This window comes from Pongo abelii, chromosome 3 (genome assembly GCF_028885655.2).
Source record: "Pongo abelii isolate AG06213 chromosome 3, NHGRI_mPonAbe1-v2.0_pri, whole genome shotgun sequence".
NCBI lineage: Eukaryota > Metazoa > Chordata > Mammalia > Primates > Hominidae > Pongo > Pongo abelii.
Window position 1 is genome coordinate 35,000,313 of NC_071988.2, and position 72,089 is coordinate 35,072,401.

Consider the following 72,089-nt stretch of genomic DNA (forward strand, 5'->3'; position numbering starts at 1 on the left):
TTTTTTTTTTCTAAATCCTGTACATCACTTTCAGTAAGTTACAGATCCTGTGCCATGTTTATGCAAACACAGCAGATGGCTATACAAATGAATTATATGTACTAAATCTTAGTAGTGAATTTAATTAATTATGAATTTGTGAGATGGAATCATTTCAAGATACTTTCCACTTAAGGACAGATTGAAAGGAAGTCTCAAACATTCCAGTAAAATCCAAGTGGTTACAGGCTAATGGACATTATAAAGATTTAGCATAGTTTCTCAAGGCTTTCTATTTATTATGGCTATAATTAAATTTAAAATGCTGACATATCTTTCTAAATCTAAACCATACTGAAATCTCTGAAAGATAGGCAAATGTATCAAACATTTCACAGTAAAATAGGATCATTCCATAATTGTTTATCTCTAGAAGTTGTTTATGTGCACCACACAGCCATCAAAAAGCAGGAACAGAACTGAACCTAGCTTAAATTTTTATGGAGTTCAATTATTGAGGGATATAAAAATGAGAACTACTGATTAGGATACTAACTTAGGTTTCCATAGTGACAGATATAATTTTTAAATACTTATATTTATTTTACGTAGTTTTTGTTTGCATCAGAAGTAAATTTCAAAAGCTACTAAATAAAGCATTCAGTACAGCTGGGTGCTGAATCTATCAATTCCACTGTCAGAATGATTCATAGGCGTTTGTTAGCCTCCCTGAATCTTAGTTTTGACATCTCAAAAAGGAGAAATATGATTACGTAAGTGTTTAATAGAGTATAATGCTTTAAAAATGTATTTACGTGGCTAGGATCCTTCTCAACTGTGAGATTATATACATGACTATATACACTGATTTTTCTGATTACTTGCATGCCATTGAATTTGGATCAGCACTCAAACAGCCTGTATGTCTTCATTTTCAAAAAACAGTCAAGTAATAATATTAGATTATTCTCTGTATATCAATAGAGAAAAAACTGTGAAATTTCAAAAAGTAGTTCAAAAGCAACTCTCAAATATTATAAAGCAGAACAAATAAGATGGTAGACCATTTTAAAAATTAAACAATAAATTTTTCATATACGAGTCATCAGACCCAGAATTCCTGTGCATTATAGACATAAGATTACCATTAGATCACTTTAAAAATAAAATATAAGTAGTTTTCCATTTTTGCAACATAGAAAAAAATTACAAAACATATTTTCTATCAGTATTAAATCTGCCATTTTAAAGTTTAGTAATATCAAATGTTGATATGTGTAACATTATTTTGGCCGTCTCTACAATATATAGCTAAAAGGCAAGAAGACTATACTGTTTCTGTTTGAGGTTAAGATGTACTTCTGCTCACTTCCACTTAATCAAATCACTGGATAAACTAAGACAAGAGAGAAGTTAAAGTAAAGGATAAAGTAAATGTTGTGAGTAAATTAGTATTTAAAAGATGAGAGAAAAGGAAAATGCAGTGAGGAAATAACTGAGGTCTTATTTACAGAATATTTTCCCAGACCAATGTCCTGAAGCATTTCTACCACACTTTCTTGTACCAGATTTATTATTTCAGGTATTACATTTAGGCCTTGGATCTATTTTGAGTTGATTTTTGTATAGGGTAAAAAGTGGGGGTCTAGTTTAATTCTCCTGCATATAGATATTTTATTTTCCCAGTATCATTTCTTAAAAAGACTGTGATTTCCCCAATGAGTATTCTTGGCACCTTTGTCAAAAATCAGTTGGCTATAGATATGTGGATTAATTTACTGGTTCTCTATTCTGTTCTTTTGGTCTGTGTATCTGTTTTTATGACAGTACAACGCTGTTTGGGATACAACAGCTTTGTAGTATATTTTGAGGTTTGGTATTGGGATACCTCCAGCTATATTCTTCTTGCTTAGGATTGCCTTGGCTATTTGGGGTCTATTGTAGTTCCATACAAACTTCAAGATTTTATTTTTATTTGTGTGGAGAATGTCATTGGTATTTTGGTAAGGATTGCATTGAATCTGTGGCTTGTTTTAGGTAGTATTGTCACTTTAACAATATTAATTATTTTGATCCATGAGCATGGGCTGTCTTTACATTTGTTTGTGTCCTCTTCAATTCCTTTCATCAGTGTTTTGTAGTTTTCCTTGTAGAGGTCATTCACCTCCTTGGCTAAATTTGTGTCTAGGTATTTTTATATTTTTGTAGCTATTGTAAATGGGATTGACCTCTTGATTTCTTTTTCAATGAGTTTGTTGTATATAGAAACTCTTCTGGTTTTTGTATATTAACTATGTATCCTACAATTTTACTAAATTCATTTATCAGTTCTAAAATTTGGTAGAACCTTTAGGTTTTTCCATCAATTCTTAAGTGAATTTTTATTACTCTTAGTTTATTCAACTAAAAGCATTGGCAGAAATGGCAAGACATTATACTGTGGATTAAGTTGTGATATTACTATGGAATTGTCCAAATTTACAATCAGTATAGTAATGCAAAACGAGCCATTTTGCATGGATCCAAAAGGCTACAAAAGTCATTGTGCTTAGACAAAAGTATGTGAGTGCATGATATAATTAATACCCGCTTCTAATCACTTTGAAGGAGAACTTCTCTGGCTTCAAAAGTGTAATGTAAATGTTTTATCACTTTAGTGTTAGTGCATACAATAATCTTTTAGTTTAGCTTTAGTTTAGTTTAGCTTTAGTTTTCCCAATATGGAAATACCTTCTATAGTGCCTAATATAAATATATATCCAAAGAAATGTGACAGTCAGTTTTATTAATGCCAATCCCTACACAAAGTTAAGTAAGTTACTTAAAATTATTATTGCTAGTTTCCTAAAGAAAAGTCTGTCATTCATACAATGATAACTTTTTTCCAACTTTTATTTTAAAATCAGAGGGGTCATGAGCATGTATGTTACAGAGGTTTAATGCATGATACTGAGTTTTGGAAGATGAATGAATCCATTAGCCAGGTGGTAAGCATAGTATTCAATAGGTAGTTGCACCCCATGCCCCCTTCTCTTTCACTTCCCTCTTGTATTCCCAGTGTCTATTGTTTGCATCTTTATGTCCATGTTTACCCAATATTTAGTTCTGACTTATAAGTGAGAACATGTGGTATTTGGTTTTCTGTTTCTCCATTAGTTCACTTAGGATTATGGCTTCTGGCTCCATCCATGTTGCTGCAAAGGAAATGATTTTGTTCTATTTTATAGTTGCGTAGTATTCCATGGTGTATATGTACTACTTTTTCCTTATCCAACTGAGTGTTGATGGGAACCTGGGTTGATTCCATCCATGTCTTTGCTATTGTGAATAGTGTTGAGATGAACATTATTCACAATATTCACAGATGTATGTGTCTTTTTGGTAGAGTGATTTATTTTCCTTTAGATATATACTCAGCAATGGAACTGCTGGGTCAAATGGTAGTTCAACTTGTAATGCTTTGAGAAATCTCCAAAGTGCTCTCCACAGTTGCTGAACTAATTTACATTCTCACTAACTGTGTATGTGTTTCTTTTTCTCCATATCTGCACCAGAATATGTTATATTTTGACTATTTAACAAAAGCCATTTTGACGGTGTGAGGTGGTATCTCACTGTGGTTTTGATTTGCATTTCTCTGATGTTAGTGAAGATGACCATTTTTCTGTATGTTAGTTGGTCACTTGTATGTCTTCTTTTGATAAGTGTCCTTTCATATCCTCCACCCACTTTTAATAGCATTATTTGTATTTTGCTTGTTGGCTTGTTTAAGTACTTTATAGATTCTGAATATTAGAACTTTGCCGGATATACAGTTTTGTGAATATTTTCTTCCTTTCTGTAAGTACTGTTTATTCTCTTGATACTTTCTCTTGATGTACAGAAGCTCTTTCATTTAATTAGGTCCCAATTGTCAATTTCTTGTTTTGTTGCAATTATTTTTGAGAATGTAGGCATGAATGCTTTGACAAGGCCAATATTGAAAAGGGTATTTAACAGGTTTTCTTTTTGGATTTTTATAATTTTAGGTCTTACATATAAGTCCTTAATTTATCTATCTTGCATAGCTTTTTGTATATGGTAATAGGTAGGTGACCAGTTTCCTTATTCTGCATATGAACAGCCAGTTATCCCAACACCATTTATTGAATAAAGAGTCTTTTCTCCGTTGTTTATTTTTGTTGAGTTCGACAAGGACAAGATGGTTGTGAGTGTGGTGTGTACCTTTATACCTGGAATCTCTATTCCATTCCACTGGTCTACATATCTGTTTTGTAGAAATATCAAGTGGTTTCAGTTACTGTGGCATTGTAGTAAAGTTTGAAACTGAGTAATGTGATGCCTCCAGCTATGATTTGTTGTTGTTGTTTGCCTAGGATTATTGTGGCTATTTGGGCTATTTTTTGGTTTCTTAAGAACGTTGGAATAGTTGTTTTTTGTTTTTTGTTTGTTTGTTTGTTTTGTTTTTTCGTAATTCTGGGAAAAAAGGGCATTGGTAGTTTGATAGGAATAGCATTAAACCTATAACTTATTTGGTCAGTACAGACATTTTGGTGATATCAATTCTTCAAATCCATGAGTATGGAATATTTTTATATTATTAGTGTCCTCTCTGATTTCTTTCAGCAATGTTTTGTTGTTCTTCTTGTAGAGATCTTTCATTTTCTTGCCTAGCTGTATTCCCAGTTATTTTATTCTTTTAGCAGCTATTTTCAAATGAATTTACATTCCTAATTTGAATAGTGTCAGCTTGAGCATTATCGGTGTATAAAAATGCCACTGATTTTTGTACATTGATTTCACATCCTGACAATTTATTGAAGTCGTTTATCACTTCTAGGAGCCTTTTGTGCAGTATTCAGAGTTTTCTAGGTAAAGAATCATATTTCCAACAAAGAAAGATTTTTTGATTTCTTCTTTTCCTATTTGGATGCCTTTTATTTCTTTCTCTTGCCTGATTGCTCTGACTAGGACTTCCTGTACTATGTTAAATAGGAGTAGTGAGACTGGCCATCCTTATATTGTTCCAGATGACAGGGGAATGCTTCCGGGTTTTGCCTGGTCAGTATGATGTTGGCTGTAGGGTTGTCATAGATGACTCATTATTTTGATGTATGTTCCTTTGATGCCTAGTTTGTTGATGGTTTTTATTATGAAGGGATGTTGGATTTTATCAATAGCTTTTCCTGAATCTATGGAAATGATCATATGGGTTTAGTTTTTAATTCTGTTTATGTGGTGAATCCCATTTATTGATTTGCATATGTTGAACCAATCTTGCATCTGAGGAATAAAAACTACTCAATCATGGAAAATTAACTTTTTGATGTGCTGCTGGATTCAGTTTGCCAGTATTTTGTTGAGGAATTTTGCATCTACGTTCATCAGGGATATTGACTCATAGTTTTCTTTTTTTGACATGCCTTTACCAGATTTTAGTATCAGGATGATTCCAGCTTTGTAGAATGAGTTAGAGAGGAATCCCTCTTCCTCAATTTTTTGGAATAGTTTTAGTAAGATTGGTACCAGTGCTTCTTCATATGTCTAGTATAATTCGGAAGAAACTCCATCTGGTGCAGGGCTTTTTTTGGTTGCTGGGTTTTCTTATTACTGATTCAATTTTGGATGTTATTATTGGTCTGTTCACAGTCTGAACTTCTTCTTGGTTCTATCTTGAGAGGTTGTGTGTTTCTAGGAATTTACCCATTAACTCCAGATTTCCTAATTTATTTACATATAGGTGTTCATAATAATCTTTGAGGATATTTTGCATTTCTGTATGATTGGTTGTAATGTCATCTTTGTAATTTCTGTGTGTATTTACATATCCCCTCTTTGTCCTTTTTTAATTTAGCTAGGAGTCTATCAATCTTTTTTATTCTTTAAGAAAAAAATTTTGTTTAATTGATCTTTTGTATAAGTTTTGCATGTCAATTTTATTATGTACTGCTACGATTTTGATTATTTCTTTTCTCCTCCTAGCTTTGGAGTTGATTATTTCTTGTTTTTCTAGTTCCTCTGGGTGTGATAATTGTTAATTTGAGGTATTTCAAACTTCTTGATTTAGGTGTCCAGTACTACAAACTTTCCTCTTAGCACTGCTTTGGCTGCATCCCCTGAATTTTTCTATTTGTGTCTGTTTTTATTAATTTCAAATAATTTTTAAATTTCTCCTTTAATTTTGTTGTCTACCCAAAAGCCATTCAGGAACAAGTTGTTGAGATTTCATGTAATTATGTGGTTTTGAAAGAACTTCTTAGTATTGATTTCTATTTATATTGCACTGTGGTCCAATAAGAGGCGTGGTATGATTTTGATTTTTTTTTTCAATGTATTGCGATTTGCTTTATGGTTGAGCATGTGGCTGATCTTAGAGTACGTTGTATTAGGGTTCTCTAGAGGGACAGGACTAATAGGATACATGTATATATGAAAGGGAGTTTATTAAGGAGTATTGACTCACACAATCATAAAGCGAAGTCTCATAATAGGCCATCTGCAAGCTGAGGAGCAAGGAAGTCTGTCTGAGTCTCAAAACCTCAAAAGCAGGAAAGCCAACAGTGCCACCTTCAGTCTGTGGCTGAAGGCCCAAAAGCCACTGGCAACCCACTGGTGTAGGTCCAATAGTCCAAAAGCTGAAGAACTTTGAGTCCAATGTTTGAGGGCAGGAAGCATCCAGTACAGGAGAAAGATTGACACCAGAAGACTTAGCCAGGCTAGTCTTTCCACGTTCCTCTGCCTCGTTTTATCCTAGCTGTGCTGGCTTCTGATTAGCTGGTGCCCACCCAGATTGACAGTGGGTCTGCCTCTCCCAGTCCACTGACTCAAGTGTTAATCTCCTTTGGCAACACTCTCACAGATGCTCCCAGGAACAATACTTTGCACCCTTCAATCCAATCAAGTTGACACTCAATATTAACAATCACGTATGTTCCTTCTGTGTGAAGGTGAGAAGAATGTGTATTTTCTGGTTGTTGGGTGAAGCATTCTGTAGATGCCTGTTTTTCTTTTTTTCTGTAGATGTCTCTTAAGTACAATTGATCAAGTGTTGAATTTAATTGTAGAATTTATTTGTTAGATTTCTGCCCCCTCCAATCACTGGTGTCACATCCATGTTTCCTAACCCCAAGGGGGACCCTAGTGGGCTGCACTCCTTGCTCTCTTGGAGGTGATCTGAGCTGAAAGTTAGGTTACCAAGAGATCCACAGCACTCTGGAGGCACACTAGTCCTCTGTCCTCAGCAGAGCCAGACTGGGTTGTGAAGTATGTCTGCAGGTGGTCTGATATTGCAGGAGTTCAAGGGCAGGGGCTATTCAGCCAGGGTGGCATTGCAATTGGTGTGTAGAAGCTGTGGAGCCCATAGTCCAGGGTATTTTGCCCAGCAGATATCTGTGGGGATTGCCCAGTTTACTCTTCCTCAACCAGGATTCCTTCCAGTTACTCTCTTAGTAGCTGGCTCCACCATCTAGTTTTGTGCTAAAACTTCTGTTCCCAGATCACTGAGCTATTAGGCGTTCTGGGCCATGGGGCTCCCTTGGAAAGAGGCTGCAGCTGACAGGGCACATTCATCATGGATGATCACTGTGCACAGAGGCACTCAGCTCCCAGACCTGTCCATGAACCTATGTCTCAGTCTTTGTAGTGTTATGAGAGTGGGGGTTCTTCCTTCACTAGAGTGCCAGCCACAGATCTCAGTTTAGTACTCCTGAGCTGTGGGCTCTAACCCTGAAGAGGTTGGGACCGGGTCTGCTGCTTTGTTTTACTGTCTCCTGGTGTTGAGCCTCAGCTATGCCGGGGGGTCGAAAGTGCTTCCAGGTCTTCAGCAAAGCACTCAGTCAGGGCCACCAATACAACACATAGGCTGGGCAGTGGAGGCTGTGCTGTGTGCACACACTTATAAAATTGGCCAGGCAGGGGCCTTGGGAAGGGCTGGTGGCCAGGGGAGTGCATAGATTAGATGCGCTCTGGTCGCACAGGAAAGACCCATGCTTTCTTCTGCCCAGTAGGTAGCAGGGGTTAGAACCTCTCAGAGGAAAATGGAGAGCCTTGGGAGATGAGTACTTATGACCCAATTTTGGTGCAACTGGTACATGTGAAAAACCTCTTAGATCTCCCCACATTTGATCTCTGTCTCTGCCTCTCTCCAGGCAGATAGCCCTGCCAATTCAAATGTCTATGGAGATGATGGTATCTCTTGTAGCTAGAATCCCAGGCATCCATGGTAAGAGTGAGCTGTCCACAGTCGCTTCACTCACTCCTTCCTTAGGAGCTGTGCAAGTTTGTGCAAGGTTCTCAGCTTCCTCCCTCTTCAGCCGAAGCATCTACATCATCTCTCTATCAACTCACAATGTTTTTTCTCAAAAGATCTGTTCGAAGTATACTGGTTTACTTGATATTTTGGTTATTCTCGGTGGGAGAGGAGCTTCCTGGCTGCATCTAGTCAGCCATCCTATCTGCATTCAGAAGAATAACAATTCTTGATGACTTTGTGGCAAAGCTTGTAGTTCTAATTTGGATATTGATAGTTATCTACAAATATGTAAGTATTATAAAATATATTAATATATAGCATCATATATGTCATGTAATATATAGTTGTGTACATTATTATAATTATTTTCACTTTATATTGGATGAGTAAATATATGTAAAGTGCTTAGAAGTATTTGTAGCATATAGTAAATTTGATACATGGATTAGCTATTAAGTATTCCACTTCTATTTTATAGCCAACACACCAAAAAAAAAGATTTATGACTGTCCCCTATATATGTAATTTCTTATTTTGTTAAATGTGTTATTTTATACTGCTTCTCCAAATCTAAATATCAAATTTGTTTTCCTCTCTCTCTGTCTTTCTCTGCTCTTTCTAGTTTATATCTATTCAGGCAACAAAACTTTATATTTTTACTTTTCTTATATTCAGATTGTCTTTATACGTTTTCCTAAAATTTAGAACACTTCACTTGGGCTATAATTAATCTACACTCTACAATTTATCCATATTGTACATTACTGCTATATTACTCTTCTTAAAATGTTTTCTCTTCTGCTACCTGCCTGTTTAAGATTTAAGGTGGAATACTATAAGGAATTAATTCTAATTTTTTTCCTGATATTACCTATCCTAACTGCTTAAGCTTTGATATTCGTCTTTTTCCCTTTGCCTCTCCTCATATAAACCAACTAATATTAATCATAGGGATATTCTGAAAATTTTGACAATATACAATGATTCATACAAAGTATTAGTTTCATCAATCTGGTTATTTCATAGATTTATACTAGAGAAAAATGTTTCACCTTCTAACTTTAAGTTGCTCACAAACTAGATAAACTGTTAACAAGGTCCACATGTGTGGCATGTTATACAGATGACAATGAACCATTTCTTATTTTTTCCGACCCTCATGTAAAACTCATGTCTAGAAAAGCTCAAAAGTAATCTTTTTAGAATCTCAATCAAAATTTAAAGTGTGACAGACCCTGAGGAAGGGTATAATAAAAATCTTTTTTTTGTAATACCCGAATATGTATTAGGACAGACAGAAAGAAGTAGGGCAACATTTCAGACTGTAAAAAAAAATGAAATACATAATTATATATAATTTAAATTATATATGATTTTATATTATATTATATATAATATAAAGTTATATATTATATATTATATGTAACCTATTATATATAATATATAATATATTTAATTATATATTATTTATTATTTAAGTTTTAAATTATTTAAGTTTTAATTTAATATATAATTATTATATTTTAATATATAATTATGATGATTATTAGGTTATATTTAATTTAATGTTAATTATTATATTTAATTTAATATAATATAATTATGTAATACATTATTATATTTAATTTAATATTATGCTATTATAATTTAATATACATAAACTCCCCTATATGTATATAAGGCAGTTTATTAAGTATTAACTCACACAACCACAAGGTCCCATAACAGGCCATCTGCAGGCTAAAGACCAAGGAGAACCAGTCCAAGTTCCAAAACTGAAGAACTTGGAGTTCAATGAGGGCAGGAAGCATCCACCAACACGGGAGAAAGATGTAGGCTGGGAGGCTAGGCCAGTCTCTCTTTTCACATTTCTCTTCTGCTTATATTCTAGCCACATTAGCAGCTGATTAGATTGTGCCCACTCAGATTAAGGGTGGGTCTGCCTTTCCCAGGCCACGGATTCAAATGTTAATCTCTTTTGGTAACACCCTCACAGACACACCCAGGATCAAAACTTTGTATCCTTCAATCATGTCAAGTTGACACTCAGTCTTAACCATCACAGATATTATGATTCAATGCCAAACACAGTACCATGCAGATTTCTGCATTTGGATATGCAAGATACCCTCCTTGCTCCCACAGCCTACTTTAATGAACTCTTCTAATTAATTAAATTAAGACATAATATATTATATCTCTTTATTTTTTTTCCAGTGGACAAATAAATTATTAGAAATAATTCTCTAGGGTCATATACATTAAATACAAAATGTGATACTGAAATGTAGCTTTCACATACACTCTTGATTTATATTCTGATACATTCAATTCATGTGTAGTGCTGATAATAAGACAGCTGTGATTTGATTAGCTTGAAAAATCCCAAATAAATAATTTGACCCTCTTAGTATCATGTAAAATAAATATTCTGAAATACTAATTTTATCCATAGATTAATTTGTAGTCATTACATAAAACAGGGAGGACATTAAAGATGGTTGATTAGAGGCATTTTCTCTACTTATTTTCTCTATTAAGAAGAACAAAAGTAGGAGTAGATGATCACACTTTGAATAGACCATCCAAGAGAAAAAATTGGAATTCCACAGAGAAGTGACAAGAAACCCCTAAAGCAAAGAAGAAGCAAGCAAGGCACCCTGCTAGTCTGGGATTGACTGGAAGCCAGGAAAGATTCCTTAATGTCTGGAAATGGTAAGTAAGAGACGGAGCAGTTCACTGCTCCCATCAAGAACTTATGCAATCCCAGCTGCAGAAGAGCCCCTTAACCTTCATGGGCCCCAAGAATAACAGGGAGGTTCCTGGAGACTGTGCAAATGCATTGTTTGTTAGAGAGTGAGCACTCATGTTGGGTTCCACCAACCACTAAGTCCTAAGCAGTAGCAGCACAGCACGATTTTAGGAGCTCAGCCCACAGTGGATTGTATCCTGTTCTGCAACTAAGGCGAAATTAGCCATAGCCAGCAGTCCCACCCACTCGTGCAGAGGGGTGAGCGTCCATATTCATGCACTCCAAGTTCCACTGCCCACAACCACTTTGTCTGTGGACTAGTGCAGGCTGAGACATAAGCAATGACTGCACTGTCTACCAGCCTGCATACAAGTACTCCCAAGGACAAAAACCCTGCCCTCCCCAATATCAGGGCCATAGTGGAACTATTGCTTCCTCCTCCTGAGAATTCTGCTGGTGGCCTGGGGCTCATCCCACACCTACATACCACAGCCAGCCACTATACAAACCACCTAAGGATCAAAGGGCACAGCCTGAACTAGCTCCACCCACCCATTACAGGAGCACACTATCCAGAGGACTAGTGATTGTTCAACCCAGTCCACCACCAGTGATACTTTAAGACCCCTCCCAGGTTCTCAGGTCAAGTGGGCCCATTCAACCTTCCCCTAACATCCAACAGCATGTGCCCCCTGCATGTCTGAGAACTAGTCCATTAAACCAATCACAGCCACTGCAAACACCAATGCAGTCCATTTGGTTTCTAGAAGGTTGTCCCAACACAGCTATGCTTATTGCCTATGCCATACACATTGGCCAGCAACTTGAGAACCTGTACCCTGCTGCCATTCCCAACACCCAAGAAAGCCACCTGGATGCACAAGATCGGCCTACCCAGATGCTAACACCAGTGCCAATGTACACTGCCCTGGAGCCCAAGGCAGCCCACTGTTTCCACCACTGGTGCCCAAAAGCTGGCCGATCTGGTGATACAGTCCCCATCAAAGCTTCACCATAGCTTCCACTAACACTGCATCCCAAGTCACTGAGGAAATCTCAGAACCACTAACACTGCTTACAGCAAAAGAAATAAAACAGAGACTACATTACTACATGCACCCAGAATCAAAGCCGAAGTTCCCTACCCAACTAACAGCATGGATACAACTTCAGGAAAAATTACTCCCCTAGGAAAGCAAATTCAGGAAATTGAAATAAGTATCTGTAACATTACATCTGCAGATATCAATGTAAAGACATGAGGAATATTTAAAAAGCAATGAAATAACACAATAATTTTTGAACAAACAGAACCCAATAAAAAATTCACAAAATTCCAATTAAAGATTCAAAATGTTGATGAACCAGTGAGATACAAGATAATTCTAAAAAAAATACAGAAACTCAGAAAAATAATTTAGGATATGAGCAGAAAATTACCAAAGATACTGAAACAAACAAAATTTTAGAACTAAAGAATTCACTGAATAAAATACAAAATACATTTGAAAGTTTCAACAGTAAACTAGATCAAGAAGAAGAAAGACTCATACTTAAAGAAAGATCTTTTAAAATAACCCAGTCAGAAAAAGAAAAAGAAAGAAATTAGGAAAGTTTTCATGACATATGGGACAACATAAAAAAATTTGTGAGTTGTTATTGTCCCGGAAGGCAAGAAGAGAGCAAGCGTTTTAGAAAACTTATTTGATGAAAGAACAGATAAAAACTTTCCAAGTATAGCAAGATATTTCTACGTCCTATACAGGAGGTGCAGAAATATCCAAACAGATGCATTGCAAAAAGATCTTTTCCATGGCATGTTATAGTCAAACTATCTAAATGCAAGGACAAAGAGAGAATTCTAAAAAGAACAAGAAAAAACTGTCTAGTCACCTATAAATAAACCCCCACCAGAATCACAGTGTATTTGTCAGAAAATACCTTATAGGCCAGGAGAAAATTGAATGATATATTCACAGACTGAAAGAAAAAAAAAAGCTTTTAGTCAAGAATACTATGCCTAACCAAAATTATACCTCATAAATGAAAGAGAAATAGTATTTCCCAGACAAGCAAAAGCTGAAGGATTTATGACCACTAAACTAGATCTACCAAATCAGTTAAAGGGAGTCCTACACTTGGAAGCAAAAGGACAACATTTCTTATAATGAAAACACACAAAAGTATACAACTCATTGGTAATGCAATCACACAAAGGAGAAAGGGAAACAAATGATACCATGACAAAAGAAAGAAAAAAAAACACCAAAACCACCATGACAAACAAGAGAAAAAGAAAGGAGCAAATAATATACAAAAAAAGCCAGAAAACAATTAACAATATAACAGGAACAAAACTTCACATATCAATATCGACCTTGAACATAATGGATTAAATTCTTTACTTAAAAGACATAGACTGGCTGGATAGATTTTATAAAAATGATCCAATTATATGCTGCCCATAAAGAAACAGACTTTACCTGTAAAACACATGTAGACTGAAAGTAAATGGAACAAGATATTTCATGCAAATGGAGAGCAAAACCAAGCAGAGTAGATACACTTAGATTAAAAAAAAAAAGATACTTTAAGTCAGAAACAGTAAAACAAAGACAAGGAAGATCATTATGTAATGATAAAGGGCCCAATACAACCAGAGGATAGTACAATTATATATATATATGTATTTTATATGTACACATATATATTATATATGTGTATATATAATATATGTATATATAATATACATGTATATGTATATAATTAGAGCACCCAGATTCATAAAGCAAACATTACTAGATATAAAAAGAGAGATAGACTCCAATATAATAGTGGGGGACTTCAACATACCACTCTTAATATTAGATCATCTAGACAGAAAATCAACAACAAAACATTAGATGTAAGATGGGCCTTAGACTTTAACAGAAATTTATAGAATACTTTATCTAACAATGACAGAATACATATTTTTTTTCTCAGGAAATGAAATTTTCTTCAAAATAGACCACATGTTAGGCCATAAAACAAGATCCACAAATTTTAAAAATTCAAAGCACATCAACTATCTTTTCATACCACGATGGAATAAAACTAGGAATCATACCAAGAGAAACTTTGGAAACTACATAAATATATGTAAAATAAACAACATACTCCAGAACAACCACTAGGCCAATGAAGAAATTAAGATGGAAATCAAAACATTTCTTGAAACAAATTAAAATAAAAATACAACATAATGAAACCTGTCGGATACTGCAAAAGCAGTGCTAACAGAAAAGTTTATAGCAATAAATGTCTATATCAAAAAGTAGAAAGGTTTCAAATAATCTAATGATGCATTTCAAGGAATTAGAAAAGTAAGAACAAACCAAATTTAGCAGAAGAAAATAAATGATAAATATTATAGTCGAACTAAATTATATTATGACTAGAAAAACAAGAGAAAGGATCAACGAAACAAAAAGAGGGTTCTTCAAAAAGATAAAATTGATAAACCATTAGCTAGACTAACGAGGAAAGAAGAGAGAAGACGAAAAAAGAAACTTGGAAACAAAAAGGGAGACCTTACAATTCATACCGCAAATATTAAAAGGATCAAGATCAACAGAGACTACAGTGAACAACACTCCATGCTAACAAACTAGAAAACTTAAAGGAGATGGATAAATTTCTACAAACATACAACCTATCAATACTGAATCAGGAAGAAATAGAAAACCTGAACAGATCGATAATGGGCAGCAAGATTGCATCAGTAAAAAAAAAATGTCTCCCAACAGTATAAAAGCCCAGGACAGGATGGATTCACAGCTGAATTCTATCAAATATAAAGAGAAGAAATGATACAAATCATCCTGAAACTATTCCAAAAATCAAAGTGAAGGAAATTCTCCCTAATTTTTTCTGTTAGCCAGGATTACCCTGATACCTAAATTAGACAAGGACATAACAAAAAGACAGAAAAGAGTGACAGGCATCAATATTGCTTATAAACATGTATCCAAAAATCCTCAAGGGAGTACTATCAAACTAAATACAACATCATATCAAAAAGATAATACATCATGATTAAGTGGGATTTATCCCAGGGATAAAAGGATGATTTGACATATGAAATCAATAAACATGATACATCACATCAACAGAATGAAGTACAAAAGCCACATGATCATCTAAATACATGAAGAAAAAGTATTTGATAAAATTCAACATCACTTCATGTTAAAAACTGTCAAACTAAACATAGAAGCAATACATCTCAAAGTAATAAAGATTATACATGACCAACTGACAGGTAATATACTAAATGGGAAAAATTTGACAGCCTTTCCTTTAAGAATAGAAATAAGATAAGAAAGCTCATTTTTACCACTGTTATTCAACATAGTACTGGAAGTCCTAGTGAGAGCAGTCAGACAAGAGAAATAGATATTGGAAAAGACAAAGTCGAATTTTTCTTCTTTACAGATGACATGATCTTATACTTGGGAAAACCAAAATATTTTTTTCAAAAATTGCTTAGAACTGACAAACTCAGTAAAGTTTCAGGGTACAAAATCAACAAATGAAAATCAGTAGTGTTTCTATATACCTATAATGAAATAGCTAAAAATAGAATTAAAAAACCTACTTACATTACACATATGTAATAAACATATATTAAACCAATGAAATTAAATATCTCTACAAAGAAAGCTACAAAATACTGATGAAATAAATACAAGATGACATAAACAAATGGATAGACATCACATTCTCATTTATCAAACAAATTCAGTAAAGTTTTGGGATACAAAACCAACATATGAAAATTAGTAGTGTTTCTATATACCTATAATGAAATAGCTAAAAAAAACAAAAAGAAAAACCTATTTACAATAGACATATATAATAAAAATAAATTTAACCAAGTAAATTACATGTCTCTACAGAGAAAATTACAAAGCACTGTGGATCAGAAAAATTAAAATCATTAAAATGACCATATTGTCCAAAGAAATCTACAGATGCAGTACAATCTCTATCAAAATATCAATGCCATTTTTCAAAGAAATAGAACAAATAATTCTAAAATTTGTATGAAACCAACAAACAAAAAAGCCTTAATAGCCAATGAAATCCTGAGAAAATAGAACAAAGCTAGAAGCATTACAATACCTGACTTCAAAATATACTACAAAGCTGTAGTATCCAAATATGTATCACGGTACTAGCATAAAAATCGACACATAGACCAATGGAAGAAAATAGAGAACCCAGAAATTAATCCACATATCTACTGTCAACTGATCTTTAAGAAAATTGCAAAGAACATACACTGAGGAAAGGATATTCTCTTCAATAAATCATTCCGGGAAAACTGGATAACCATATGCAGAAAAATTAAATTGGACCCCCATCTACTACCATATACAAAAATCAACTCAAGATAGATTAAAGACCTAAATGTAAGACCCAAAACTATAAAACTACAGAAGAAATTATTGAGAATATTTTTCAGGACATAGGTCTAGGCAAAGATTTTATGGCTAAGACCTCAAAAGCAAAGGCAACAAAAATGAAAATTGAAACTACAAAGCTCTGCACAGCAAAAGAAAGAGTCCACAGAGTGAAGAGACAATCTCTTGAGCAGGAGAAATATTTGCAAACCCCTCCCATCCAACAGGGAACTAATATCCAGTACGAACTCTTACAGGGAAATAAAAAGAAAAAAAAATCTTACTGAAAAATTGGCAAAGGACATGGATGGCCATTTCTGAAAAGAGGACATATTCATGGGCAATGGGTATGTGAAGAAATGCTCAGCATCACTAATCATCAAGGAAAGGCAAGTCAAAACCACAATATCATCTTACCCCATTTAGAATGGCTACAATTAAAAAGACAAAAAATAACAGACGTATGTGAAGACATGGAGAAGACAAAACTCAAACACTGTTGGCAGCCATGTAAATTATTAGCACAGTCACCATGGAAAACAGCATGACTTCTCAAGAAACTAAAAACAGAACTACCATATGATCCAACAGTCCCACTACTGGATAATTATCCAAAGGAAAAGAAATCATTATATCAAAGAGATATATGTATTCCCATGTTCATTGCAGCATTATTTTTATTCATTTTTTTTATTTTTTTGAGACAGGGTCTCACTCTGTTGCCCAGGCTGGAGTGCAGTGGTGCGATCTCAGCACACTGCAACCTCCACTATTCTGCGATCGAGGAGATTCTCCAGCCTCAGCCTCCCGAATAGCTGGGACTATAGGCATGAGCCACCAATGCCTGGCTAATTTTTGTATTTTTGTAGAGACAGGGTTTCACCATTTTGCCTAGGCTGGTCTCAAACTCCTGAGCTCAAAGCTATCTGTCTGCCTAGGCCCCCCAGAATGCTGGGATTACAAGCATGAGCCACTGGGCCTGGACTATTGCAGCATTATTGACAATAGCAAAGATATGAAGTCAATCTAAATGTTCATCAACAGATGATTTGATACAGAAAAGTTGGTATATACATACAATGGAATATTTTTTACTATAAAAAAGAATAAAATTATGTCATTTGCAGCAACATGGATGTAATTGGAGGTTTTTATGTCAAGTGAAATAAGCCAGACACAGAAAGATAAATATCACATGCTCTCACTCAAATGTCAGAGCTAAAAAAGTGAATCCCATGGTTGTAGAGAGTGGAAGGATAGACACCAGAGACTGGGAGGAGTATATGGGGCAGGAGAATAAATAGGGGTTGGGTAATTGGTATATACATACAGCGAGATAGAAGGAATAAGTTCCAATGTGTACTTATTACTCTACTCTAAATATCCTGATTTGATCACTACACATTCTATGCATGTAACAAAATTTCACATGTACCTCATTAATATGTACAAATATAATGTATAACAAAATTACATGAAAGATAAAAGGTATATTTGTGTTCTGTTAAAATGCATTGTAAACTTAAAAATTTTACTGGGTATGAAAGTATAGAACCTATATACTTATACGCACAGATACACACAAACACACTCTTTGTAGCAGAGATGCTCATTTAGAGTTTTCACAAGCTAGGGTGTACATAGCAATTTACAAAAATTTAATCCATTGAGTTTTAAGTGTCCTCACTTCTGGGAGTTAGGCATATTTCTTGTTATATCCTCTGGCTATACTGATGTACATTAGAAAAGATCTAATTAAAAGCTTTCATGCTAAGGCTTAATTGACATATTCCTGAAACTCAGGTTAATCTTTCCATTTTTTTAGATATTTTCTTCGCTTTAAAAATATCATATTTGCCAATTTAAGGGTTGGGTTTTAGGTTTGTAAATTTTTCCGCAGAGTATCTTCCACATCTGTTCACATCTTCCCCAGAATGGTCTCATTTTTATTCCTACATCGGTAAGCTAGCACTGCCATTACAAACTATCACAGACTGAGGGGCTTGAACAATGGAAATTTATCTTCTCATGTGTCTGCAGGGTGGAAGTCCATAATCAAGTAAGATTGGCTTCTGGTGTGGCCTCTCTTTTTGGCTTGTAGACAGCTGACTTCCTCCTCTGTCCTCACATAGCCTTTCCTCTGTGCATAGGTGAAAAGAAAGTAATCTCTAGTGTCTGCTCCTTACCATATAAGGGCACCAGTTCTATTGTATTAGGGACATGCTCTTATGACTTTATTTAATTTAAATTACCCCCTAAAAGGCCCTATCTAAATACAGTCACATTAAGAGTTAGGGCTTCAACATATGAACCCAGAGAGGCACAATTCAGTCCATACCAATCCCCAGTGGCATTTTTTTTCCATTTTCATTATTCTTTGACTTAGTGTTTCATGGACTTTCAATCTAATATTTTTGGATTTAAAATATCAAACTACATAAGACTTTTGATACAATATTCTCTTTAGTTCAATAAGTATCTGGAGAGTACCTGCTACCAAGGGTAAAAGATAAACCTTATGAATTTGCTTTATGCTTTTACGTTTTATAACTTCAATAAATGTTATCAAACCAGTGATATCAACCTGTTCATAAAGGTTTTATATAATATAATAAAATGATGTTTCTTCCTCATCAAATTACATCCTGAAATTCTAAAGACCATGATGCTATGTTTTTTTTCCCAAAGAGAAATACCTCAAACAAACATATAGTGTACATAAAATATACTGACCCAATGGAGAGAAGATATTTTTTCCACATGTTTATGTTTGACAGTTTTCAGCATTCAATAACTAAGCAAATTAAATTTCATAGTTTAACTTGTTATGTAAAGCACTTCAAATCCTTTGGGGAAAATGTGATATATACCCACACATTTGTGAAGTATATGTGCATATGTACATACACACAAAACACATGTGACAAATTTTATAACATTAGGAAAAGTATTAAATTTTCAACAACTTAATTTCCTCATTTGCAAAAGGTGGTTTATATCACATTTACATTTAGTATTATAAGTGATTAATTTAATGCTACTCTGATCTTCTTGCCTTTTTTAATACTTGTAGATTTCTCCATGGATTCTGACTTTCTAGCTTTTATTTTCTCCAATGTTTTTAAAAGCATAGAACCTATGTCTAATTCAATTAATAGTTAATTCACAGTATTTCCAAAACATCGTTAAAGCTTATTTACCTAGTTTTCAGAGTTGGGAAAGAATTAGCATCATTTGCACACAAGCCATTTAATATGAGGAATTTAGCAAAGGTTGCTTTCCTCAAAGCAGTTTCACTAATCTTCCCACACATATGTTGATAATATTCTAAAAATTCCATTCAATGATTTGTCTTTGTTTTGTTGTTTAACCTAGATTTTGATTAATTTTATTACTTCACTGTTTTATCATAACAAAAATGAACAGTAAAACTATTTGGCATTCAATACATAAAGAACTGTGTGTGTTGTGTGTGTGTGTACACTTTTATCTCTTCAAGAAATCTATGAATTATGTCTTATTATTATCCTCATGTTATGAATGTGGAACCTTTAGTTCAGAAGTTTTAAGCAATGTTTTCAAATACTATCTAACTAAAAACAGTAAAACTGGCAAATTATATCAGTGTGATTCCAGAGCCATCGAGCACACCTCTTGAATCCTATCTTACATCCTTGCTGCCTACTTTTTTCCTTGAGTTGTGGTAGCAATCAGGTATGTGTAGGAGTGGCTTCATAGCACCTGGTCACAGCTGCACAGAGCACTTCTTGGCTTCTAATCCAAGGATTCTCTGCCACTGATATTGGGAATCCTATGAGAATTCATTTGGAGGAATCTACTAAATGTACATTTTAAGTATATAAATCACAGTTTAAGGAACAGAAGGGAGAAATTTGGAATACACTGTTTAAGATACTGTACTACCCATGAAACAGTAAAATGTTAATTGAAGATGGCCTCAAATTAGTTGGAAATAAATATTTCAGGATTTAGAGCAAGCATATTAGAGCAAGCATAATGATGCATATAGATAATGATATATACAATGATATGGTAAAAGATAAGATAAATAGATAAAATAGAATCATAAAGTACTCGATTAAAATTAGAACAGGCAGAAGGGGGCAGAAATAAAAAGTAAATGCAATTAACAGAAAACAGTTACAAAACAGAGTTCAGAACAAGGGAAGTAATCAAAAGTAAAGAGGGATATTGCATAATTATAAAAGAATCATACTTAAAGAAGACATAGCAATTATAACAGTGTATACACCTAACAGCAGAACATCCAAATATAAGAGGTAAACGCAGATGAATAGAAATAAGAAGTAAAGAAGCCCCTTGCTGACTTCAGTAGCTCTCCTTAAGTGATTGATAAATAAAGCAGGTAAAAAAAATAAATACATATATAGGTGACATAAACAGAATTGTAAATTAACCTAATCTAATTGACATTTATATAACACAATGTCTAACACCATAGAATACACACTCTTCTCATGCTTACATGGAACATTCATCATGTTAGACTGCCTTCAAGGCCATAAAACACACCTTAGTAAATTGCAAATAATAGAAACCATACAAAGTATGTTCTTAAGCCACAACAGAATCAAAGAATTAATAATAGAAAGGTAGCAGAATTCTAAATAATTTATGCAGATACTATGACCTCAAGGAGGTAAAGCATACTTCTTTACTTCTTAAGTCTCTGGAGTGCTCTTAATCACTTACTTCCAGAGAGTACAGTACATGACAAGGAGTAAAACCAACTTTTAATAGATGCATCTGAAAAACACTACTTCAGCCATATGATCAAGGTTAACATCAATAATGATAAGTCATGTTGATATTATGTACTCCTGATAGCATATAAGAATGACAATTTACCTCTTTGATCCTGCTCCCCCAAAAAAAACATGCCCTGAGTCTAATCATGAGAAAAAAATAAGCAAAACCCCAGTTGAGGAACAGTCCACAAAATACCTGGCCAGTATACCTCAAAATTGTCAAGGACATTAGTACAAATAAAGACTAAGAAACTCTCATGGCCAAGAGGACCTTAGGACATTGCAACTAGGGGCTAGGTATGGTGGCTTACTCCTGTAATATCAGCACTTTAGGAGGCCTAAGTGGGAGGATCGCTTGAGGCCAGGATTTTGAGAACAGCCTGAGCAACTTATCAAAAAAGATAAAATTGACTATTTACCCAACACTTAACAGCTAATAGTCTTTATGTACATTATGACCAGGAAACTGCACTCAGGTTTGATTTAGAAGGTAGCAGTGATATGTAACACTGACTTCTGCAGTTGTGTGGGTGACAAGTGAATGAAAAAAGTTTTCATCTCTACAGAAAAGTTGGAAGTGGGAAACTAGGCAGCAAACAAACAAACAACAACAACAAAAGATATGACAACTAAATGTAACGTGTCTCCTACGTAGGATGTTAGAACAGAAAAATGACATTAGGTAGAAACTAATGAATTCTGAATACAATTTGGATATTAGATAATAACTTACCAATATTAATTCACTAGTTATAAGACATTGGCATACTAATATTAAATACTAATGATAGGAGAAATGATTGTGGAATCTATAAGAACTCTCTACACTCATTTCTTCATTGATCTGTAATTCCACAACTGTTCTAAAACAAAAGTTCATTTGAAAATATGAGTCAGGTCAGTGACACCAAGAACTTATGTGTCACTTACCAGTAGAACCTACTCTATAGATATGTGGCTTAGTAAGTCCGGGCATTGATGCATCTTCTGTAGTTTGAAAATTACTTATGCAATGGTGTTTTGTTTAATGTTTCTTACCCTGGTGTATCAACAATTGCTCAGTGAAGGACACATAGTTGATCAGAGTATTACAATCAGAAATAGATTTACTACAATTAACGGAGTGCTTACAAAATCATTGGCAGAATAGAGAATAAGCCTCTGCACTTTGAATTTCAAGTCACATAATTGCAGCTGTAATCCAGTGGTCAGGAGACAGATGTTACCCTTATTAGCATCTCTCACCCAAGAGGTTAGAAACTAGGCAGCAGATTGTGGGGTCCACTATGACTCAAACACTCATGCTTGTCAGAACATGCTTCTCACCCGCACAACTGCAGAAGTCTGTGTTATGTATCACTGCTGCCTTCTAAATCAAACCGAAGTCCAGTTAGTTTCCTGGTCATAACGTACATAAAGATTATTAGCTATAAATGATGGATAAGTAGTCAATTTTACCTTTTTTGCTTTGTTTTAAATAGACTTTATTTTTTAGAGCAGTTCTAGGTTCATAGCAATATTGAGAGGAAGATATAAACATTTCCCATATAGTCCTTGGCTTCCCATAGCTGCAGTCTCCTCCACTGTGAACATCCTCCACCAGAGTGGGGACATTTGTTAGAATCTTCTATATGAGCCTATGTTGACAATCTCTTATTACGCAAAGTCTATTGTTTACACTAGGGTTCACTCTTGGTGTGGTATATTCTATGGGTTTTAAGAAATGTTTAATGGCAAGTATCCACCAGTATAGTATCACACAAAATAGTTTCATTTCCCTAAAATCCTCTATGCTGTCTATCCCTCCTTCCATTTCCCTCATGTTAGCTCTTTAAATTATTTTTTAAAGGAGATTATAAAAAATTATCTATCCAAATAAAAAAATTTATCTCAAAGAAGTGTTCACATCATGAATGTAATAGATATAATCATTTTATATTTACATTATATTGCTGCATAACAAATTACTAGGACCTTATCAACATAAAAAGTTATTATCTCACAGATTCTGTGGCAGGAGTGTGAGCACAGCTTAGGTACATTCTCTGCTCAGGGTTTCACAAGAATGTGATCAATATGTCATGGGGGTCTGCATTCTCATCTGGAGGACTATTGTAGGCATGAACACCAGGGGGCAGGAATCATTGGGACCATATTAGGTCTGCCCACTGTACCCAGGGATAATAAATGTGTAGGTTTATTTGTAGTTGGAATCCTAGGCTTTTGGGCAGGATACACTTGGGTTAGAGTCTTGGCTCTGTCTACCGTTAAATTGTAAAGTTGGTATATCACTTTCCTTCTATAAATGGCCATCCTTTCACCCATAAAAGGTGGATAATAGTAAGAGCTACCTCAGAGGGATGACTGTGTGAGATAATCCAACTGTTGGCTATTAGCATCATACCTACGATTTAGATGTCTAACTCTATCTACTGTAAGATCCTAATGCCAGGCTCAAATTTGTAAAAGGGGATTTGATTATACTAGACCTATAAATACATTATTTCAGTGGAACCTTGCAAGAATTTTCTTGTACTCTTTCAACTTTGGCATGCTTTGGTATCAGCTCCTAAATGAGATAATTTTACCAATCCACATATTTTCCTGCTAACTCCTCCAGGCACTGTTTGAGGTTTATTCTAATGTTTTGTCTTTTCCCCCCAACTACATTTTCTTCTTTCCACCTGGCTTCAGAATTCAACTCTTTATAGCAGCAGTTAAATATTTATAAAGCTTAAGCTACATACTTCCTTTCAAAAATACTGCAGCATAAAATTGAAAAGTAAAACTAAAAATCTAGTGATAGCATCAAGAACAAATATGTTAACTTATTGAATTCTGAAGAGCACAAAGAAATTTTAGAAAACTGTGCTCTTCAGGCCCTTTTCTCAAATTATGGCAGGACTAGTTCTTTTTCTAATACTTTTCAAATCTATTTTGAAAATGAGACAGAAAAAATAAACCTTAACAATTTCAAAAGCCACAAACTCGACAGTAAAACCCAACTGGAATTTCAGAGTTGAAAAGCTTTCTTTCTAATGGTCCAGAATCAGGAGAAAAGTGGGGAAATAGAACTGGCATTTGTTGAGAGTTAGTCATGTATGAGCCACTTTCTATAACTTTTATTATATTTAATATAATTATTATGTAATTAAGTGCTTACATTTAATCTTTTCACTTCATGAAATGTGTTAGTTGTAGGGAAAGGGGAAAGTTCTAAAACATATAATCAACTTCCCAATTCTATTTTATAAACTTAATCTTTTTTAAATCCTAGATTGATGTTTATCAAATAAAAAACACAAATAAACCCATTATTTGTCCAATGTCTATTACATCTACCAACAATGTTTAAGTTGGACTCTGACACACACACACATACACAATACATGTACGCCTGCACATATACATGTACACATTACTCCCATAATAAAATTTTGGAGTGTTTTATCAAAGAAAGACAGGAGATGAGAGATATAGACTTTAGTGTAGGAAGCCTACTATATGAAAAATATCCAATAGGTAGTTTGAAGAGCAGCTGAATCTGATTGAGAAGTTTTTTTCAATTAGCCTGGAGAGAGTAAGGGCAGACACACAAGCTTTGCTATTCTTGCCAAATCATGAGTCTGCAGGGCTACTAATGTCAAATGATGCCATTATAAATTGAACAGTAGCATCACCAACTCACCAATTTGTGTTTATCTGTGAGGTTATATCCACCTTGAAGAAATAATTTTTAGTTTGCATAAAAATACCTATGGGATAGCAGTATGTATTATTTAATTCTCACACTGCTATAAGGACATATCAGAGACTGGGTAATTTACAAAGGAAAGAGGTTTAATAGACTCACAGTTCCACAGGGCTGGAGAGTCCTCACAATCACGGCAGAAGACAAAGGAGGAGCAAAGGCCTGTCTTACATAGTTGCAGACAAGAGAGTTTGTACAGGGGAACTCCCATTTATAAAACCATTAGATCCCATGAGGCTTACTCACTACCGGGAGAACAGCATGGGAAAAACTCCTCTGTGATTCAATTACCTCCACCTAGCCCCATCCTTGACACCTGGGAATTATTACAATTCAAGGTGAGATTTGGTTGGAGACACAGCCAAACCACATCACATCACAGTTGCACAAGCAGTTTTTTTTGTTGTTGTTGTTTGTTTGTTTTATATGAGGTTAAATTAATCTTTCCCTTGTCTTTGAAAAAAAGCTTTCTAAAGTTTTCTACTGGCAATCTGTGATTTTGGAAAGAGATTGTGTTACTGAAGATGTGAAGAATGACATAAAAAGAAATGAATCTGTCCTCAAGATTTCTGCATAACTAAAGGAGATAATGCATAAAATTATCCAACATAATCTGGGTTACCATAGCCAATTTCTTAGGTTGACATTCAAAGTTTAAAGAATATGATCATATTTACATCTTATGAATTCCAGACTTCAGAAAACACTCACTGTGTTGCCAAAGATCCACATTTCCTGGCCCCTTTGTTTTTGCCTGTGCTTTATAGTAATAATCAGCAATATTCTTTGTCCCTGCCCAAAATTTTCACCTATCAAAACCTGTGCATTAGTTTAAAACCATCTCAAATTAATATGCTATTACCCACCTAGCTTATATTAGATTCCTTCCTCTGGGCTCTCAGAGTACCCAGTGTAATTCCTTTCTACTGTAATCATCTCTTTTTGTGTATTTGTTTCCCTTACTAAATTGTGAGTAACTTGGACTTAGAAAGTCATGTTTGCACTTTAAATATCTAATTGAATATTTATGGAATACTTTTTTAAAAAAAAATACATCATTCCAACTTCTGTGGTCTACAAAAAAAAGAGAAATTATACCTAATAATTATTTACCTGCTTTTATATTCCTTTCTCCTCTCACGCAATAAGAAAAAGCTGCCACTGGTACCTTAAACATTGGTCCCTGCTACTTGATTAAATGTAGCTAAAGCATTAAAACTCTTTTTAAATAAGCCATCCTCATGGCTCTTGAAAGACATCTGCTATGACTATTTTTTCCAGAATTAAACTCTTAACTTTCCCTCATGTTGTGTTTTAATTTCTACATTGAGAAGGCAGAATGTCAACCAAACAATTTTTCCCTCACAGTAAGTGTTATGAGCCAATCAATGAGAGATAAAGCTGAAAATATTTGCAAAAACTAACTCTCGCTAACCATCAAGAGCTCCCCTAACTGACACCCTATAGAAAAGTGGTTGAGAATGGGCTGGGTGCGGTGGCTCATGCCTGTAATCCTAGCACTTTGGGAGGCCAAGGCAGGTGGATCACAAGGTCAGGAGGTCAAGACCATCCTGGCTAACACGGTGAAACCCCATCTCTAATAAAAATACAAAAAATTAGCCGGGTGTGGTGGCGGGTGCCTGCAGTCCCAGCTACTAGGGAGGCTGAGGCAGGAGAATGGCATGAACTCAGGAGGTGGAGGTTGCAGTGAGCCAAGATTGCACCACTGCGCTTCAGCCTGGGTGACAGAGAGAGACTCCGTTTCAAAAAAAAAAAAAAGAAAAAGAAAAAAAGAAAAGTGATTGAGAAGGATGAAGATCGGAATTTAATTTCACTGAATGTTCAAGCACAAAATAATTTGATTTTAGATAATAAAATTGTTTTACTTTTTATATTTATTAATGTCATACTATTAAAGTGCAAGGAAATTTAATCATAGAACTTTAATGTATTACCAGAAAATTCACGGTGGGTAAGACATAATCTTCAAAGTGGGGCATCTTATAGTTAAAATTCTATTATTGAAATATATTTGGTATATTATTAGATCTCATTGCAAAATCTCTGATGAGCTGTAATGGCACAGAAAATGACTTAAAAACTGATTTTAAGATTAGTTAGAGTAGTTTTGATGCTATTTTAAAAATACTGCACTTACATTTCATACTGCACTTACATTTCAAAACTTTCGGGAGGTAAAATTTACACAATCCACGAGGGGGTCCAAGAAGATCCAAAAAGGAGCAATGTTGATGCCGAAGAAAGGTTCATGAAGGTGGGGGCAGGGTTATCCTCATAGATAACCCTAATCTATAAGATTGATAACCCTAATTGGTCGCCTCAATTATAACCCTAATTGCTCTGCTCAATTATGCCTCTGACTGACTGCAGGTTTAAAGGCTAAGCCCAGGCATTTAAGAGCAAAGAGCTAGGGGACATTGACTATATTCCTTTCACCCATGTTGAGGTACAGCCAAAGCAGGACATTCATGGCCTTTTTGTATACATCAGTTACATGGAGTCTGATGATTGGATGGACTCACAAAACTTCTCAGGGTGTGTTCGTGTAAGACTTTGATGGTGTAAAAGATTTGGTGACATGGGAGAAGGAAAACACAGGCAACATCAAGGGACCTAAGATCTCCAGGCATGACTCCCCAGGGTCCCTGCTCAGTCACACAGATTTTCATCTGCCGTACCTTTTTGTTTCCTTAAGGAGTATCACACTCTGGTGAACAAAACAAAAATGCCATTCTTTGAGTTTCCTGAAACCCCAACAGAGTGATGAAGTTTTTTTTTTCTATTAACTAACTTTAATCTGTCATGTCTGATATATTGCATTTTGCCTTTTACGCTGATCTGCGTGATTCTAATTGTTATAAATTTGCAATGTCCTTTTGTGCAGTGATTATTGCTCTGTTATTGTGCCTTCCCCTTGGAAGGAAGTAAATAAGCCAATTAACCTGAAATACTACTCAGCTTTCTTAAGCAAACATCATGGATTTAGAATATTTGTGTGGTCAGCAAGTCTGTTGGAGGTCACAGTGTAATTGACACACGGACTACTAATACAATTTTTAAGTTACATTATAATAAAGTGGTTTTTTTTCATTATTTCGGGGTCAAATGAAAGACACACCATAGACAAATAATTAAAGCAATCTTAAACACATTTGTAAAATAGATTATAACTTCCCACGTTTTCCAATGCATTTTCAAATGCATTTCTAGCCTTTCATCATCCTAAAGATATATGAATATATAATTTAAAACTATATTTGTTTGCCAGTCCTCAGAATCTCATAGCTTCAATATTTGAGCTAGATTGGTTGCGTTTGTTATCTATATTTATTATGCAATGATTTTAGGGGAAAATTTCAATAACAGGTCAATGAAATAAATATATTGCTAAAACTTTATTTTTCTTATGTAATAAATGAATTTCATTTTCAGATGAATCCATCAAGCTTAGTATAAAAATGAGTAGCTCCGTGGAATGTAATACAAATGTAGTAGCATGCCATTTCCAACTCTCTTGAACTAATGAGGCATTTCACAGTACTGTTCTAGTAACAAGAGACCCATGAAGAGGGTCAAGATCATTGTGATCATTGTTTGACAAGGCAGAAAGCTTAAAGGGTTTGTTCTTTTTTATCAACCACACTTTAAACTTTAGACCTGCTTTGTTTATCTACTCTCCTCTGTATTTGCTCTCTCTGTTGAAGCCTCATATGTATTTCCTTGGGAAATAAAAAATGAGAACTAAGGGGTGATTCTCAGCAATTATATCTACATGACCCAGTTTTCCCCCCTAGGCATTCTTGATCTCATGGAAAATTCTATTTCTCTCATTTTTCCCATAGATGTATCCTACACCAACATCTTTGCTTATAAGACAAACTGCAAATTGCCATAAGCATAGATTCTAAGAAATTGAAAGTAACTTTTAAAGTCTGAAATTCACTATTTCAATTTTATGTTATAAGCTAAAGTGTATTATGTATAGAATAAATGATAAAATATGGGTTGGAGTATTCAGAATCATGCTATTTCTAATGTTCATGTTCCCAAGATATGTAATATTCAAATAACTTAGAAAAATACAATTTCCACAAAGAGTACAGTGAACAGAGCCTCTACCCCTAATTCCTGTTTTCTTTCCTGTTGTGAAAATCTAGAAAAGTTACAATGAATTTCAAAGGTTCTTTCCTCTGCCTTTTTCTACTTATTCTAGGATGAAGCAACAGAGTTTAGCTGAGAAGCAGAGTTTCTGCTTTTTATTTTCAGTGTTCATCTGGGACATACTTTTGATCCCCCTGAGAGTACCAGTATCAAAGATTCTTCCTGTAAGAAGACAACATACCTGGGTACTATGTATGAAAAATGTTCTTGCTATAAGGAATATAATGTTTTTGAAATTTATTTCAGTTTGTTCCTCTTTTCAGTAATGTTTCCTTTACTGCATGCCACCCTCTTCAGAAACTACCACAATGGCCTCCTCCCTTTATAGCAAAACATTCTAAATCTATGTCCTACTGTTTCTGCTTCTTGTTTCCTACATCATTTTCCCTATACACACACTCCTATTAGGCTTCAACCCCCATCACGTGCTGAGAGTGTTATTGTCAAGTACATCTATGACATCCATGCTACAATCCAATGCCATTTTTATGTACTGCATCACTCAGGGTTGAAACAGAAAACAGATAATGTAACAAAACTAGTGTAACTCAAGGAAAGTTGAGTACTAGGTGTATTTACAACTTGTAGGAAAAGTCTAGAGAAGCCATAGGGATCATATAGCACCTAAGATCAATTGACATTGGGACTTTTATTGACCCTAATCCCAGAATGAGGAAGGAAGATGGACTTACTAATCAAAAAGAAAATATTCATGGAAAAGGGACCACTTCCAAAGGAGCTACGTCCTCTAGTAGAGAAAGTTAGCCAGTCCAAGGCAAGCCCTTCAGAAGTGAGATAGGGGAATAAACACTGAATTTATTTGCCTCTCTCTGTGAAATGTCATGCTGAAGATTCCAGTTAGCTGAGTCGAAAGAAGCCAGAGATCAAGGACGATGATGATTAAGCCACCATCTCACCTTCCTGGGATAGAATGGAGATAGGAGAAGGATGGAGAGTGGATCTGGAAGGTTATATAGAGAATATCTTGAATCCATCCCCTTATCTCAATGGCTGGCCACTCTCTGCTTCCTGAAGTGCTTTCCCCCATTGTCTTCCACACCACCACCTCTTCTTGGGGTTCCTCTTAGGACACTAACCACTCCATCTCCTACTCTACTCAATTTTTAAATGTAGTTTTCCAGGCCTTCTCTTTCCATATGACCTCAATTTTATAACAGCTTTAAATAGTAAAGTTGCTGGTAAGTCTCAATTATGGCCTCAACCTAGAATTGTTTTGAGTTGCAAATCCTCTGATGAGATATAAAAACCCAGAAAATCATCTAAAAAATAAATTTTGAGGTTAGAGTGGTTTTGGTGCTATTTTTAAAAATACACATACTGCACTTACATTTAAAAACCTTATGGAGGTAAAATTTACACAGTCCTCAAAGTTATATATTAAAGTGGCTTCTTGGTATCTCTATTGAATGGATGTCTTAGAGGAAACCTCCAATTTGACATACAAAGTAGAACAAGCCCCACCTTCTCTTCTCCTACCTTCTCTCCTCTCACCTCTGACCAAATACCATTGTTCTAATCTTTCCTATCTTTGTAAATAGAATCATAATCTACCCACCCGCTCAATCCAAAACTGTAGAATCTCTCTTAACATTCTTCTTTGCTCTCCTGCATTGTAACTAATCCACAAAAGAGTCCTGCGGACTCTACCCAAAAAATAGCCCTCAAGTATCCTCTTCTCTCCATATGTCACCATTTATGATATACATTTCAATATAGCTATACAATAGATCTGTCTGCTAGCTCTCTTTGCCCTTCTACACTCTCTACATAAAATTCCAAAGAAGCCCAGGGTGACCTTTAAAAAATATAAATCGGATCATGTCACATTTCTACTTGAAATCTTCCAAAATTTTCCCTTTCCGTATGAACTCAAATCCAAATATTTTCATTGTGGTAAAAATCCCTGTTGACTTGGTGCCTGCTCTGCCTGCTGAGCTGTTTGACCTAATCTATTCTTCTCCCAGCATTTTATTTTTTAAACTGACACACAATATTTATGCATTTATGCTCTTCTTGCTTCATGAGCCTTCTCTTTATTTTTATTTTATTCTATTTTAAATTGACATATTATAATTGTACATATTTGCAGGGTACAAAGTGAAATTATGATACATGTATACAATGTTTAATAATCAAATACAGTATATATATATATATCCATATGTAACTAGCATATCCGTCACATCAAACGTTTATTTTTTTGTGTGTTAGGAACAAGCAAAACACTCTCTTCTAACTATTTGAAAATGTACAATAAATTAACTATTATCACCCTATAGTGCTATATGACAACTTATTCCTCCTATTTAGAGGTAATTTTGTGTATGTTAACCAACTTCACCCATCCCCCCACAGTATTCCCACCTTTAGTAACCACAATTTTACTTTCTGCTTCTCTAAGTTCAATTTTTTTTAGTTCCTACCTATGAGTGGGAACATGTGGTATTTATCTTTCTGTGCCTGACTTATTTCACTTAACATAATGTCTTCCAGTTTCAAGTTCAACTATGTTGCCACAGACGACAGGATTTCATTATTTTTATGGCTCAGTAGTATTCCATTGTAGATATACATAAATATCTCTCATAGTTTCTTTATCCATTCATCTGATGATGGACCCTTTGGCTGATTCCATATCTCAGCTATTGTGAATAGAAAAGAAGTCTATAGAGATATTTCTTTTTTAAAATCTGATTTTATTTCTACAAACAAGCAAAATCTTTCCTTGTGTTCATGAATATGTCAGTATTTATCACTCAAATTGGTATAGTGAAGCTAGGACGTGTGAGATATACTCGAAAGGTAACTTCTGAGATAAATTGGGGATCTAAAAGTCAGAGATAATAAAGTTTGTTTCTATGGTTCGTAATTTCTTTGGGTGAATATTTCTGTTCTGAGTTAGGGAAGACTTGCTTGAATGACGAAGAATTGCTCTGCCAACCACTTCTATGTATTGTAAATCCCCCAAATGGTATCACACACAGAAATGAATTTTTAAATTTATGCAGTAGGATCGTTTCTGAGCTGAATGATGTGCTTTGTTATTTCCAATGTCTCAGTTTTGATATATCTTATTATTAGAAATTATTTCATTTACACTATTATTATTTTGTATTGGTATTTATTTTTCCTATTCAAAATTGCAATATCCTGGTACATTTTATCATTTAGAAAGATTATTCTCATAATCCAAATAATAAATTGCATCTTAACACCAAAATTAACCTTATTCTATGAAGGTATAGTTTCTTTATTCCTCTAAAAGTGACAATATGTTATAAACAATGAAATGTAAATCCCATTTGGGTCATAGTTTCAGATGTCAAGAGATGTGAAGAGACAAAAAGTGAGACTAACAACAGGAAGTCTCTGTGTATCTTTTCATCTTCTAGCCTGTCAAAAACATGGAAGTTTGTGCTCAACACAATGTCTATAATTATAGTTCTAGTTGCCAAAAAGAGTTACTGTGTCTGTTAAAAAGATAATTACAGCTACTTTACAATTCAAATCTATGTTCAGTTACCTTGTGAAATCTAAATGAATGCTAATCTGACCTTATGTTTCCAAAAGGCACTATACTTTTTAACACTATTTTAAAAATTGAGGGTGACAAATATTTTCACATCTTCAAAACGCTTACACATTAAACCAGCACTTCAACTATCACCTTGAACATAGTGAAAAATTTTAGCAACCATAAAATTCATCTCTCTGAAGACCTTAACATTTTCACTTACTTCAGATATGACTATTTACTCAACAGTTCAAATTTGGGTGTCTGTAGCAGTGAGAATCTAGACAGAAAACAGATGGCACTCTCAAACTGAGTAATTCAAGGTAGTCTAATAAATGTGGTATTTAAAAGGGTGAATCTGGGAAACTAGCAAGGGATAGTGAAGTTCCCTATGCTGGCAAGAGCTGGAAGCCTTTACTTCCTGTAAGTCTTGTACAGCAGGTTCACTGTACACTGTTTACCACATGCCCAAGTCTGATGAGATGAAACATCTACATATAAAACAAATTAAATGAAGTAGATTTATTACTTAGATAGGCAGCAAGAGACAGCAGAAGCCTAGGATTCAAAATGAACTTGTCCCTCAAATATCAGGAAAGCTGCCTGGGGTAGATGTAGTCCTATCTGCAGGTGCTCCACTTGCACTAGAGATTAGGAGCCCTGGAAAGCAGCCCACACCTGGTTTTATACCCTGGGAAAATGTGACTTGCTTGATTAAAGGACTGAAGTCTGTTCTAAGAACATCCTATTCTAAGAGACTCTGGAACTCAGACCAAGTTGTTCCAGAAAGCTCCTTCTTATCTCAGGATGTTGTATTTCTAGAACATTCAACAGTTATTCTTCAGAATTACAAGAAAGAAAGGAAGGAGAAATGGGCTGGTCCAAGAATACTTGGAGAACTGTCTTGCAGGACTAAATGGATGTGGAGAGGAAGTAGTTATCAGAACCAGAAGAGCGAGATCTGTTTTTAGAGTCTCAGCAAAAGGAGTGTGGCTTTCAATAAAGAGATACACATAATTTCCTGTGACCTGGCAAAAAAAGAAAAGTAGTCAAAATAATGCATATCCTATGTGCCATCAAATTTATTTTTAATCCTCTTTATGCCAAATCCACTAGGAAGCCATAGGTTAAGGGTGTGAATTGATACAATGCACAAATGCCACCCTTCTGAGGCACAGAGCAGAACTAGGCAGAGTAGATAATGGAACCGGAGGAGGAAAGATAAAATGCATGGGGCAATATATAGTCAATTTGGAAACAACTTTCAACTAAGGCATTACAATATGTTATTTTCTATGGTACTATAATTCTCCCAAATTTTAAAGAATTAACTTCAAAACTGCTGTGGATAATTTATACAAGGAACACGCATTTTACTATATCACTTTATGGTACAATTACAAAGATTTCCTTATCTAATATCCAAAACAACTGAATGGTAGTAGGTACTATTAGCACACAGTAGCTAAGGTATTTAAATATATTGCTCTAGGCCACACAGCTAAAAAAATGAATGGAAAATGAATAAAACTGTGAATACTATAAGCTGAATGTTGGTCATATTGTTCTTACTACATGCCCAGGCATTCTTCTAAGCATTTTAAATGTATAAACTCATTCAATGCAGGAAGTGTCATCTGAATTATACATTGTTATTATTATCCTCATTTCACAGACTAGTAAACTCAGTCAGGGGACTAGTAAGCACTTTGTCCAAGGTCAAACAACTAGAGTCAGGATTCATCCTCAGGCCTCTTGGTGTCAGTCTGTGTATTTTGATATAAATTTTCATCAGGCTTATACATTTGCTGAATGACTTAGGCAGGAAGTAAACAACATCACTGAAATAAATATTATATTTGGATTCAAATGTTCTTTATAAATTAAATAGAAAAATAGAGATATATCAGTATACTGTGAATGGAATTTTACTAAATTGAATGTATATTAAATTTTATATATCCTATCAAGGGACCATTTAGAGATAATGTCAATAAAATAGAGTTTTGTCACAAGATAATGATCTCCTGCTGTTACATAACCATGAACGTGAAGCCAAGTTATTTATTTTCAAAGCAGGGAAAATCAATCCCAGAATTATGTTCTATAACTGAGATTTTAGTTCTGTTATACAAAATGATGCATGTTGATTTAATAATTTTGCCTGATGGATGTTTGAGAGAGAAAATGACAGATGTTCTTTGCACCACTGCAAGCTGGAGGCATTCTGATGGGCTTAGAAAATATACCTGTTGTATGTTTTCCCTAATCAGAAACCGTCATCCATAAAAGTGATGAAGTTGCACCCCTGTTGTAATCTGCACCTGTGTGAATGAGATGATTTATGACCTGTTAAGATTGCTGTAGTTTTTAACTTTAATCAGAGCACAGTGGTCAACAATGCAGCCATAAGGTCTAAGAGAGCAAAATGTGTATATAGTACTTAAAAACATGAACTAACAGCAAAACAACTACAGAAAGGTCTATTGTACTTGTATTAATCATGATTCAACTTTACCAGATAGATTTCTAGTTATTGCTTACTTGGGTCCCAATAGAAAAACACTTCAAGGTTTCACATAGCCTAGAGTATACCCAAAGACACCTAACTCCCAGAAAAACATAATAATACATATTTGTGATGATACATTAAATAACACTGTGTATTTCAATATTTGTGATTGTTTTCTAAGTTGTTTCTGAATATTTATTTATAATTCGTTTCTTATGTGCAGCCACCCAGAGAGTTAGATAGTTCTACACTGATTTACTGAGTAAACTGAGAAATAAAAAGAAAAGAGATGAAAAAAGAAAATCAATAAAAGTGTTAGGTGTTCTGATACCTATTCCATATGCTTTAATCTAGTTATGCCACAAAGCCTTTCATCCTTGCAAAATTATTTGCTTTTTAATAATATATGGCTTGCCATAGTTTGCTCTTTTTTGAACTACTATTTCCTAAAATCAGAAAATGTGGTTTTAAATGTATTTTAAAGCTAAAGTACCAAAGTGATTTATTAAGTGCAGATAATTTTCAAATACTTGCAAATAAATATTTTATAAAACTAAATATATTCTTGATTACAAAGTCAGGAATTAATAATAAGCAAGTTATAAAACATTTGTATATAAATTGAGTTTTAAGACCTTACTCTTAGATCTGGAGTTAATGAGTTCCATGCCTCTTGTCCACCCAAATTCTAAACAACTGAGGAATTGGACAAGAGAGACGGTCGATGGGTAGCAAATATTCACTGATGGGGCTGATGTAAGATATTGTTTATATATGAAATAAAGTTGTCTTCCTGACACCAACCCTCAAATCTTAAGAGATGGACCCACATAATTGCAGCAGTACAAAAACAGAACAGGTCATGCCAGGTAGGAATTATCCCCTTTAATATTTAAGAGGTGGGTGAGCAAAGCAGAAGAAGTGCAGAGGATTTTCTCTTGGATTCACTCTAAGAGAAAAGAAGAGGGAAATCTGGGCCACAAATGTTTGTTTGTTTGTTTGTTTCTCCATCCAAACTCATTCAAGATATAATTTGTGTCACCTCCCTCTAGGCAGAGTAAATAAAGAAAACATAGAAAGCCAGGATTATTATGCTATTATAGTTCCTTTCAAGGAGGAAAACATCATTTTCCATTATCCATCACTACTCCAGCCATCTACACTTCTACTAATATTCTCTCTACACAAGAGAATATAATTTGCTGCATAACAAATCATTCCAAATTTTAGAAGCTTAAATCAACAGCCACTATTTCTATTTCTATTTACTATTTCTCACCTTTCTCTGTTCTGACTGGGAAGATCTTCTCCCCATTGGGATATGTGAGGTCACTCAAGCTGAATGGGCTTGGCTGGAAGGTCTAAATAGGCCTATTTCACATCTCTGATTCTGAGTGCTGATGGTGACTGGGGTGTCTTTGTGCTCTTCCACTTGGTCTTCTCTCTCTCTCTCACTCTCTGTCCTCATGATGCCTCATGATACCTCAGCCTCCAGGACCTTTTGAGTGCAGCAGAAGAGCCTGGACTTCTTTACAACATGGCAACTAGGTTGCAAGACAGCAAAATTGCAAGTTTCCAGAACTTTTAAGGGCTAATCCCAGAATTACTTGCATAATGTCACTTCTGGCAAATTCTACTGATCAAGACAAATCACAGATCCAAGTGGAGGAAAAGTAGACTCCATCTCTGGATGGGAAAATGCACAAACAGAGTTGACAGAAATTATTGGCAGCCAAACTTGCAGACATGCTATTATTGCAACCCCCCACCTCCGCCAAAATTTTTCTTATTACATCTTATGCCTAACCTGCTTCCCAACCTAGGAGAGAGATATCCACCATCACAAACAATACGTTGCCTATGATCCTTCTGCATGCAGGCTTTCCTTCCCTGGCTCCTTTCTTACATCCTGTATTCTAAATCAATTCTGTTTCATCTTTAGATTTAGAGCTGGTAGGTTGATGCCAAGTTATCGAGTGCATGTGACAGCTTTTTGGGAACAATCCTTTAGTCTCCTTCTCCAGTCTAATGGGTATGGCACTGTGTACATTGTGCATTGTGTACTGTTTCTGCATTGTTATAAATAAATACCTGAGACTGGGTAATTTATAAAGAAAATAGGTATCATTGGATCACCGTTCTGCAGGCTACACAGGAAGCATGATGTTGGCATCTACTCAGCTTCTGGGGAGGCCTCAGCAAATTTACAGTCATTGCAGAAGTTGAAGTGCAAGCAGACACATCACATGGTCAGAGCAGAACCAAGAGCAAGAAGAAGGAGGTGCCACACACTTATAAATAATCAGATCTTGTGAGAATTCCCTCACTCTCATGAGAGCAGCACCAAGGGGATGGTGCTAAACCATTCACGAGAAACCCACACCCATGATCCAATCACCTCCACCAAGCCCCACCTGCAACATTGGGATTACAATTCAGCATGAGACTTGGTGGGGACACAGATCAAAATCATATTAGACTCCACTCCTGATTTGAACATAATACTCATCTTCAGGGGAGGGCAAGAAGGATGACTAGATGCAGCCAGGTGGAACAGCTTCCACTGAGGGACCAAGATGCAGATTGGCATACCCCTGACAGATCTTCAGAGGGAAAGCACTGAAAGTGGATGGAGGGAAAGCACAGAAGCTGGGCTGAAGGGGGAGTCAGCTGAGAACGCTACATGGGGCTAACACACATCAACACTCATTCCTGGCCCACAACAGCTCCAGGGGATTGGGTGTGTTCAACTAACAAGGAACAACCTGCTGTAGCCACAGACCTCTGGAATCTCAGAAGGAGGAGATCCCTTGACCACCATGGACACTTAAGTTGGCAGAGGAGCTGCTTAGAGAATTAGCAGGTCCAGCAAGCCCTGATATGCAGTATCGGGGAACCTGCCCCGATATTCACGTAGGTTCTTTTCTATTTTCCTTAAGTGTCGGCCAGCTTGAGAAATAAAGGGACAGAGTACAAAAGAGAGAAGTTTTAAAGCTGGGTGTCTGGGGGAGACATCACATGTCGGTAAGTTCCATGATGCCCCACAAGCTGCAAAAACCAGCAAGTTTTTATTAGGGATTTTCAAAAGGGGAGCGAATGTGTGAATAGGTGTGTGTCACAGACATCAAGTACTTTACAAGGTAATAGAATATCACAAGGCCAGTGGAGGCAGGGCAAGATCACAGGACCACAGGACTGAGGCGAAATTAAAATTGCTAATGAAGTTTCGGGCACCATTGACATTGATAACATCTTATCAGGAGACAGTGTTTTTGAGATCAACCGGTCTGACCAAAATTTATTAGGCGGGAATTTCCTCTTCCTAATAAGCCTGGGAGCGCTATGGGAGACTGGGGTGTATTTCACCCCTGCAGTCTCGACCATGAGACGGCTATGCCCAGGGGGACCGTTCATAGGCCTACCTCCAGGCGTGCATTCTTTTTCTCAGGGATGGTCCTTGCTGAGAAAAAGAATTCAGCGATATTTCTCCCATTTGCTTTTGAAAGAAGAGAAATATGGCTCTGTTCTACCCGGCTCACCAGCAGTCAGAGTTTAAGGTTATCTCTCTTATTCCCTGAACAATAGCTGTTATCCCGTTCTTTGTTCAAGGTGCCCAGATTTCATATTGCTCAAACACACATGCTGTACAATTTGTGCAGTTAATGCAATTATTACAGGGTTCTGAGGCAACATACATCCTCCTCAGCTGACAGGATTAAGAGATTAAAGTAAAGACAGGCATAGGAACTCACAAGGGTATTGATTGGGGAAGTGATAAGTGTCCATGAAATCTTTACAATTTATGTTTAAAGATTGCAGTAAAGACAGGCATAAGAAATTATAAAAGTATTAATTTGGGGAACTAATAAATGTCCATGAAATCTTCACAATCCACGTTCTTCTGCCATGGCTTCAGCCGGTCCCTCCGTTTGGGGTACCTGACTTCCCGCAACAATGGAGCCCAGAAGGTTTGGTGTGAGAGCATCACTAGCAAAGCATGGCCAGGCAGGGCCATCCCCCTAGGCTTGACTTTCTTCCATACGAGATGTGATGTTTAATATTGAGTGTCAACTTGATTGGATTGAAGGATGCAAAGTATTGTTTCTAGGTGTGTCTGTGAAGGTGTTGCCAAAGGAGATTAACATTTGAGTGAGTGAACTGGGAGATGCAGACCCACCCTCAATCTGGGTGGGCACCATCTAATCAGCTGCCAGCACAGCTAGGATAAAAGTAGGCAGAGGAACGTGGAAGGACTAGACTGACTGAGTCTTGTGGCCTCCATCTTTCTCCCATGCTGAATGCTTCCTGCCCTTGAACACTGGACTCCAAGTTCTTCAGCGTTTTGACTCTTGAATCTACACCAGTGGTTTGTCAAGGGCTATCAAGGTGTGTCAAGGGCTATCAAGCCTTCGGCCACAGACTAAAGGCTGAGTGGTCAGTTTCCCTACATTTGAGGTTTTTGGACTTGGACTGGCTTCCTGACTCCTCAGCTTGCATGCAAGTGGCGTATTGTGGGACTTCACTTTGTGATCATGTGAATCAATACTCCTTAATAAACTCCGTTTCATATACACATCTATCCTATTAGTCCTGTTCCTCTGGAGAACCCTGACTAATAAAGGAGACTTTAGCCCTAGAGAAACTGCTAGACCTAATCTGTGAAGGGCAGACTTGCCCATCAGATGAGGCTGGTACAACCTAAGCACCTCTTGGTCTGCTTGCCTCTCCCAGGCCCCTAGTCTAGCCACACCTGCTTTCAGGGCAGTCTCGAGTACCCTAGGGGTCCACACCGTAGTTTCTGCACTGGTGGATCATGCTTGAGAACTCCAGTGTGGTGGTCCCTACAGCCACACACCAGCTAAATCTCTCCCTCCCCTAGAACAGCTTCCTCTGGGCCCTCAGTAACCCTCACATGGCTTTGCTGGATTGTGTCTGCACAGACAGTGATATGGTTAGGCTTTGGATCCCAACCCAAATCTAATTTTAAATTATAATCTTCATAATTCCCAAGTGTCACGGGAGAGACCAGGAGGAAGTAATTGAATTATGGGGGTGGTTTTCCCCATGCTGGTCCCATGATAGTGAGTGAGTTCTCATGAGATCTGATGATTTATAAGGGGCTCTTCTCACTTCCCTCAGCATTTCTCCTTCCTGTCCCCTTGTGAAGAAGTTGCCTTGTTTTGTCCTCACCTTCTGCCATGATTGTAAGTTTTGTGAAGCCTCCCAAGCTATGCTGAACTGTGAGTCAATTAAACCTCTTTCCTTTATAAATTACCCAGTCTCAGGAAGTTTATGGCAGTATGAAAACGGACTAATAAAGGCAGATTTTGCTTTCCTTGCCCCACCAGCATGCAGGAGTGCAGTTCGACCCCTCCCTCTGCTGATGGCCATTGCCAATGGAGTCTAGGTCAACAGAGCCAGCAAGCCCTGATAACCCTGGTGCCCAACCCTTGAGCTAACATAGCACAGAGAATAGTGTATCCTCTTTGGCCCTGTGCAATCACTCCTGCTTGTGGGGCACAGAAAAGGCACTCAGATCTGTACCCAGCAATATACCACCTCGAGACAATACCATCTCCAGCATAACCACACACAGTCACCAGCAGGGGCCCCCATGCCACCCAAGCTGCAATGTCGCTGCCACTGTGGTGAATGCCTTCAGGGAGGCAGGCACTCAGCACCCACTAGCACTCTGCTGCAGTTGCTGAAACTCAGCCTCTGCAGTGCAGTGGGTTCCAAATCTCAAGGAGCCAGAAAACAAAATCAGGGCCCTATATAAGTCCCCCAGAGAGACAGCATGTAGTCCAGGAGTTGGGAACTGAGCATTGGCACCCTAAGATCTCCCAGAAATGAAGCCAGTTGGCTGAATTCACCTTATACCACAATCAAACCCTCAAAGTCATCAAACAGGATAAAAGAAAAAAAAAACATCTAAAAGCAACCTCAAAGACTGAAGATAAATAAGCCCACAAAGATGAGACAGAATCAGTTCAATAACCCTGGAAATTCAAAAAGCCAAAGTGGCTTCTTTCCACCAAATGACTGCATCACCTCTCCAGCAAGGGTTCTGAGCTGGGCTGAGGTGGCTTTTGAAATGACAGAAAGAGAATTCAGAATATGGATAGGAATAAAGATCATTGAGCTACTGGAGTACTTTAAAACCCAATCCAAAGAAGCTAAATATGATAAAACAAGGCAGAAACTGACAGACAAAATAGCCAGTATACAAAAGAATGTAACTGTCCTGATAGAGCTGAATAACACACTACAAGAATTTCATGATGCAATAACTAGCATTAATAGCAGAATAGGCCAAGCAGAGGAAAGAGCTTGGAGACTGGCTTTCTGAAATAATGCAGTCAGACAAGACTAGAGAAAAATGAATAAAAGGAAGCAAACAAAACCTTCAAGAAATATGGGATTATGTAAAGAGACCAAGTCTATAAATCACTGGTATCCATGAAAGAGATGATGAGAATGGACCAACTTGGAAAATATATTTCAGGATATGATTCATGAGAATTTCCCCAATATAACTAGAGAGGCCAACATTCAAATTCAGTGAATGCAGAGGACCCCAGTAAGATACTTGAGAAGATCATCTGCAAGACACATAATCATCAGATTTACTAAGGATGAAATGGAAGAATACATATTAAAGGCAGCCACAGAGAAAAGTCAGGTCACCTACAAAGCAAAACACATCAGACCAACAGTGGACCTCTCAGCAGAAAGCCTACAAGCCAGAAGCGATTAGCGGCCAATGTTCAACATTCTTAAAGAAAAAATATTCAAACCCAGAATTTCATATCTGGCCCAACTAGGCTTCATCAGAGAAGGAGAAATAAGATCCTTTTCAGACAAGCAAATGCTGAGGAAATTCATTACCACTAGACCTGCCTTACAGGATCTCATGAAGAAAGCCCTAAATATTGAAAGGAAAGACCATTACCAGGCACTACAAAAACACACTGAGGTACACAGACCAGTGACACTATATAGCAACCATATAGAAAAGTCTTCAAAGTAACTAGCTAACATCATGATAATGGGACCAAATACACACATATCAATACTAATCTTGAATGTAAATTGGCTAAATGCCCCAATCAAAAGGCACAGTTTGGAAATGTGGATAAATAATCAAGACCCATTGGTATGCTCTCTTCAAGAGACCCATCTCACGTGCAATGACACACAGGCTTAAAATAAAAGGATGGATAAAAACCTACCAATAAAATGTAAAACAGAAGAAAACACAAGGGTTGTAATCCTAGTTTTTGTGACAAAACAGACCTGAAACCAACAAATACCAAAGAAGACAAAGAAGGACATTACATAATGGTAAATGTTTCAATTCAACAAGAAGATCTAACTGTTGTAAATATATATGCACCCAACACAGGAGCACCCAGATTTACAAAGCAAGTTCTTAGAGACCTTCAAAGAGGCTTAGACTCCCACACAATAATAGTATAAGACTTTAACACCCAACTGACACTCTACAGATCATCAAGACAGAATATTAACAAAGATATTCAGGACCTAAACTCAACATTGGATCAAAGGGACCTGACAGGTATCTAGAGAAATCTCCACCCAAAACCAACAGAATATACATTATTATCACCACATGACACTGACTCCAAAATGGATCACATAATCAAAGGTAAAACACTCCTCAGAAAATGCAAAAGAACTGAAATAATAACAGTTTCTCAGACCACAGCACACAGTTTCTTAGACCACAGCACAAACAAATTCAAAATCAAGACTAAGAAATTCACTCAAAACCATACAAGTAAATGGAAATGGAATAACCTGCTACTGAATGACTTTGGGATAAATAATGAAATTAAGGCAGAAATCAAGAAATTCTTTGAAATGAATGAGAACAAAGATACAACATAGCAGCGTCTCTGGGACACAGCTAAGACAGTGGTAAGAGGGAAATTTATAGCACTAAATGCCCACATCAAAAAGTTAGAAAGATTTAACAAGCCTAACATTACAAGTAAAAGAACTACAGAACAAAGAGTAAATAAATCCCAAAGCTAGCAGAGGACAAGAAATAAGCAAAATCAGAGCTGACATGGAGATTGAGACACAAAAATATTTTAAAAATTAACAAATCCAGGAGCTGTTTCTTTTAAAAAAGTAATAAAATATAGTTAATAAAATAGGTAGGCAAATAGTTGGACTAATAAAGAAGAAAGCAGAGAAGATTCAAATAAACACAATCAGAAATGACAAGGGGGATATCACCACTGACCCTACAGAAATATGAACAACAATGAGACAATATTATGAACACCTCTGTGCACATAAACTGGAAAAACTAGAAGAAATGGAGAAGTCCCTGGACACATACACCCTCTCAAGACTGAAATAGGAAGAGATTGAATCCCTGGACAGACTAATAATGAGCTCTGAAATTGAAGCAGTAATAAATAGCCTACCAATCAAAAAAAGCCCAGGATCAGATGGATTCAGAGCTGAATTCTACCAGATGTACAGAAAAGAGCTGGTACTATGCCTGCTGAAACTATTTCAAAAAAAAATGAAGGCATAGGGACTCCTTCCTAACTCATTCTATGAGGCCAACATCATCCTGACACCAAAACCTGGCAGAGACACAACTAAAAAAGAAAACTTTGGGCCAAGATTCTTGATGAACATCCATGCAAAAATCCTCAACAAAATACTGGCAAACAGAAGCCTGCAGCACATCGAAAACCTTGTCCACCACAATCAAGTAAGCTTTATCCCTGGGATGCAAGGTTTTTTCAACATACCACAAATCATTAAATGTGATTTATCACATAAATAAACTAATGACAAAAACTACATGATTGTCTCAATAGATGCAGAAAAAGCTATTGATAAAATTTCAATGCCTCTTTATGTCAAAAACTCTCAATGAGTTAGGCATTGAAAGAACATACTCAAAATAATAAGAGCTATCTATGACAAACCCAAAGTCAACCTCACACTGTATAGGCAAAAGCTAGAAGCATTCCCCTTAAAAACTGGCACAAAACAAGGATGTTCTTTCTCACCACTCCTATTCGACATAGTATTGGAAATCCTGGCTGGGGTAATCCGGCAAGAGAAAGAAATAAAGAACATCCAACAGGAAGTACTACCCCTGTTTGCAGATGACATGATACTATATAGAGAAAACCCCACAGTCTCAGCTCAAAAGCTTCTTCAGCTGATAAACAACTTCTGCAAAGTCTCAGGATAGAAAATCCTATGCAAAATCACCAAAATTATTATACACCAACAACAGTCAAGCTGAGAGCCAAATCAGGATTGCAATCCTATTCATGATTGCCACAAAAATAACAAAATACCTAGAAATAAAACTAACCAGGGAGGTGAAAGATCTCTGCAAGGAGAACTACAAAGCACTGTTCAACAAAATCAGAGATGATGCCAAAAATTGGAAAACATGGATAGGAAGAATCAATATTGTTAAAATGTCCATACTGCCCAAAGCAATTTAGAGCGTCAATGCTATTAGCATTAGACTACCATTTACATTGAATCATTGAATTCTACCAGATGTACAAACAAGAGCTGGTACCATGTCTGCTGAAACTATTCCAAAACAATCGAAGGGTAGGAACTCCTCCCTAACTAATTTGAGGCCGTCATCATCCTGATACCAATACCTGGCAGAGATACAGCAAAAAAAAAAAAAAAAAAAAAAAAAAAAAGCTCCAGGACAATATGGATAGGATGTTCATGGATAGGAAGAATTAACTTAGTTAAAATGGCCACACATCCAAAAGCAATTTTTGAAGTCAATGCTATTCCTATTAAACTACCATTGACACTCTTCACAGGACTAGAAAAACAAAAACTATTTTAAAATTCATATGAATTAAAAACAGAGCCTGACTGGCCAAGGCGATCCTAAGCAAAAAGAACAAAGCTGGAGGCATCATTCTTCCCAAATTCAAGCTATACCACAGGGCTGCAGTAACCAAAACAGCATGGTACTTGTACAAAAATAGACACATAGACCAATGGGATAGAATGGATTACCCAGAAATAAAGTCACACACCTACAACTATCTGATCTTCAACAAACCTGACAAAAACAGACAATGGCTATTTTATAAATGGTGCTGGGTTAACTGGATAGCCATATACGGAAAATTGAAATTGGACTCTTTCCTTACACCATATACACAATTTAACTCAAGATGGATGTAATAGTCTGTTTTCACATTGCTATAAAGAATTACCTGAGACTGGGCAATTTATAAAGGTAAGAGATTGAATTGGCTCACTGTTTGACAGGCTATACAGGAAGCATGGCTGGGGAGGCCTCGGGAAACTTACTATCAAGGCAGAAAGCAACGGGGAAGAAAGCACATCTTTACAACACCAGCAGGAGAGAGAGCAAAGGAGGAAGTGCCACACAAATTTAAACAACTAGATCTCATGAGAACTCAGTTACTATCACAAAAACAGCAAGGGGGAAATCTGCCTTCATGATTCAATCACCTTCTACCAGGTCCCTCCACCAACATTGGGGATTACAATTCAACATGAGAATTAGATGGACACAGAGCCAAACCATATCAATTGATTAAAGAATTAAATGTAAAACCCAATACTGTACAAACTCTGGAAGACATCCTGGGCAATACTATTCTGGATATAGGAACGTGCAAAGATTTCAAGATGAAAAATAACTAATGGGTACTAGGTTTAATACCTGAATGACAAAATAATCTGTACTGCAAACCCCCGTGACACAAGTTTGCCTATATTACAAACATCCACATATAATCCTGAACTTAAAAGGTAAAAAAAAAATCTTCAGCTGATTATAATTCACTATTCACAATAGATTATTTAGAGAAACAACCAAAATATTTTATTTAAACCTGGGACATAATCTTTTCAGGTAATATTTACCAGTGAATACATTTTATGTTCTTTGGGAATAAATTTATTAGGAGACAGGTTGAAACTTCAATTTTAATATTTTATTTTTTAAGATAGCACTGTGATTACTATTACCTCCTGAAGATATAGTTACTCTAAATTATTTCATTATTAAGCTCAAGTTGGTAACCATGAAGTACACATGATTTTGCTGCTTAAAACTCCAGTCAAAACTAACTTGAAAGCAATGCCAATGCATGCTGCACAGGGGGCCAGGCTCCATGAAAGGTTGACAACCATACTAAGTGCTTAGGGCAAACAATATTTTTCAATCTGCCTACAGAAGTCTCAAGTTCACAATTATTTTTTTAAGAAAATTAAGAGAGAATTGGCACAGAAAATTAGAGCTGCTGAAACCTAAACAATGAAAACAATTAAAATAACAGAAAGCCAACGAATACTAAAGCCTGTTAAAGCTACATTTTTCTTGAATATGAAATTAATAGTAGGCTGTGTGGCTGAATCTGCTATACAGCTTGACAGTAATACTGCTGTTGCTGCTTCCAGTAAAATCAAGAAACCAGCACATTATAATGGGAAAAAAATGCTGAAGTGAACAATTTTGACTTCCATAGCCTGGTCCTCTGATACCTGTCCCAGATTCTTGTTGCTAAATCATGTTTTGTCTATGTTTAAGGTTTCAAGTGGCTGCATCTAATTTCAAACTTGGAACTTATTATCAGTATTCTCGTGGTCAACAACATCATTGATCTGTGCAAAGCAAAAATTGAGGAGATGATGCCCTCTGTTTTGACTGTCTTTATTAGTTTTCTGGGGATTTCATAACAAAGTATCAGGAACTCAGTGGCTTAAACAATGGATATTTATTGTCTTACCGTTTTGGAGACTACAAGTCTGAAATCAGTGTCAGCAGAGTTTTTTTTTTTCTTTTTGTGAGCTGGAAGGGGAGAATCTGTTCCATGGCTATGTCTGAGCTTCTGGTATTCTCAATTGTTCCTTGGCTTGAAGATGGCTTTCTTTTCCCCTGTGTCATTGCATCATTTTCCATCTACACATGTCTCTCTCTGTGTTTAAATTTTCCCATTTTCTAAGTGCAGTCATACTGGATTAGGGCCCACCCTAATGGTTTCATTTCATCTTGATCATCTACCAAAGTCCTATTTCCACATAAGGTCACATTCACTGGTACTGAGAGTTAGGACTTTAACATCTTTGGGGTAACACAATTCACACGATAACCATCATGAGTTTGGAGAAAGTCTAAACTCCTAAACAGCATAGAGCAGGCTGTCAAGATCTGCCCTGTATTTTTCTTCTTCTCCTTATCTTTAGCATGATCCCCATCTCAATCTATACGCCAGATTGTTGAACAAGTGGTACCATAATTGCTCTGATTATACACTGCACTCTTTATGGTAGTGTTTCCTTTCAGTTGAAGGATATTTCTAGGCCAATTTGCTTTTGAAAATAAAAATTATGTTTGTGCCTCCATAACTGCAATCTCTCCAAGTATCTGTACCAAATAGCTTATTTAATGTTTGAATTGGACACAAGATTTCACCTTCTCAGACTTCCCACTTGTATGAAAACTCAATCCATGTTTCCCACTGATTCCCACATGCTCAGATCCTTTTCTGTACGTCTGTTGAAGATAAGATTATTTTGTACATGTCCCTGACCTCTGGCTCATCATCAATAAGGATTTTTAGTCAAGAATTGAAAACTTCATGTTGATGTAAGTTGTAAGATATAGGACTAAAATCAAGGTCAGAAGAATCTACTGAGATTGGCGGCTGAATTTTGTGTGACTGGTTAAATCTTGTGGAGCTTTACATGAACATTGCAGGTTATGGGCTTTGAAGTAAAACAAAAATATCAGTGTTTGAAACTCAGCATATGCTCTAGCCATGTAAATTTGAAAAAGTATATACTTTCACCTAACCTTAATTTTCTCATCTCTAAAATGAGATGATAATACCAACAACACAGAATTAATGGTAGTTGCAGATAAAGCAGTCAGCAAAATTTTTGGCACGCAGTAATTAAAATGTGACAAATACACAAGGGTACAGAGATTCTGAGTCCTCAAAACTATTTTTCATAAATGTTTCTAAATCTATTATTACTATAATGCATTATTTTACTCATATCTGATTACAAAAACCATGATGAGATTAACATAGTTTTACTTGTGCATGGCTTTATTGTTCTGCTAGACCCAGTAATCAAAAAGGGAATTTCAATAAACAGGAAATTGTATGATGTTGTAAAGTAAGAAATAGAGATAACACCCTTTGTCATAGGAATATTTTAGAAAATTTGAGATATATAGTCTATTGAAGAGATACGGGTCATGATAGGTCATTTTAATAATATCAGTGTTTCTGCATAGCCATGAGTTGTAGGACAAATAGGTGTAAGCACAAGAAGACAGATCTGCGCCCAGTGTGTAATATTCAATGTCATCAGTGGATTGACTATATTTCCTCAATAGGTAATGAGATCCCTGACAAGGAAGATATTGGCAACCAGTTGAACAAGTCATTATAGAAGGAATTCAATAAAACGTCAGAGGGCAGATTGGACTATTGGACCCTGTGTCCTTTAAGTTCCATTTCAACCCTGAAATTTGATCTCTCTATAATAAGCTGTATAAGGCTGTTCTCAATTGGATGTTTGAGAAATAGATCACACACACACACACACACACACACACACACACAGAGAGAGAGAGAGAGAGAGAGAGAGAGAGAGAGAGAGAATTTCCCATTAATCCCTGAGAATATTTAGTTCTCTTTGGTAACCAGATAGTCAGAGACTACATCAAATGGCGTTACAAAATAAAACATTTAAATTCAATGTTGTTCTGTGGCAAACTTGTGGGAAGTTATGAGGAATCCTGACATTTCCACAATTCAGTCCTACTGGCTTCTTATTAACTAGGTCAGATATCCTCACAGCTTAATGCTGCTGCTCCAAATGTTTGGAGAACATTTTATTATCTCACTCTAGTTTCTTCTTAGTGCTCCTCTACTTCTTATTTGGTTTTGTTAGAAATATGACCTGAACCTTTACAGCCTAAACAGAGTAATGAAAATAATCAAGTTTATTTCCCAAATCTGGCTTGTTCATATGTTGAATTCTGTTCAAATGGGCTTTGGCACTACCTGTCCTGTTTCTCTTTAGCTCTCTAAGGCAGAACTGGGGAAATTTCTGCCCCTTCTCAGTTTTCTGCAGAAAACTGAGCCTGTTTCTACTCTCAGTTTTCTGTAGAAAACTCTTGCTTAAAATGTAAACACATGCCACATAATCACATTTGGGGGAAGACATTATACAATTACACAAAGACACAGGACAGTCCTACTAATTATGTACCTGGTTTTCATCAATAATGGAAAGTTTAGCACCTTAATTTGAAGTTTGTTAACATTTCTCAAAAAAACACATGTGTAAGTTTAGCCCAGCCTACAGGTTTCTCAAAATCAAGAAATTTGCTGCAAATATTTTTACTTTTAGACAAAACTATTAGCAACTTTTAAATGACTCTTTTACAGCCACCAAAATATACTGAAAACTCAACAGTTTCAAATACAAACATTTTTTCTTTATTTATTTTCACCAAAATTATTAAAATTATGTCTTTATAATGAATAAATAAAAATGCAGTTCTTGATATATAAATACAAATTCAGAAAACGTGCTGTCTGTAAGTGCAAAGCCAATGTAGTGAGACCAAGGGCTGCACTTTCCTTCTCACATTAAGAATTAAGGTTGCCATTGCTTTTGGTGTTTTAGACATGAAGTCCTTGCCCATGCCTATGTCCTGAATGGTAATGCCTAGGTTTTCTTCTAGGGTTTTTATGGTTTTAGGTCTAACATTTAAGTCTTTAATCCATCTTGAATTGATTTTTGTATAAGGTGTAAGGAAGGGATCCAGTTTCAGCTTTCTGCATATGGCTAGCCAGTTTTCCCAGCACCATTTATTAAATAGGGAATCCTTTCCCCATTTCTTGTTTTTGTCAGGTTTGTCAAAGATCAAATACTTGTAGATATGTGGCATTATTTCTGACGGCTCTGTTCTGTTCCATTGATCTATATCTCTGTTTTGGTACCAGTACCATGCTGTTTTGGTTACTGTAGCCTTGTAGTATAGTTTGAAGTCAGGTAGTGTGATGCCTCCAGCTTTGTTCTTTTGGCTTAGGATTGACTTGGTGGTATGTTTATTGTGGCATTATTCACAATAGCAAAGACTTGGAACCAACCCAAATGTCCAACAATGATAGACTGGATTAAGAAAATGTGGCACATATACACCATGGAATACTATGCAGCCATAAAAAATGATGAGTTCACGTCCTTTGTAGGGACATGGATGAAATTGGAAATCATCATTCTCAGTAAACTATCGCAAGAACAAAAAACCAAACACCGCATATTCTCACTCATAGGTGGGAATTGAACAATGAGAACACATGGACACAGGAAGGGGAACATCACACTCTGGGGACTGTTGTGGGGTGGGGGGAGGGGGGAGGGATAGCACTGGGAGATATACCTAATGCTAGATGACGAGTTGGTGGGTGCAGCGCACCAGCATGGCACATGTATACATATGTAACTTACCTGCACATTGCGCACATGTACCATAAAACCTAAAGTTTAATAATAATAAATAATAATAAAAGAAGAAAAAAAAAAAAAAAAAAAAAAAAAAAAAAAAAGAATTAAGGTAAAAGTTCATACAGTACCACATGAATTTCTCAGGGTTTTTTTTCAGAGCCATTTACTTTCTTAGAGTAGCTCTGTTCCTGATGCTCTTTTCTCCCCATGTACCATCTTTCTCCTGTGCTTCATCTCACCAGCTTTCAACATTTTAAGCTAATATGACAAGGGTTAAAGATCATGCAAGCCACAAAATCTGGCTTGAAACCTTAGCCGATGGATAGTCTTTGAGGTTCTCATAAGTAAAAAGTCTTGTAAGCCCTTGGAGAAGAAATCATTCAAAAACAACCTTCCCGAATCTTTTACAACCCAGCAAAACAAAGAAGAAACTTTTCTTTCTATGAAATAGCAGAAAATTAAAGTTCAGGTAAAGAAAATGTTCCATCCATTGGAGATTATTACATTACACTGACAATATGTGGAAATTTCTTGTCCTAGTAAGAGAAAGTAACATCATTTAAGCATTAGCAAATTACTTTAAATTCTTTATTATTGTAATATGGTACACTGTCATGCCCTTACATTTTAGAAAACAACCACAAAATCTGATTCAGCATAAGGAATGTTAGCTTTGTCTAAAATGACAACTATTTTAATAGATTCCCTAGTATACCTCATTTTGTAGATTTTAGTTTTATATACACATATTTTATTTTTTATTTATGTAGATACATAAAAATTTAAATATTTATGAGGTACATGAGACATTTTGTTATAGGAATACAGTGTGTTATAATTACATCAGAGTAAATGGGGTATTCATCACCCCAAGCACTTTTTTTTGTTGTACAAATATTCCAATTATGCTCTTTTAGTTATTTTAAAATGTACAATAAATTGTTGACTATAGTCAACCTGTTGTACTATCAAATACTGGATCTTATTCATTGTATCTAACTATATTTTTGTAAGCATTAACCATCCTCACTTCCCTCCACCCCAACTACCCTTCCCAGTCTCTGGTAACCACTATTCTATTCTCTATCTCCATGAGTTCAATTGTTTTAAATTTTTAGCTCTGATAAAGAAGTTAGGACATATGAAGTTTGCATTTCTGCGCCTGGTTTACTTCACTTAACAAAATGTCCCCCAGTTTCATCTATGCTGTTGCAAATGACAGGATCTTATTCTTTTTTATGGCTGAATAGCACACTATTGTGTACATGTCCCTCATTTTCCTTACCAATTCGTCTGCTGACGGACACTTAGTTTGCTTCCAAACCTTAGCTACTGTGAACAGTGCTGCAACAAACACAGGAAGGCAGATATCTCTCCGATATGCTGATTTCCTTTATTTTGGATATATACCCAGCAGTGGGATTGCTGAATTATGTGGTAGCTCTATTTTCTGTTTTCTCAGGAACTTTCAAACTTTTCTCCATAGTAATTTTACTAGTTAATAGTCCCACGAAAAGTGTATGAAGTTTCCCTTTTCTTCACACCTTCACCAGCATTTGTTGTTGCCTGTCTTTTGGATAAAAGCTATTTTAACTAGAATAAGATGATATCTCATTGTAGTTTTGATTTACATTTCTCAGGTTATAAATGATGCTGAGCACCTTGGCATATACCTTTTTGCCATTTTTATGTCTTCCTATGAGAAATTTTTATTCAAATCTTTTGCCAGTGTTTTTATCAGATTATTAGATTTTCTCCTATTGAGTTAGTGAGCTCCTTATAAATTCCAGCTGTTAATCCCTTGTCTGATGAATAGTTTCCAAATATTTTCTCCCATTCTGTGGGGTTTCTCTTCACTTTGTTGATTGCTAACTTTGCTGTGCATATTTTTAACCTAATGTAATCACACTGGTCCATTTTTGCTTTGGTTGCCTGTGCTTGTGGGGTATTACTCAAGAAATATTTGCCCAGTCCAAAGTCCTGGATAGTTTTATCAATGTTTTCTTTTAGTAGTAGTTAAGTTAATGTGGTTCTTTCCATTTTTTATTTTGCTCAGGATAGCTTTGGTTGGTCTATATCTCTTATGGTTCCTTAAAAGTTTTAGGATTATTTTCTACTTCTGTGAAGAATGCCATAGATACTTTGATAGGGATTGCATTGAATCAGTAGATTGCTTTGGGTCATATAGACATTTTAACAATACTGATTCTTCCAATCCATGAATATGGAATATCTTTCTATTTTTTTGTGCCCTCTTCAATTTCTTGTATCAAGGTTTTATAGCTTTTATTGTAGAGATTTTTCACTTCTTTAAATTTATCCCTCGGTATTTTATTTTATTTTATTTTATTTGTGGCTATTGTAAATGGGATTACATTGTTAATTTCTTTTTCAGGTTGTTCACTATTGGCATATAGAAATGCTACATGTATATTTTTAGATGTTGATTTTGTATCCTGGAACTTTACTGAATTTGTTTATCAGTTTGAAGTCTCTTGGTTGAGTCTTTAGTTTAGTTTTTTTTTTTTTTTTTCCAAATGTAAGATTACATCATCTGCAAACAAGAATAATTTGACTTCTTCCAATTTTGATGCCTTTTATTTTGTTCTCTTGTTTGGTTGCTCTAGCTGGGATTTCCAATACTATGTTGAATAACGGTGGTGAAAGTGAGCACCGTTGTCTTATCTCAGATCTTAGAGGAAAGACTTTCAGTTTTTCCCCATTCAGTATGATACTATTTGTGGGTTAGTCATATATGGCCTCTATTTTATTGAGGTATGTTCCTTCTGCACTTAGCTTTCTGAGGGATTTTTTTATCAAAGGTTTTTTCACTCACTATTGAAATGATCGTATGATGTTTGTCCTTCATTCTGTTTATGTGTTGTATCATATTGATTGATTTGCATATTTCAAGAACCAGTCTTGTATCCCTGGGATAAATCCCATTTGGTCATAAAGAATGATCTTCTAAATGTGTTGTTGATTTCAGTTGGCTAGTATTTTGTTGAGAATTCTTTCATCTAGACAAATTAGGGATATTAGCCTGTAGTTTACTTTTTCTAATGTGTCTTTGTCTGGTTTTGTTATCAGGGTAATACTGGCCCAATAGAATGAGTTTAACAATACTCCCTTCTGCCATACTTTTTCAGAATAGTTTGAGTAAGATTGATATTAGTTTTTCTTTATATGTTTGGTGAAGTTCAGCCAGTGAATTGGTATTAGTTTTTCTGTACATGTTTAGTGAAATTCAGCCATCAGGTCCTGGATTTTTCTTTGCTGGGGGCCTATATATCACCACTTTAATTTTATTAATTGTTATTGATCTCTTCAGGTTTTAGATTTATTCGTTGTCTCGTAAGGTTGTATTTGTGTATTTCTTGTAATAAATTTATTCATTTCTTCTAGTTTTCCAGTTGATTGACATATTACTTACTCAGAGTAGCCTCTAATGATCCTTTGAATTTCTGTGTGGTATCAGCTGTAACATCTACATGTTTATCTCTAATTTTATTTATTTGGGTTTTTCCTCTCCTTTTGTCTTCAGCCAGGCTAAAGTTTTTTTTTTCTGTGTTTGTTTCGTTGATCCTTTGTATTGCTATATTCATTTCAATTTTATATATTCCTGCTCTTATTTTTATTATTTCTTTTCTTCTATTAATTTTAGGTTTGGTTTGCTCTTGCTTTTTGAGTTCTTTGTGATGTATCATTATGTTTTTTATTTGAAGTTTTGTTTTTTTTTTTTACTTTTTTGATATAGGCACTTACTGTTATAAAAATTTCCTGTTAGTATTGCTTTTGTTGTATGCTATAGATTATATTATGTTGTACTTCCATTTTTATTTGTTTAAAGAAACTTTTAAATTTCTTTCTTAATTTTGTCATTGATCCATTAGTCATTAAGAAGCATATTGTTTAATTTCCATGTATTTGCACAGTTTCCAAAATTCCTCTTGTTATAAAATTCTTTTATTCCATTGTGGTTAGAGAACATCCTTAATATATTTTCATTTTTTTAATTATTTAAGACTTGTTTTGTGGCCTAACATACAGTCTATCCTTGGGAATGATTCATATGCTGAAGAGAAAAGAATGTATATTCTGCATCCATTGGATGAAATGTTCTGTGAATATCTATTAGGTTCATTTAGTCTATAGTGCAGATTAAGTCTAATGTTTCTCTTTTGATTTCTCTGTCTAGATTATCTGTCCAATGATGAAATTGGGATGTTAGTCTCCAGCTATTATCATATTGCAGTGCATCTCTCTCCATAAATCTAATAATATTTGCTTTATATATTGAGACACTCCAGTTGTAGATGCATATATACTTAAAATTGTTATACCCTCTTGCTGAATTGGCTCCTTTATTATTATATAATGACTTATTTGTTTTGGCTTATAATTTTTATCTTGAAATCTATTTTGCATCTTATAAGTACAGCTACTCTTACTCTTTTTTGTTTCCATTGTCATGGAATATCTTCCATGCCATTATTTTTAATCTATTTGTGTCTTTAAGGTGAAGTGTGTTTCTTGTAGGCAACAAATCAAAGAGTCTTGTTTGTTATGCATTCAGCCACTTTATGTCTTTCGATTGATGAGCTTAGTCCATTCACACTCAATGTTATTACTGATAAGTAAGAACTTATTCCTGCCATTTTGTCATTATTTTTCTGTTCGTTTTGTGGTCTACTCTTCCTTCTTTTCCTTCTTCCTGCCTTCTTTTAAGTAAGATGTTTTTCTCAGGTGGTATGTTTTACTTTCTTGCTTTTTATTTTTTTGTGTAACTGTTACATGTTTTTTGATTTGACATTACCATGAGGCTTACAAATAATCTTTTTTTAATGTGTTCTTTCCAAAAGGGAAATTTAAAAATCTACAACAAATTACACCAAATTATTTAAAAGTAATAATGATGCAGCCTCTCCCTCCACACTTGAACATCAGCCTTAGACAGAAAAGCTAAGCAATGAAGATGCCCAGGTCAGGTCTCTCCACCCAAATACAAGTCCCAGAGTAGGGAGGTTGAAGCTGGGATGGTGTGGGCAGCCCTACCTGCTGGCATTTGTTGACCATGTGAGGACGGGGCAAGGGTGAGAGAGGCCATCCCAAGGTAAAAAGTAGGTCTCCAAGGACAAATTCTCAGAAAATTCCACTGAATACAAATAATATCTTATAACCCATTATTTTAAAAGTATGACAACATAGCACCAATTGCATAAACAAATAAACTAACAAAGAAGCAAAGAAAAAACTAAAAAAACTTTACACTTTAATTTCATCCCCTCTGCTTTCTAACTTTTTGTTTCTATTTATATCTTATTATACCATCTATGTCTTGAAAAGTTTTTATTATTTTTGATAGGTTCATCTTTTAGTCTTTTTACTCAAGATATGAGTAGCTTACACACCACAATTATGGTGTTATAATATTTTGTGTTTTTTCTGTGTACTTACTATTACCTGTGAGTTTTGAACCTTTGGATGATTTTTTTATCATTTATTAATGTCATTTTCTTTCAGATTGAAGAACTCCCATCAGCATTTCTTGTAGAACAGGTCTGGTGTGGATGAAATTCCTCAGCTTTTGTTTGTCTGGGAAAGTATTTCTCTTTCATGTTTGAAGGATATTGTCCCTAGATGTACATTTCTAGTATAAAAGTTTTTCTCTGTTAGCAGTTTCCTGTCAGGTTTCCACTGAGAGTCTGCTGCCAGACATACTGGAGCTCCTTTCTATGTTATTTGTTTCTTTTCTCTTGCTGCTTTTAGGATTCTTTTTCTATCCTTGACCTTTGGGAATTTGATTATTTAATGTCTGGAGTAGTTTTCTTTGGGTTACAACTGCTTGTTGTTCTATAACTTTCTCGTACTTGAATATTGATATCTTTTTTTAGGTTTGGGAAGTTGTCTGTTATTATCCCACTGAATAAACTTTCTACCCTGCTCTCTTTCTCTACCTCCTCTTTAATCAACCATTGTTGATTATTTAGGGATCAACAGCTCTTTAGTCAGCAGATGATGAATTCTGCCAGGATTGGGTCCTTCCCTTCAAGGTAGTGGGCTTCCTTCTGACACAGATTGTGTTTAGAAATAAAATCTTAAAACTAGGGCCTGGACTGGGGGCCTCAGGACTCTGTCTGTTTGTCTAATCTACTGTGGCTGAGCTGGTATCCAAGTTTCAAGACAAAGTTCTCTTTATTCTCCCCTCTCCTCTCCTCAAGAAGAGGGAAGGTGTCTCTATAAGAACTGTAAGCCATGTTTCCTGAAGTTGGGGAAGGGGTAATGCAAGCATTCCCTTGGCCTTCCCAGTCCCCTGGCTTGTATCTCATTAGGTTGTGTGCTCCCTCCCCAGTCCACTGGCTCCAAGCCCAGCACAGAACAGGACTTGCCCAGGAATTGAAAGGACCTATATTGCATTTCAAGTTTATTGAGGGAACCCTAGGGAACTTCAGACCACAGAGACTGGGCCTGCAGGAACTCAGGCTTTGACTGGTGGGATAGAAAATTTGCCTCTGGCTAGAGTTGGTCTAAATGTTCCCTCCATGGATGTCAACTGAGTTCTGCCTTTTGTTGCCTTCAGTTGTCACAGGACAGCACTAGGTTCTGATGCAAATTCCCACAATCACTGCAATCTCCCTCCCCAAAGTGCACAGATTATCTTTCCACTCCATGAGGCTACTGTCATGGATAGGGGAGGGGCAATGTAGACAATACAAGACTGTATTTACTACCCTCTTCAGTTCCTCTTTCCTTTAATACGATGTTAAAACTAGGTACTGGGATTGTTCACCTGATCTTGGGTCCTTATGAAGGTGCTTTTTTATGTGGATAGTTGTTCATTTTTGTGTTCCTGTGGGAAGGGGGGGGGATCATTTGGCCATCTTGCTTCACCTCCTCCCTTAACTTTACAGATAAAAAGTGATCTAATTTAAATATAGTTCACAGAAGATATATTATCACTGGCATCATGTTTTTGCAACCTAAAGAGAAAAGAAAATAATCAAATTCAGTAAAATAATGTATTTATATGCCTGAAATTAAATACCCAGTTTGTCTAGACTTCTGATTATTAACTGAATTTGAACATGATATAGGTGCACAGTATTGAAAGATGTTCCTTTATGTCAGTTTATATATTTAATTCATCACAAATACATCTCTATTTGAATATTATTACTTTACCAAAGGTGACACTTTTTACAATTAATAAATACTCTCTATTTCTTGTCTTCCATAATTCAGCTAATAGATTGAGCCATTTTGAAATACTTAAGTTCAGTATCAAAATTATCTCTTAATATTCTAATTTCTTATTTCTATTCATTAAAGCCATCACCAGTGTTTATTGAATTCCAGAAAATATGTTGGAGAAATAAATAAAACAGATAAGGACACTCCTGTCATTGATATTCTAGGTCTTGTATAGAAGACAACACTGTCTAAATAACACAAGTGGTATTTAGAACATATATATATATATACATATATATATATATTATATATATACACACACATGTTCTATACAAGCAACACACACTCTATATGAAAAGGCAGGTCTTCCTGAGGCTGTCATTTAAGCTGAGATATAAAGGATAGAAATGGGTTGGCTATGTGAGGACATAGGGGACAAGATTCAAATTAGATGGAACAACTAACATAAAAGCCTTAAAGACAGGGTGTGATAAGCTCAAATAAAAAATAATTTGAGACTAGAAGTGGAAAATAAAACAAGTGGAAGTATATAAATCTAATGATTAATAGGAGCAAGATTTCAAAAGACCTCAAGACTGTGTGTCATGGCCTATTGTCAAAAATTGCCATCTTCACTTCTTTCTTACATGTAGAATTTCAGTTTTGTTGAAATATACACCCTTTTATGAGTTCAAAAGAGTTAATCTTCTTTTCAATCCAAGTGGTGAATCTTTGTAAAAAGCTTATCATGGAGTTCTAATTTTTCTGACCAAGGAGTTGGGTTAGGCATATTAGTAAATTCTAGCTAATCCGACATGAAAGGTTTTCTACTAGAGTGCTATAGACTGAACTGTGTCCCACTCAAAAATTCATATGTTGAAGTTCTAACTCACAATGTGCCTGTATTTGGAGATAAGTCCTCTAAACAAGTAATTTAGGTTAAATGAGATAGTAAGAGGGGGGCTCTCATGAAATAGGATGGGTAGCCTTAAAAGGAGAGACATTGGTGTTCTAGAGCACAGAGAAAGGACCATGTAAGGATACAGTGAGATGCCAACCATATGCACACCAAAAAAAAAAAAACACACTTCAGGAGAGACCAAATCTGCTGATAACTTGATCTTGGATTTCCAGACTCTAGAACTGTGAGAAAATTAATTTCTGTTGTTTAATCCATCCAACCTATAGTGTTTTGTTATGGCAGGCTTAGCAGACTAATATAGTAAATGTTGGAAAAAAAATTGACTCACTAATAAAAGGCAGCGAAACATACGCTCCTCTTTTTCACTGGACTGCATTGTATTCACCCAGTAACTTTTAGGAGTGCAAATATTACCTGCTGTATTAATATCCCAGAGCTGCCATAACAAAGTATAGTAAACTGGATGACTTGTTGCAACAAATATTTATTCTTTCATGGTTCTGAATAATAGAAGTCTAAAATCAAGATATTGGCAGTGCGATGCTGTAAATATAGTTTTTTTTTAAATTCTTTCTTGACCCAGTTTTGAGGTCCTGATTAAAGGCCCATTAGTTAACCTTCTTGAGCAGCTGATTCAAGAAGTTTTAAGACAAAGCTCTCTTTATTCTCCCCTCTCCTCTCCTCAAGAAGAGAGAAATTGTCTCTCCCAGAGCTGTAGGTTGTGCTGCCTAGCTCACCTCAAATATAAACACCCCAAATGTTTTCTATTTTGAACTTTCACACCCTAAGCCACTATACAACCACCCTAATCACCCCAAGGGCCAGGTTTCAGAAAATTGTAGACAGCCAATATCCCCCAGAGCCTGCAACATTATTCAAATTAGACAATCCAAGGGGAACTTGGGAAACCTAGCTAACCTCACGTGGCTTGCTATCCATAAGCAGTCCCCTCTAGTGCCATCTGGTACTCCATTCCTTGAGTACAACTCCATGCATCTCAGTTTAACAGCCTTTGCTTATTCAGAGCCATAAGAAACAGTGAGCTTTGCCTTTGGCCTATCCAAATGTCACTGTGCTGTGTTCCACCATCCAAAGAATCTTTAAATCTTATAAAACACATGTTTTGTCTGCAGACACCAGAGGAGGATCCTTCCTTGTCTCTTTCTGGCTTCTAGAGGTTGTTGGCAATCTTTGGTGTTTTTTGGTTTACAACTTCATAACTTCAGTCTCTGCTCTGTTATCACATGATTTTCTTTCTGTTTCAGTGTGTCTGTGTCTTCACATGAAATTCTTCTCTCTGTATGTGTCTGTGTCTCTCCTCCTCTTTTTAAAAGGACATTAATTATACTGGATTAAGGTCCATGCTATTTCAGCATGACCTCACCTTAACTTGGTTATATTGATAACACCCTATTTTCAGATAAGGTCATATTTACAGGTACCAAAACTTAACTATTAATATATACTTAGGGGAATACCATTCAATCTATAACATCTACGTATGGGAGATGGCAAAGTATAATGATGGATCTCCCTGGAAGATACTGTTGTGGCACAGAATTATTTAACTCTGGACATGGCTTCTTGTCATTAAAATAAATAATAAATGATTTCAGCTATATTCTGTAAGGTCTGATTGTATCTGAAGCTAAAACATTTTTGTGCTTAGGTTTACCTTTTTATCTTTTATTGGTATGTAATATTTTACATATTTATGAGGTACATGTATTTGTTACATGCATAAAATGTGTAATAATCAAGTCAGGGTATTTGGGGCATTTATCAGCTTGAATATTTATCACTTCTATGTTCTAATAATATCTTGAGCACTCTATGGTAGTTACTTTGAAACACACAACATATTGTTGTCAAGTATAGCCACCCCAGTCTGCTTTCAAACATTAGAACTTACTTCTTCTATCTAACTACACATTTGTACCCATTAACCAACCACTTCTTACATCCTCCTACCACCCTCACACCCTTCTCAGCCTCTGGTGTCTGTCATTCTCTTCACTATCTTCACGTGATCAAGTTTTTAGCTTCCACATATGAATAAGAACATGTATTTGTCTTTCTCTGCCTGGCTTATTTCACTTAACATAATGACCTCAATTCCATCCATGTTGCTGCAAGTGAGAAGACTTCATTACTTTTTATGGTTGAATAGTATTGCATGGTGTATATACACCAAATTTTCTTTATCTATTCCAACCATTGATAGCTACTTAGGCTGATTTCACATCTTGCTCTTGTGAAAAGTCCCAGCACTCTGGGAGGCCGAGGCAGGCAGATCAAGAGGTCAGGAAATCGAGACCATCCTGGCTAACATGGTGAAACCCCGTCTCTACAAAAAATACAAAAAAAAAATTAGCCGGGCATGGTGGTGGGCACCTGTAGTCCCAGCTACTAGAGAGAGGCTGAGACAGGAGAATGGCGTGAACCTGGGAGGCGGAGCTTGCAGTGAGCTGAGATAGTGCCACAGTACTCCAGCCTGGGAGACAGAGCAAGACTCCATTTCAAAAAAAAAAAAAAAAAAATTGGTTTTCCTCCATATTCTCACAATCATCTAATATTTTTTGTTTTTTTAATAATTCCCATTCTAACTAGGGTGAAATTATATGTCATTGTGATTTTGATTTGCATTTCCCTGATGATGAGTGATCTTGAGCACTTTTTTCATATACCTGGTGGCCATTTGTGTGACTTCTTTTGAGGAATGTTTATTCAGGTCCTTTGACCATCTTATATTGGGAATATTTGCTTCTTTATTGTTGAGTTGCATGAGTTCCTTGTATATACAGGATATTAGTCCCTCATTGGATGAATAATTTATAAAATATATTCTCCCATTCAACAAGTTATTGCTTCACTGTGCTGATTGTTTTTTATTTATTTATTTATTTTTGCTGTACAGAAGCCTTTTAGTTTAATATAGTCTCATTTGTCTATTTTTGTTTTAGTTGTCTGTAATTTTAAGGTCTTAGCCAATAATTTTTTTGCCTAACCATTGTCCTAAAGTGTTTTCCATGTTTTCTCCAGATAGTTTAATAGTTCTGACTCTTAGATTTAGGTTTTTAATTCATCTTCAGTTGAATTTGTATGTAATGAGAAATAGGGGTCTACTTTCATTATTCTGCATGAGGCAATCCAATTTTCCCAGTGCTGTTTATTAAAGACGGTGTCCTTTCCACAGTGTATGCTCTTGGAATCCTTGTCAAAAATTAATTGGCTGTAAATTTCTGGATTTATTTCTGGGTTTCTTGTTGGGTTGCATTTGTCCATGTGTCCACTTTTACACCAATATAATGTTTCTTTTGGTTATTATATCCTTGCAATAGTAGTGTGATGCTTACAACTTTGTTCTTTTTGCTCAGGATTTTTTTTTGGCTATTTGGGTGCTTTTTATGTTCTATACAATTTTAGGATTGTGTTTACTGTTTCTGTGCAAAAATGGCATTGATATTTTGACAGGGATTACATTTAATCTGTAGATTGCTTAGGGAAGTATGATCACTTTAATGGTATTAATTATTTCCATTCATGTGCATAGGATGTCTTTCCATTCTTGTGTGTGTGTGTGTGTCTTCTTCAATTTCTTTCAACAGTGTTTTCTAGTTTTCCTTCTAGAGCTCATTCACCTCCCTGGTTAAATGTATTCCTAGTTACTTTTTTGTAGCTATTGTAAATAGAAATTTATTCTTGATTCTTTTGTAATTTTATTATTGGTGAATAGAAATATTACTGATTTTTATATTTGATTTTATATCTTGTAATTTTACTGAATTTATCAGTTCTAAGAGTTTTTGTAGAGTCTTATTTTTTCTAAATTTAAAATCATATCATTTGCAAAGAGGGACAATTTGACTCTCTCTTTCTCAATGTGGATGCCTTTTATTTCTCACTATCGATTGCTCTCATTAGGACTTCCAGTGTTATGTGGAGCAGCAGTGATAAAAGTGGGCAACCTTGTCTTGTTTCAGTTCTTACAGGAAAGAATTTCAACTTTCTCCCATTTGGCATAATGTTAACTGGGGAACTCTTATACATGGCTTTCAATATTTTGAGATGTGTTCCTTCTATGCCTAGTTTGTCTGAGTTTTTATCATGAAATGATGTTGCATTTTATTAAATGTTTTTTCTGCATATATTGAAATGATAATATAATTTTTGTCCTTCCTTCATTTGAAGTACCGTATTCCATTTACTGATTTGTATATGTTGAACCATCCTTACATTCCTGGTATAAAACCTATTTCATCATGCTACATATTATTTCATTGTTGTGCTGTTAAGCTTGGGGAGGCTCCTTGCCACCAGGAAATAGTGAGTAAGCAAGAGCCCCAGGGAACCCACATTTCTGCAGTGGACCTTTGCAAAGGTTCGCTGGGGCTCTTGCTCACTCCTTATATCCTTGCAGTGAGGAGCCTCCCTTAGATCCACTCCAGTCCCTGGTCCCAGGTGGATGGATCTCCTGGGCCATACAGGGTCTTCAGACTGACATAGAGAGCTGGGTGGAGTTGGAGAAGAGCCACTGCTCAGGCCCATATGAATACTCAAGGACCTTGGATCCCTGGGCATCCTGGCACCAGCTGCTGTAACTGCACTAGCAATGGATGTGTGTCTCTCTCCCATGCCCCCATGATAGGGACTGCTTCCACAGTGCTGAAGAGCAGATGGACTGCAGGCCTTGCCTCTGCTTCACCTCACAAGGCAAAGCCCACTGGCCTGGGACCCAAGCACAACCACTCCACCTGTACCTAAATATTTGGGAGGGTAGCAGCTCTGCAGTTCTCTGGAACAGAGCTCTCCGAGGTAACTAAAGACCTGCAGCTTTTGACCGTGGTGCCCTCAGACTGGGCAGGGAACCAAGAGCCCAAGAACTATAATCGGACTTTAGCACAGGGCAGCTGCCTTATGGAAAAGCAACTTGACTGTTTTCCATGTGGATCCCTGCATCTGATACTCCTCACTCGGCAGGGACACCCAGCTTGGGATTCCAGTGGAGCTGCCTTGCCTCTGCTGATCACTAAAGTCAGTGACAGTTCTGCATTTCTCTAGGGAGGAAATACCAGAGACAATCCACATGTTCTCTGCCACTGCTGCTGCAGCGGTGCCACCTCTGCTGCTCTTGGACTGGGGAAAGAACAAATACCCTGATCACTTCACAGGCACCTCCAGCACACCACAGCTGCCACACTATAAGGAGAGTAGCCCAGTCTCTCTACCCTGTTAGCCCTTACCCACTGCTCTGCACCAGGCAGACCCCTGGCTTGGGCCCATTTCACAGCTACCTGACCTATGGCTGAACATTCCCACTGGCAGCAGCTCTGTCTTTCTCTGGGATAAAGTTTCCAGAGGCAGCTGTCAGCCCCTCTGCCAGTGCTGCTGCAGTCATACCGCCCTTGCTGCCCTCAGATTGGGGAAGGAACAAAGAGCCTGAGAACTGCACTTGCACCTCCAGCACACCACAGTGGCCATATGGCGTGGAACCCAGTCTCTCTTCCCTGTTAGCCCCCATATTCTGTTTTTCACCAGTCTGGGCTCCTGGCTTGGGACCTCAGTGTAGTAGCCACACCCCCAGCTAAATGTTCCCATTGGCAATGGCTCTGTGTTTCTCTGTGGTGGAGTTTCCAGAGGCAACTGACGGACCTTTTGCACTGTCACTGCAGTGGAACTGCCTTTGGGCTGGGGAGAGAACAAAGACCCTGATTGCTTGGCTGGCATCTCCAGCATATTGCAGCCACCATACAGGAAGTAGTCCAGACTCTCTTTTCTATGAGCCTCTGACCTCTTATCTTCACTAGGCAGGGCCCCCAGCTTGAGCCTGTAGCACAGGCACTGGATCTCCAGCTGCACATTCTATTGTCAGGGGCTTTGTGTCTCTCTAGGGCAGAGTTACAGAGATAACTGACAGCCCTTCTGCCACTGTCACTACAGCAATACCCACCCTTGCTGTCACCATAGTGAGGAAGGAACACAAAGCCTGAGGGCTTTACTGCTGCAGGCACCATATAGAGAAGAGGCCAGACTGTCTTCTTGCAAGCCCCTCCTTCCTCCACTCCAACTAATCTTCACCAGGCAGGGACCCCTGGCTTAGGCCCGCAACACAGCCACCCTACCCATGGCTCATTATTCCAGTTGGCAGTGGCTCTGCATCTGGGGTGGAGCCCCAAGAGACAAAGTCCCTCTGCCATGGTTACTGCCAAAGGCTTTGCCCTGATGCCTCCTAGCTGGGGGGGAGAACAAGAAGACTGAGCTCACCGCAGAGCTATGGAGCACTGCCTAGGAGTAACAAGCCACGAACTGTGGCTAGCACTCAAGTGGCATAGGAGCCCATAATCTCAGAGCACTGAGAGGGAGCACAACCATAATCATGAGTAAATACAGAGGATCCACATGGCTGAGTAATAGTCTATCTATCAGTTATTACACTTAATCATCATCTACTGGATTGCAGCCCAAACTTCAATACCAAAAATGCTTTGCTAATATGCTCCCCTGAGAAATCAAGAACAAGAATTCAGCCACAAATAAAGACCCTGCACAAAATCTTGACCTTCTGAAAACATCCAGAAATGAAGCCAAATGACTATACTCAAATTATACCACAGCTAAAGAAACATCAGCCCACACATGTGAGAAAGAATTGGTGCAAAATCTCTGGCAACTCTAAAAGCCAGAGGGTCTTCTTACTTCCAAACAACACCACACTAGCTCCCCAGCAATGGTTCTCCATCGCAAAGAAATAGCTGAAATTCTCCATCAGAATGAAATGTCTGAAATGACAGAAATAAAATTGAGAATCTGGATGGCAACAAAGATCATCGATATTCAAAAGAAAGTTGAAACCCATTCCAATAATTTAAAGAAATTCAGTAAAGCCATTTATTAGATGAAAGACAAAATAGTCATTTTAAGGAAGAAACAAATGGGACATCATGAGTTGAAAAACTCACTCCAAGAAGTTTGTAACATAATCAGAAATATTTATAGAAGAATAGACCAAGACAAGGAAAGAATCTCAGAGCTAAAACATGGTTCTTCAAATTAACTCAATCAGACAATAATAAAGAAAAAAGAATGAAAAGCAATGAATAAAACCTATGAGATGTATGGAATGATGTCAAGAGACCAAACCTATGACTCATTGGCATCACTGAAGAAGAGGAAGAGAAAGCAAAGCAAAGCAAATTGGAAAACATAATTGAGAATATCATCCATGAAAATTTCCCCAATTTTGCCAGACAGACTGACACTAAAATGCAGGAAATTCAGAGAACCCCTGCAGGATACTGTACAAATGACCATCCCCAAAATATCTATTCATCATATTCTCTAAGGTCAAAGCAAAAGTAAAAATATTAATGGCACCTAGAGAGAAGGAGCAAGTAATCTACAAAGGGAACCCCGCTGAGCTAACAGAGAACATTTCAGCAGAAACCTTACCATCCAAAAGAGATTGGGGGCCTAAACACAGTATCCTTAAGGAATAGAAATTTCAACCAAGAACTTCATATCCAGTCAAACTCAGTTTCCTAAGTGGAGGAGAAAAAAAATCTTTTTTAGGTAAGCAAATGCTAACAAAATTATTTGCCACTGGAACTGCCTTAAAAGAGGTTTTTAAAGGAGTGCTAAACATGGAAATAAATGATTATTATTAGCCACCATAAAAACCCACTTCATTACATAGACCATTGACATTATGAAGCAACTGCACAATCAAGTCTACATACCAGCTAATATGAGAAGATAAAATCCACAATGAGAAGATAAAATCTGCACATATTATTATTAACCTTGAATGTAAATGGACTAAATGCCCTAATTAAAAGGCACCGAGTGGCAGGTTGGATAATGAAGCAAGACATGATTGTGTGCTATCTTCAAGATACACATCTCACATGCAAGGAGACCCATAGGCTCAAAATAAAGCAATAAAGATCTATCAAGCAAATGGAAAACCAAAAAGAGTAGGAGTTGCTGTTCTTATTTCAGACAAAACAGACTTTAAACCAGCAATGATCAAGAAAGACCAACAAGGGCATTACATAAAGAAAAAAGGTTTCAATTCAACAAGAATACTTAACTATACTAAATATATATGCCCTCAACACTGGAACAACCTATTTCCTAAAACAAGTTCTTAGAGACTTACATTAGTAGTGGGAGATTTCAGCACCTCACTAATAGTATTGGACAGATCATCAAGGCAAAAAACTAACACAAATATTCAAGAACTAAACTTGATACTCAATGAAATAAACCTAACAGACATTTACAGAACATTCCATGCCAACAACAACAGAATGTATATTCTTCTCATCTGCACATGGCTCATACTCTAAAATTGACCAAACAGCCATAAAACAATTCTCAATAAGTAGAAAAAAAACAAAAACAAAATTATACCAATCACACTTTAAGACCATAATAAAACTAGAAATAAATAACAAGAAGATCTCTTAAAATCACACAATTACATGGAAATTAAACAATCTGCTACTCTATGACTTTTGAGTAAACAATGAAATTAAGGCAGGAATTAATAAATTATTTGAGACTAATGAAAACAAATATACTAATGAAACAAACTAATGAAAACAAAGATATACCAGAATCTCTGGGACATATTTAAATAAGTTCTCAGAGAAAAGTTTATAGTACTAAACACCAACATCAAAAAGATAGAATGATTTCAAATTAACAACCTAACATCACATCTAGGAAAACTAGAATAATAAGCATTAACCAATCCCAAAGCTAGCAGAAGACAAAAAATAACCACAATTAGAGCTGAACTGCAAAAACCATATAAAATATCAACCAGTCTAGGAGCTGTTTTTTTTTAAAGAAAATATAATATTGACAGACCACTAGTGAGGCTAATTAAATAAAAGAGGATCCAAATAAACACAATCAGAGATAATAAACCGGACATCACTACCAACTACAGAGAAATACCAAAAACTCTCAGAGTCTATGCACCTGAACACCTCTTTGCACACAAACTAGAAAACCTATGGAAATGAATTAATTCCTGGAAATACAACCTCCCAAGATTGAACCAGCAAGAATTTGAAACCCTGACAAGACAAATATTAAGTTACAATATTAAACAACTCATAAAAAATGTACAAAGCAGAAAAAGCTGTGGACCAGACAAATTCAGAGCCACATTCTCTCAGACATGCAAAGAAGAGTTGGTACTAATCCTACTGAAACCATTACAAAAAATCAGGAGAAGGGACTCCTTCCCAACTAATTATATGAGGCCAGTACTATTCTGATACCAAAATATGCCAAAGGCACAATGGAAAAAAACAAAATTTCAGGTCAGTGTTGCAATGAACATAGATGCAAACATTCTTAACAAAATGCTAACAAACTGAATCCAGTAGCACATCAAAAGCTAATACACCAAGATTAAGTAGGCTTTGTCCCTGGGATGCAAGGTCGGTTCAACATATGCAAATCAATAAATGTTATTCATCACAAGAACAGAAGGAAAAACAAAATACGAAAACCACATAGTTATCTCAATATACTCAGAAAAGGCCTTCAATAAAATTTAACATCACTTTTGTTAAAAATGCTCAACAAACTAGACTTTGAAGGAATGCATCTCAAAATAATAAGAGCTGTCTATGAAAAACCCACAGCAAACATCATCTTGAACGGGTAAGAGCTGAAAGCAGTTCTCCTAATAACTGGAAATAGACAAGGAGGCCCACTCTCAACACTCCTATTCAACATAGTACAGGAAGTCCTAGCCAGAGAAATCAGACAAGAGAAAGAAAGAAAGGGGATTCAAATAGGAAGAGAAGAAGTCAAAATATGTCTCTTCATAGATGATACAATTATATGCCTAGAAAACATTTAGGATTTTTATGTCTTTCTGATCAATTAACTCTTTTTTTTAAAAATGGTAATACTCCTTGATTTCAATTTGCCTAGTATTAACACAGTGATACATGTTTACTCATGATTGGTATATTCACAGTACATTATTATACTTTTGCTTCTGAACTATCTTTCTCTTTGTACTTAAAGGACATATTTTGTAAATAGCATGCAGCTTTTGTGCTCTAAGTTTGAAAGTCTCTTTTCTTTTAATTGGAGTACTGAGTTTATTTACATGTAATATAATTTTGATATACTTGGGTAAGTCTACCATTTGCAGTATGTTTTCTAGTTGTTCCATCTGCTTTTCCTTGATTAGTTGGATTTTCTATTAATTCCTCTGTTGAAATTTTGCTATACCTCTATGTGTACTCTTAAAATTTATTCAATATACAATGGTAATTTATCATAATGTATTTAGAGTTAATTGCACCACTTTTTGTAAAATGTTAGAGCCCTACAGCAGCAAAATTCTATTGTCCCCTCTCAGACTCAGTCTGTCATTTTGTCATATTACACATCTGTATACTTAATAGTCTACTCCAAAATTATTATATTTTATTTAAGTAATGCCTACTGTCAAATAAATTAAGAAGAATTAAAATGACCAACTCTGCATTTACCCACATATTTACTACCTCAAGTGCCCTTCATTATTTTCATTAGTTTTGAACTCCCATCTTGTATCAGTCTCTTATAGCCTAAAACTCTTCTACTCTCATTTGGTAGAGTCAGTCTGCTCAAAACAGATTTTTTTTTCGTCACATGATGAAAATTTCCAGAGAATTTCTTTCTCTGGAAATGGTTTCAATGTCCTCATTTGAACAGATATTTTTCTCTAGGTGTAGAACTTTAGATCGATTATTATCTTTTCTTGTCATTTAAAAATGTACTTTTATTGTGATCAGGCCTCCAGTATTTTCTGAAGAAAAGCATCCCACCGTTTATATTTTTGTTTCCTCGTGTGTAATGTGACTTTTTTTCTCTAGTTGCTTTAACGGCTTCGTCATTTCTGTGGTAATCTGAAGTTTGACTTTGATGTAATTATGAATTATCATTTTCTTTATATTTATTTTGCTTGGGATTCACTGAGCTGCTTGGATCTATAAGTTAATGTTTTTCTCCAAATTTGGGAAACTCTTTGGCAATATTTCTTTATATGTTTTCATCTGCTTCATTCTCTTCTGTCATAAGGGACTATAATTACATTTGTACTTGAAAAATGTTTTGACATATTGGATTTTTTTTGGAGAAATTAGAATTGTTATTCATTGCTGGTGGATGGCTCAGCTGCTGTGGAGTTTGGCAGTTTCTTGAAAAGTTAAATATAAAATTTTAAAAGTTAACTAAAAAGTTAAACATAGAATTACCATATAACCTAGCAATTCCACTCCTAGGTACATATAGAAAAAATACTTGTACATTCACATTCGTTGTAGCATTATTCACAATAGCCAAAAGGTGGAAGCAACTCAAATGTGCATCATCTGATGAACAGATTTAAAAACCGTGATGTTTCTATACAATTAAATTATTCATCCATACAAAGGAATGAAGTATAGTACCAATAAATGTTACAACACGGATGAACCTCCAAAACTTTATGCTAAGTGGAAGAAGCCAGACAGAAAAAATAACACATGTATTTTTTTAAATAAAATATCCAAAATAGGTTAATCCACAGAGACAGAAAGCTGATTAATGATTGCCAAAGATTGAGGGGAGAGGAAACGGGGAAATAATTGCTTAAAAATTACAGGATTTTCCTGTTCAGTGATTAAAATATTTAGAATATTAAATAGAGCTGGAAGTTGCCCAACATTGTAAATGCATTAAATGTTGCTGTTTTTTTACTTTAAAATAGCTAATTTTATGTTATGTGAATGTTATCTCATTTTAAAAATGTAATATGTGATATATTCAGATGGTAAAAAACTTAAAACATACAAATGTATTCAGATTTATTAAATCTTCCTACCTCTTACATCCACTGTTATCCTTCTTGCAGTAAAGTAATATTATCAGCATTATAAGTATTTTTCCAAAGATCGTTTGTACATCTATAAGCAAATAAATGTGTATTACTTCCCTACCACACATTCCTTTTACAAATGGTGATATAATTTGCATATCCTTCTGTGCCTGGCTTTTTTTCTGCTTAATATTATATCTGAAAATCACTTCTTAGTACACACCAAATTGCTTTAGTCTTTTAAGGGATGTGACATATTCCATTACATTTATTTACCTCATCCTTTTCTGATGGACATTTATAAAAGTTCTCAATACTTTTCTTTTACAAAGATACATTATAGCTATGACATTTCATTTATGTGAGAATAAATCTACAGAGTCAATTTTCTGAAGTAGAATTACAGGATAAGAATATATTTGCATTTGTAAATTTTTTTCTTTCCAACTTTTATTTTAGCTTCAAGGAGTATATATGAGGATTTGTTACATGGGTAAATTGCATGTTCTAGGAGTTTACTGTACAGATAACTTTGTCACCCAGGTAATCAGTATAACCCCCAAAAGGTAGTTTTTCAATCATCACTCTCCTCTCACCCTCCACCCTCAAGTAGGTCTTGGTATCTATTGCTCTCTTCTTTATGTCCACGTGTACTCAGTGTTGAGCTCCCATTTACAAGTGAGAACACGCAATATTATGTTGCATGTTCTGTTTTTAACACAGTGAATTAACAGGTTTTCTGTTTCTGTTTTAATTCACTGAGGATAATGGCCCCCAGCTCCACCCATGATGTTCCAAAGGAAACAATTTTATTATTTTTTACAGCTGCAAAACATACCATGACATATATGTACCAGATTTTCTTTATCCAATCCACCCCTGATGGGCATCTATGGTAACTCCATTTATTTGATACTGTGAATAGTACATATGTGTGCATGTGCCTTTAAGATAGAATGGTTTATATTCCTTTGGGTATATACTCAGTAATATATATACTCAGTTGACTGCTGAGTCAACTGGAAGTTCTTTAAGTTCTTTGAGAAATCTCCAGACTACTTTCCACAGTGAGTGAATTAATTTACATTCCCACCAGCAGTGTACAAGTGTTTCCTCTTCTCCACAACCTCACTAGCACCTGTTATTTTTTAACATTTTAATAATGGCCATTCGGACTTGTGTGAGATGGTATCTCATTTTGGCTTTGATTTGTGTTCCCCTAATGATTAGTGATATTGATCATTTTTTTCATATGTATATTGACAATATGTATATCTTTTTTAATTTTATTTATTTATTTTATTTTTTATGAGATGGAATCATGCTCTGTCACCCAGGCTGGAGTGCAGTGACACA